The sequence below is a fragment of the Heteronotia binoei genome, chromosome 12 (genome assembly GCF_032191835.1).
Source record: "Heteronotia binoei isolate CCM8104 ecotype False Entrance Well chromosome 12, APGP_CSIRO_Hbin_v1, whole genome shotgun sequence".
NCBI lineage: Eukaryota > Metazoa > Chordata > Lepidosauria > Squamata > Gekkonidae > Heteronotia > Heteronotia binoei.
This window is the reverse complement of record NC_083234.1, coordinates 43884284-43956372: the sequence shown is the minus strand read 5'-3', so window position 1 is coordinate 43956372 and position 72089 is coordinate 43884284. Positions and strand designations below refer to the sequence as shown.

The 72089-nt window shown below is 45.2% G+C and overlaps 1 protein-coding gene across 1 annotated transcript; it reads right to left on the bottom strand.

Moving 5' to 3' along the window:
• Positions 1-41086: 41086 nt before the first annotated feature.
• Positions 41087-70821, bottom strand: LOC132580500 (indoleamine 2,3-dioxygenase 2-like). Its single transcript, XM_060251341.1, has 10 exons — positions 70578-70821; positions 65854-65949; positions 61272-61391; positions 60384-60502; positions 58913-58927; positions 57325-57424; positions 55210-55327; positions 54551-54602; positions 44297-44445; positions 41087-44050 (listed from the first exon to the last, which is right to left on the bottom strand). Exons 1-10 carry the CDS (start codon positions 70677-70679, stop codon positions 43689-43691), a joined length of 1233 nt encoding a protein of 410 aa, XP_060107324.1. The 5' UTR covers positions 70680-70821; the 3' UTR covers positions 41087-43688.
• Positions 70822-72089: the final 1268 nt, after the last annotated feature.

The following is a 72089-nucleotide window of genomic DNA, read 5'->3' as shown; positions in this document are numbered from 1 at the left end:
GTGTGTCACTCTGTGTCACACAGTGCCCAATATATGTGTGTGTATACGTACACACACACATACACACACACACACACACATATATATATATATAAACAAACAAACTGTGGCTAATAGCCACTGTTGGACCTCTGCTCCATATTTTTATCCAATCCCCTCTTAAAGCAGGCTATGCTTGTAGTTGCCACCACCTCCTGCGGCAGTGAATTCCACATGTTAATCACCTTTTGGGTGAAGAAATACTTCCTTTTATTTTTCCGCACCATCGATTTATACAGGGAGTCATATACCATCTATACATCATCTTAAAACAGTTTTCTTTAATACTCTGATATGTTGAAAGTTTCATAGAGTTCTTCCACAAATATTCCCAAGTTTCCATCTGTATTTCTTTATTTACATTAATTGCCCATTTAATCATTTGATATTTCACTACTTCATCTTCTGTAGACCATTGTAGAAGTAATTTATATATTTTTGAAATTAATTTATCATTGTCTCCAAGCAGAACTTTTTCCATTTCTATTTGCTCTTTTCTTATTCCTTCAGTTTTAATGTCATTCTCCACCAAGCTCTTTATTTGTTGCATTTGAAACCAATCGTACTTATTATTCAACTCTTCAGCAGTTTTCAGTTCTATTTTGCAGCTTTGTATTTTTAATAGTTGATTATATGACAACCACTTTTCTTCACCTATCTCAGCTGTTATTTTTATTACTTCAGCTGGTACTATCCATAACAATCTTCTCTCATCTCCATACTTCTTATATTTCATCCACGTACTTAACAAATTATTTCTTATGTAATGGTGAGAGAAAAAACCGTCCATCTTCTTTTTTCCATATTACAAATACGCGTGCCAGCCAAATTTATTTTCATGACCCTCCAGCACTAAAAGTTTTTTGTTTAACAGCATTATCCATTCTTTTATCCACACTAAACAAACTGCTTCCTGATATAATTTTAAATTCGGTAATTGAAATCCACCTCTCTCTTTTGCATCTGTCAAAATTTTCATTTTAATCCTTGGTTTCTTCCCAGCCCTCACAAATTCTGGGATTTTTCTTCGCCATTTATCAAATTGTTTACTATCCTTCACAATAGGAATAGTTTGAAACAAATACATTATTCTTGGTAGAATATTCATTTTAATTGCAGCTATTCTACCCAACAATGACAAATTAAACTTATTCCATTTTAGCATGTCTTCATCCATTTTACGCCATAACTTCTCATAGTTATTTTTAAACAGATCAATATAATATATGTAATATATGGGATAGAAGGGGGGGAAGTAGTTATTAATGGTATAAGAAATTGAATATATTACCATATGTTACTACTAAAATTGTTTGAAACAGCAAACTATGGCCGCTTACATCCGTTGCATTGCCACAATTATCTAAATAACATCTGTGTTGCAAAACACACTTTCCCCCCAAACAATATGAAGCCTGCTGCACCAGTGGCTGACCCTCCTCCCCCCCCCTTAGGAAACAACAGGCATTCCTTGGGGGGGGGGCGGATCCCTAGCCACCCCCTCGGGGACTGTTGTGTCACTCCCCCATAAAAAAACATACAGCGTTCGTTTTTGTGTGGGCGGGGCGTGCATGTGTGGGCAGGGCAGCTGTCACTTTGATGATGATAGGGGCCCCCTATCTACTACTTACAGCGGGCAGACTGTTGGTTTAGGATGTGGGTTCAAATCTGCCATGGAAGCTAACTGGGTGACCTTGAGCCATTTACTCTCTCTCTCTCTCAGCCTAACCTAGCTCACAGGGTTGTTTTGAAGATAAAATGGAAAGGAAGAATTAGGTATACTGGAATAAGGATGGGGTACAAATGCACAAGATTGCAGTGCAGGGGAGATGCCTAAAATTCTCCTGAATATCAGCACTCAAAGTGTTATCACTTTGCACCTTGCCAAGGAAAGTGACTCAGGCTTAAACGCACCTTTACGCCCTGCTGCTTAAACAGTGAGCTGAGTAAGCCAGATGTCCCTGCAATCTCTTCTTTGCTTTTGCCTTAGCAACGACACGCCAAAAACCAGTGTGCTTGCAAACCCCTTACCTGTTCATAAAAGTAAGCTGGAATGATGTGTGTGTGAGAGAGAGTGTTTCCATTGCTACTGATTGGCTTGCAACATCATTTAATAAATAGACTGTCTTAGGAAACGGGCAGTGTTAGTTCAGCGAATGCATCTCTTATTCAGTTCCTTTTTGCTACCTTTCCATGTGCCACAGCACTAACCCAGGCTCTGTACATTAATACAGTGCGAGTGATCAGCAAGGACTTTCTCAGCCATGGACTCCCTTTTCTTCAAAGTCCTCCATGGTCTTACCTCAGTAAGGCCTGAGTAAATGAACATGCCTGTCTTGGTATCAGAAGTCTGACTGTAGGTGCCAAACAATGGGGGCAGGAGAGGAAGTTTCACAACCAGAGCATTTAATAACCAGCAAGACAAGTTGAACCCAGTCACCTTTTCCACTTCTGATCAGGTCCTGGTAGATGGGTCACATAACTTACAAGGAAATTTCCCAAAGGGCCTCTGCCTTAGAGGGTTGCTGGTGGCCAAGGCCCAGCTATTCTGCCAGTGGCTCCGGGGGCCACTTGGCTTAGATCCTTCATTGGCCATTGATGTCAGTTCACCAGCTGTCTCCTCCTGCACAGGATGAGCATGAGCCCATTGTCAGTGCCACCAGTTTCAGTGGCCCCTGAAGTACTGGTTTGCAGGGGCTGCTCAGCTTAGCTTGTTCCAGGATCATTTTCACTTCCCAATCTGTTCTGCTCCCATGCCTCTCCAGGTTCTCAGGCAGAGGGAGATCTTTTCTGGTTCTTGCTTGAAACCCATTTACTGAAGGTGGGGAGGCTTTAACTCAGGAACTTCTGCATGGAAAGCCTAATTTTGGTTCAATTATTGGGCCATCAAGAGGCAACCAGTTGAGATTTTTCTCCCTGAGAAACATTTTAATTGGATTTTAGTTGCAATCTTATGATTCATGGTGGGAGCCAATTTTTGGTGGATGAAAGTTGAACTGATGCGCTAGGAATTCTTCATAGTTCTATCTTTCATTTACAAATTTTTTACCAAGTATGGTGCATTTGCAGCATACCACAGTTTCCAGTTGCATCAATTGGCTTGCAGTTCTCACACACACACACACTACCAATGTGAGCATTGCTTGAGAAAGCAGGGCCAACAAATCAATGGTGATGTGATTCCAGCTGTGTCAAGATTTTTTTTTGTGTGTGCAACATATACAAGAACACATGTCCTTCAGTAAAACACCAGCCAGAAAGAATACTCAGCCTAGGGGTTCAGGGTCTAGGGTTCAGGGGTTGCACACTGGAAATCCCAGGTTCCATGAAAGGATCTTAGGTAGTAGCAAAGGCTGGGAGAGAAGCACCCTTCTCTCCCTGAGATGTTGGGAGTGCTGCTGACAACCAGAGTAGGAGATGCTGGTCTAGGTGATCTGACTCAGTATGAGGTAAACTTGCTGGATTGCAGCTGTAGGAATAATTACATGCAAGGGGAGATGCTGAGGAAGTGGAATCTGAAACGACACACTCCAATTCTGGAATGACATGATCCAATTTTGTAACGAATTTGATAAATTATCTGGGTTAACCCTTCATTAAAAGGACCATGGCACCACACACAGTGGGGAGGGGGAGAATCCAGCACAATAAATAGATGGGACGGAAAACTCACTGATTCCCTCCTTGCCACATCATTGTGACCCAGCAGTGCTGGCAATGTAGTGGTGGGCCATTCATCAATGCAAAAGCTGGCCAGGAAGTTGCTCAAGAGCTCAGTGTAGCCAATTACTGTCAGGGTAATTACATTTAATGCAGTAATTTGTTATTTAAACATTTCTAATTACAGCCAAATGCTAAAAATAGAAAAGCAGGCTGGGCTAAACCAGCCAGTGGGGACAGTTGGCCTTCCTCCATCTCTTAGAGATCTGATCTTTAACCCTTCCACTGGAGAAAATATCTGGACTGCTGCTGTGTCCTGCCACTTTTCCAGTTGACTGTTATGTGGCTGTACCAGAAGAATTTGCAGCTACGGGACCTCAGAGTATGGATGCGGGACATGCTGAGAGTCATTTTGAGGCTGGGGTACTTGAAATGCCTTTTGGTCTGTACCAACTGTCCAGCCTGCCACTTCAGATCTGCCTCTCAGTCCCTGTTCTCTATTCACCTGTCTTCAGAAGTGAGGCAACTAGAAGAGCTTTTTAAGTGGTGGCCCCTCACCTTCGGACTGCCTTCTCCCTTGAGGCTTACCTGTCACTTACCATAATGTCTTTTAGATACAAAATATTTCTTTTTTAGCCAGTTATTTTAGCCTAGCTGTTTTATGTTCTGCTGCTAGTGCTCAGCAGTTTTATGCTTTTATATCCCTGGTTTATTTTAATTGCTTGTTTTGCTTTTATGTTGAAAATTTATGAGGTTTTATGGCATTGTTTATACTTGTAAGCCACCCCAACAGTACTCTGGGGAGGGATGCTATATAAATCCCATCAATAAATACATGAAATACGTAAGTGTGATGAAAGGGTTATAGTGTTGGCCAAGGGCTGGGGAAACCCCACTTCCATTCTGCCATTAAATTGTCTGGGTGACCATATGTAAGTCACTTTCTCCCAAGGCCTGCCTCATGGGGTAGCTGTGAGGATATGGGGGGACCATAACCCCACCCCCAGCAGGCATATGGTGACCCAAATGGGAAGCCAGGCCATTCAGAGTGAGATCCAGTTTGGTGTAGTGGTTAAGTGTATGGACTCTTATCTGGGAGAACCGGGTTTGATTCCCCACTCCTCCACTTGCACCTGCTAGAATGGCCTTGGGTTAGCCATAGCTATCGCAGGAGCTGTCCTTGAAAGGGCATCTGCGTGAGAGCCCTCTCAGCCCCACCCACCTCACAGGGTGTCTGTGGTGAGGGGAGAAGACATAGGCGATTGTAAGCCGCTCTGAGTCTCTGATTCAGGGAAAAGAGCAGGGTATAAATCCGCAATTCTTATTCTTCTTCTTAGAGCAAGAAAATGACAAGAGAGTTAACCTCCCCTGTTGCATTACCCAGGTTTCCATTGAGCTTCCTTAGCAGCTGTTTTATTGTGCCAAATTAACCTTCTGGAATTTAACAAATGAAACTCCCACATCACAGGTTGTTTGATTTAAGTTAAACCAGAATTCAGGGGGAAATGCCATGCAGAGCAGAATGGAGCCATGGAACAAAGACTGGAAGGCGAGGGGGGGGGGAGAATGTGTAACACAGAGTCTTCTTCTTGCACTCCAAGTGCCAATTGTGTTCCCAGACACAGAGAGATGGCAGAACTCTGACTTACACTTTAGGCTACATGCAAAAGGTGATGGAATACAAGTGGAGACCCTCAAGAAGCTTGCTGCAACAGCCATCCCATTCCCCTCACTTTTGCTTCTTCCTCTTACCTCCATTTCCTTCTGTCTCTCACCCCCTCCCTTACTTTTGGCCTTTCCTCTATATGCCCGCTGTCACATGTTCTCTCTCTTTCTGCTCCATTGCCCCTCTGTCTCTCTTTGCCTTAATGGCAGCAGCAACTTTCCCAAGTGACCCACAGCTTCTCATCCTCCCCCTCCCAGCAATAGTGGTGTCGACTACCTTTCTTTCTGTGTGGCCCCAATTCACAGATTTAGATATTTGCAGATGGGGGTGGGGCATGCTTGGGAAATAGTTGCCACTTTGGCACACTGGCCAGTAAGAAGGCATCCAGCTGCTATTGGGATAGAGGGCAGACAGATGATATCCAGGGATGAACAGCTATGTTCCCCAGTCTGGGAGGACTGACTAACCCACACATTTCAGTCACTATAAACAATAGCGCACATCACAGAATCCATCATTTTCTTGCACAAATAGTGCCAGAGCTCCAGGCGGCAACTGGGCTCCCAGACACAAGGATTAGAGTCCGTAATTTCAAAAATGTTGTTCTCAGAACCAACAAACCAAGGGCACAATCTGACCAAATTCCAGCTTCTAATTCTTTTAATGCTATTGTTTAGCAGGTTTTTTGCAGGACATTGCTTTGTTTATATCTATATTCATGAATGGATTTTGTCTTCAAGTGTCCAAATTTCACTTGAAACAGAAAAAAAAGGGGGGGGGACTTTTTCCTTGGATGAAAGAGCTGAATAAATGAATGGAATATATGTGCATATGTGTGCAGGCCTCTTTTTGGACAAGAGCTCACAGGAGCGGAACTCTGGAACCTCTACATTTTAGGTGCCCTTTCTTTTTTTCCCCTCACCTCAGATACTTGTTTCTGGGCTCCATTGTTCAACCCCTCTGTGAGAATTTTGCTGAACTCTAAGATTTGACAAACTTTCTAATATTTTTCCCCACAAAAATGGGGAATAACCAAAACATATAAAGCAGACAGAATGACCCTTTATGTGTGTATACACAAACATACACACACACAGTTGTGAGGAAAAGCCCCCTACTTTTCATACATATGGACATCGTGATCACCAGTATGGTTGCCAGGGTGCCTGGAGATTTGACTCTCACACATCTGCTCTAAGAAGTGGACTTTGCCCACAGTTTCTAAGGCTTATGTGGATACTATAAGCCTCAGCTTTGCAGCAGCATTCTACATCTGGATGGGTGTTAGCCAGAACTCTGCTCCTTGCGTGCCCAGTCTTGGCCGCTGCAGTAAGGGAAGCCAGGCCACCATGTCTCCAGCCTGATTCCATGAACCAAAGGCTTAACACCACCAGAATCCATCTTGCTTTCCTGATCCAAGGATACCCTGCCAGGCTGGACTCCATTCCTTCTTAGTGGGAAGATCGCGTACATACTCTGTGTCACCCTTGGCCTGCAAGCAACCCATCTGCCCCATGAATGGATTAACAGCTCAACTAATGTTCCTGATTGTCTGGCAAAGCCCTAGACAAAGGCCCCTGCCCAGAAGATGATGAGAAAAGAGGAAGAACATCTCCTGTCATAAACAAGTCTTTTGTCCAAACCGGGTGATACTAGGCCAGTATTTGATTCCCTATTGTCACCTTTTCAGATAAGTCCATCTAATCTTAAGTGTTCCCCACCTAGTAATCACTTCTATTCATTTTCCCAGCTCTCATTTCGGAGCCACCCCATGGCCTGTTCTAATCAGGAAAATTCTTTCAGGTACCCAGGATCCAGGCAAGCTCATTGGTCAAAGCAGGTACCCAATGAGGCACCACCAGGGAACTTGCTATTGGCTCTGTAATGGTCCGGCCCTCCTGGTCATCACAGAGCCTCCCCTCCCTCCTCCCTCCCAGCCCCTGAAGGGTCTAAGGGAGTCTATTTAACCTCTGACCCAACTCCACTCATGTGTGCATCTAACAGTATCCCAGGTCCGCTGTCTAGATCCATCCCCAATTCTGGCCACAGTTTTGGGTCCATTTCCCCTGTCCTCTTATGTCGCCATTGGAACCTTCCTCGAAGACTACGATGGTAAATATTACCCTGTCTGTTTACCCTTATATGTTCCCCTATCAATCTATCTGTGTTTCTTAGGCCTGTGTGAATGTGTGATTGTATTGTATTTTTATCTTGTGTGAAAGAACTATTATTCTAAATAAATTACAATTGGTTTTTATTAAATTAGAGTCCTTTTTATTGAGCATTTACCCTCTGGATGGTTGAGCCTGGTATAAATTGGTAAAAAGATTCCTAATGAGCCAGGTGCCCACCTAACTAATTCCCCAACCTCGTTTTGAGGGCATTTGGCTTAACACAGTGGCCATCATTTATGCATCATGCATGTGTTTAATGCTGATATAAGGGTGCCAGTACCATTAAAATAGGGTGGGGGGGAGGACTGGGGCAAGTAAACAGAAAATGGCACAGGAATAAAGAATTGCAGGCTAAATTTTCACAGGGAAGAAAAGTAATTGAAATAGGGATGTTCAGGTTGAAAGAAGCAGGGAAGACAGGTTTGGATAGAGGCATCTCACTAGCCAAAGGAAGGGGGGAATAACTCCTTCTGATCCAGTTTTCCACAACCTGCCTCAACCTATTAATAGACTGGAACTTTTCAGAGACAATTTCATGCACTTCATGAAGGTTTCACATGTGTTCTGTGTATGATCCCTCTTGAATAGATTTAAAAGCAGGAGACCAAAGTTCCACAAGACTCATTTCTGGGGGGCGGGGGGAGTTGTTTCTTTGTTTAATGCTGCAATCCCCAGTTGTTTGTTTAATGCTGCATTCACTCATCACCTTGCACCTATTTGAAATTAAATGGCAGTTGTTTGCTGATATCTTTCTCTGGGCTACACCACTGTGGGGTGAGAACAACTCCTTTTACAAAGCTCAAGTTAAGAGCAGTGCCAGTGGAAACTGTGTTAAAAGGCAACCAACTCAGAGAGTGATTAAAACTCTGGCTCCTGGCTCAATGGGCCATTCCTAGCATTTAAGAGCAGTCATTTCCAGTCAGCCTCCCACTCTCGCCTCATGATACACAGCAAACAAATCATAGATTGCATGCTCTCAGCTGTGCAGCAGGAAAGGGATACCCACAGAGATAGGTGGGGCACAGAGATCTTGGGAAGGGCCTCAAAAAGCACTGATGTCTCTATGTGGCTGCTGTTGTAACTTCAGCATCCTGCCAATCCTCAGGACACCCAGAAATAACCTCCTAAGGAAAGAATAAGAGGCGGGCCCCTATTCACACACTATTACACACCCTTTTCCTCAGAATGGTATTCTGCTTAATTTCACAGCATCTGGAAAGTTCAAGGCAGAACTGGTTGTAGATGACATTCGAGTTTTGCTCTTAGTGCAGAGCCTGTTCCCAGATCAACCTCTGTCAACAGCCACCCTGCAGCAGCACTCCATGCAGTTCTTTTCAGAACCCATGAAAAATGCAGGACAAAGCAGCACCTCGATGAAGAACCCAGCAGTTTATTTCTCCCGGGCTGCCTCTTCACACAGGTGGCTTATGCACTGTCGCAGTCACTTCACAGATTTTTAATGGTAAAATAGTACAGAGAATCACAAATAAAAATCTAAAGCTAGGCAACACCAATAATTATAAATAAATATAAAAAAGGTCCACCAGACAGAGCCCACTTGGCAAGTGGCGGTCATTCTCTGTTGGATTTTCCTGTGAAGACCAGGCAATCTGGTTTGTGAATGGTTCTAATAGTGCACTAACAAAACATGTGTGGAAGCAGAAGTCAACATTCTGACAGACAGAAATTGCAAGAAGTTGTCCAGCCCAATTTGGCCTCCCCTCTGCCTGAAAAGAACAGGTTTGGCTTTCCCTGGCACTTGTGCATTCTCTGGTCAACTTTTGTAAACAGTGGAAACCTCCTTGGCTGCCTTTTCTGCTCCTACCCACTGTCAAATTGAGATGGAACACTTTGGTTAATCTCTTGATGGTTATCATGCTACAGTCTGACTCTTTAAGAGATTTGCTAGACAAGGTTCTTGCATGGGACAACTGTACAACTGTGCCACTTCAGGCTCCAATAGAAATGGAATATGTGATAGTCAATATACTGCAGCAATAACACGCACACACACACACCAGGAGAAACTGGGAGGTGAGGACAAATAAAAAAAAACCCCAAAGCAATGTCATTATGTTGGGGGGCCAATCTAGGATTTGTCCAAAACTCTGTGGTTAAACTTCCTCTTTTTTGCTGGAACATAGATTGCATGCTGGTGCATTCTGGCACCCTCTTCATTTCCCCCATTTCTTCCATGTTGGCCTTAAAAGCATCATTGAGGTATGTGAATAAGCACTTGTCCCCCCCTAACTGAAGGCTCAAAGATATATCTGTACACATAGAAATCTAGAGTGGTGAAGAGAAGACTGGGCTGAAACATTTCTGCCTGGCTTCCAATTTTCTATGTACAGGGCGATTCTCCCCCCCCCCACACACACACACCTTTTCTGAAATGGTTCTTCTTATCACACACCCACATGCATATGCACCTCCTGCCAGAAGCCTTAAGTGTTTATTTGCAAGGGTACAAGCAACTATTTGTGGCAACATTAGTCCCTAAGCAATGTCAATCAATCTCTCCAGTAAGTTACAATCTGATTTTGCCAGCTAGAAATAGCCATTCCCAGACAACTCTGAACTTGATTGAGTTGATTGGCTTGATGCAACTGTGATAATGGCAGCTGGCAAAAAGAACTTAGTGGGGCAAAACTGCTTGTGCTACAAATCTTGTTAGAAACTGGGCTGTTAGGTATGCAAAGCAGCACCATATGCAATGTTAACAGGTCAGCACAATATGCATCTGGATTATGTATCTTTGACATGTATGTATAGAAGATGACCACTCTATTTCAATGAGATACTGCAATATGGAAAGTGGCGTGGGTAACTTCTTCATTGTCTCTTACAATTTCCTGCCCACAAAAGGGACCCCTTTTCACATCCCTTTATCCCCTGAGACACCTGCCTACATCTCAACTATGAAATCCATCCAGGTTGCAAAGGACTGTGGGATGTGTTTTAGCTAAAGCATACGACCAGTTTGTGCCTCTTGTGCTTAGCTGCTGCTGTCACCCTGCATGTGGATCCTTAAATGTGCCCATTGTCTTTATGGTGGCATGTTGAAGAGAAGGTCAGATAAGGACTCTTGCAGAGAGCTTGTTCACTAAGTGAATGAGAAACTCCCTGTACATTCCCAAGAAACCTCGGATACAGTGGTGTATGGTTTTAAAATAGTAACAACAACAACAATAAAAAATCATTACCTAGAACATTCCAAAACCTGGAATTTGAGGATGCACAAACATACCATTTTAAATTTCTTTTTTTAAAATGTATGTTGTCATCGTGAGCCTTTTTCTTTTTCTTCATAGCTATTTTTGATTTGTTTCTTTCTTTTAGGGTATTATTACACAACACTACAGATGCAGTGTTACCCCAGTGGTTAAAAACCCTTTCCAGAATGGTATTTTTAAGGGGGGAAATGAAGCTACAGAATTCAGCAGCATCCCCTAAAATTGTATAAATTATGGCACCTGAGCATCATTTGAACCATTCTGATTTGGTAGAAAATTTGCTGCAGTTTTTGCTGTATTTTCTCCAGTTTGTTTGCCATGCTGGGAGAAGGGCTATGTGGGGCACTCAAGCCCTTTTTCCATCCCCTGAAATTCTCATTCCGCTGCTTCTCTTGGCTTCTGTCAACTACTCCACCATCATGTCCCCACATATTTCTAGGCATATCTTCAGTGCCATAAATGCTAGAAACTAGCTTTTCATGCACATATGTAAATACCCCCAGGAAGCTGCGATTATGGTTCTCAGGAAGCTGAATTCTGCACCTGATACTTTCCCTGCAGTCCAAAGCAATGCAGACCTGCCCCTGATGTTTGTGGGAATGCAGTCTGAAAAATCACCATGATGGGCCATCCAATACAATAAATAGAATTCAGTGGCTCAGACCTCCTGGGCTCTAAGCAAAATTGATCATCAGGAAATGTTTTTATCACTCTGTGAGGCTTGTAAGGCAGCCAGAGCAAGGATAATGTGGGATTTTAATTACTTAGATATTGATGGACATAATAACTAAGCATGGGGGGGAAACACAAAGGGAAGCCCATTGCTGGAGGGGGAGAACCAGATCAATCTCAACACTTATGTTAAATAACTAACCCAGAGAAAGATTTTTAAGTCATTCTGTTGCCTCTCTTTTTTCTCCACACTCCTCCCCACCATGTCCAGGAAACCAGCCAAGCGTGATAGAAAAGATGGAGGCTGAGAAACATCTAGAAGTCAAATGTTTAAAACTCCATGTTCAAATATTCATGACAAGAGAAACAGTAAGAAGGAGGGATGGGAGGGGAGATGGGTGAAGAAGCAATCTATCTCAGCAGGGAGGCTGCCTTCCTGTGTGAAGGATGCGGCTTGAAATATGCCCAGAGGAGGTAAGGCCTGGAATTCCAGCCTCATGAGGGAATGGCCACAGATGGTGTGCTTAGGGTGGGAGGGAGGACAAATGCTTGGAGGAAACAGTTGAGGAAAAAATTCTCCTTAAAAGGGGAAAAGGAAAATGCTGGCCAAAGATCTAGGTTCCTTGGCAAGCTAGACTAGTGTACCCTATCCAACCTGTATCTTTTGAGAGTGTTCTGGAGAAAGTTGTTGCACTGAATAGGGGTCTGGATGCCAGTAATGTTCTAAACTAGAGCATGTGAAGGGGCCCAAAAAACTCCAGGATGATCCCCGTCGCCTATACCTGGTGGGGAAAAGCTTGCTCTTCTGCTGTGTGGCAAGGAAGATTTTAACATATGTTGTCAGGTATGAGTTCAGTTGCACGTTAGAGACCAACGCCAATTTCTAGGATTGCCAATCCCCAGGTGGGGCAGGGTAAAGGTACAAAAACCTCCGCAAAACCCAGCTTCAACAGTAAAGAAATTTAAGTGTGATTAACAAAATACTTATAACACAACTAAACATATCAAAAGTGAAATAAATCACAATTTAAAGTGGCAGAACACTGACCACACCCATATACATAGTACTTAAGTCTTTAAGCATGACATTTCTTGAGCTGAAGATCAGGGCTGTAGTGAAAAAAGATCGATATTCAAACGGAGTGCAACGCTCCAATCTTTCTGGTGAACAGATGAGCAGAATGATGTAATGCAGCAAGGCATCAGAACGCGACAGAGTTGTGCTATTCTCTCTGTTTCACATAGTGCTTCAACGAGCTTCAAGAGTACATTACTAAAATTCTTTCCTAGGAGAGCAACGCTTCAATATTCTTAAAGATGTAATCGACACTGATTACAAGAAATCACATGATTAGGGTAAGAAATCACTTGATTAACCCTTAATTATGTGATTTCTTGTAATCAGTGCTGATTACATCTTTAAGAATATTGAAGCGTTGCTCTCCTAGGAAAGAATTTTAGTAATGTACTCTTGAAGCTCGTTGAAGCACTATGTGAAACAGAGAGAATAGCACAACTCTGTCGCGTTCTGATGCCTTGCTGCATTACATCATTCTGCTCATCTGTTCACCAGAAAGATTGGAGTGTTGCACTCCGTTTGAATATCGATCTTTTTTCACCACAGCCCTGATCTTCAGTTCAAGAAATGTCATGCTTAAAGACTTAAGTACTATGGATATGGGTGTGGTCAGTGTTCTGTCACTTTAAATTGTGATTTATTTCACTTTTGATATGTTTAGTTGTGTTATAAGTATTTTGTAAATTACACTTAAATTTCTTTACTGTTGAAACTGGTTTTCACGGAGGTTTTTGTACCTTTACCCTGCTCCACATATCCGCATTTCTCTGTTGTGTTGCTAAATCCCTAGGTGGGGGCAGGGGATTCCCCGGTTTGGAGGCCCTCCCCCCCCCGCTTCAGGGTCATCAGAAAGCAGGGGGGGAGGTGGGCGGAGGGAAATGTCCGCTGGGAACTCTATTATTCCCTGTGGAGACTTATTCCCATAGGAAATAATGGAAAATTGATCAACGGGTATCTGGGGCTCTGGGGGTGGGCTGTTTTTTTGAGGTAAAGGCACCAAATTTTCAGTATAGCGTTCAGTGCCGCTCTCCAAAATACTCCCCAGGTTTCTAAAAGATTGGACCAGGGTGTCCAATTTTATGAGCACCAAAAGAAGGTGCCCCTATCCTTCATTACTTCCTATGGAAAGAAGGTGTGCAATCCCTTTACATGGGATGGTCAGAACTCCCTTGGAGTTCAATTATGCTTGTCACACCCTTGCTCCTGGCTCCACCCCCAAAGTATCCTTGCTGCACCCCCAAAGTCCCCAGATATTTATTGAATTGGACTTGGCAACCTGACCAATTTCTCACTAGGCCTTTTCTGGTCTCAGAGCCCTTTTTCCCCCAGTGCTTTCCCAAGCTGCCGCAGGGCTGCAACTTGCTCCGCCTCTTTCCCGTGGCAAACAAGATCCTCTGAAAACTGGTTTTTGCTTGCAGCCCCACTGTAGCTTGTATGAAATTGGACAGAAGGGAAGGGCTAGTGGTGGGGGGAAGGGCTCCCAGACTAGAACAAGCCTAGTGAGAAATCGGTCCAAGTGTTTCAGAGTATAAACTTGAGTCAAAGTGCTACTGAATTCAAATATAACTGTCCTCCTGCAGACCAACATGGCTTCCTTTGGAAACTATCATCAAGGTCATATATGTGATAGATAAATTAGGTAGTTTAAAAAGTCATCTGTATCGTCATCTAGCTGATTTTTATGATGACCACTTAGAAATGAGAAAACAGTTCCATAAGATGGACTACTCAAATTCACCAGTTGTGGGCTTGTGGCCACCCTTCACAGTAAGAGTATATAGGATTGCCCTGCAAGTTGGCAAGCAAACAGTGTCAAGCATGCAGTTTTCAGGAATGAGTCAAGTGGATACAAAACTATGTTTATTGATAGACTGATATGCTCTCCTGGTACAGGTTCTTGAGAGTGATACTCAAAATACATTGATACAATTATTTTAAGGCATACTTCAAAGGGTTCCCAAAGGAGGGGACGAGGGATGCTCTCTAACTCATAAACTATCATAAATATCTACATTCTCACAATGTTATCAGTGTCTTGTCCTTGCTTTCCCCAGATGTCTCACACTCCCAGGCAGGAATGTATGGGAAGGTGTTGATTATTCTTTCTCTTACTAGTTTCGTTTCTCACTACTCTACTTCAAACACAATAAGCAAGAAGGGGGAGGGCGAAAGAATAACAGAGCCAAAGTACCTCCGCCCTCCATAGGGTTGCCAAGTCCAATTAAAGAAAAATCTGGTAGGTAGGTAATTTTATTTATATCCCGCCCTCCCCGCCGGAGCAGGCTCAGGGCGGCTAACAACATCATTCAGTTTCCCTTATACAAAAGACAAGGTTACATTAACATTAAACATTAAAAATTCTGATAAGTTTAAAATCCCTTAATTAAGTTGATAAAAGTGCTAATGCTAGTTGTGCTTTTATAATGGCGGTAATCATTAGCAATTTCTTTCTTCGTCAGCGAAAGCCAGTCGGAAGAGGAAGGTCTTGCAGGCCCTGCGGAATTGTTCAAGGTCCCGCAGGGCCCTCATTTCCTCTGGAAGTTGGTTCCATAGGTTCGGGGCTGCAGAGGAGAAGGCCCGGTTACGGGTACATTGCAGCTTCACCTCTTTCGGTCCGGGGGTGGTCAACAAGTTTTTTCCAGCTGACCTCAGTGCTCTCTGGGGTTCGTATGGGGAGAGACGGTCCCTAAGGTAGACAGGTCCTCGACCATATAGGGCTTTAAAGGTAATGACCAGCACTTTGTAACGAACCCGGTATGTAACTGGCAGCCAGTGCAGCTCGCGCAGCCCAGGCTGTATGTGCTCCCATTTAGGGAGCCCCAACAACAGTCTGGCCGCTGCGTTCTGCACCAGCTGCAGCTTCCGGGTTCGGTACAGAGGCAGCCCCATGTAGAGGGCATTACAGTAATCCAGTCTCGAGGTGACCGTTGCGTGAAGTACCGTTGCCAGGTCTTGGCGCTCTAGGAAGGGAGCCAACTGCCTTCTGGGGACTTTGGGGGTGGAGCCAGGAGACTTTGGGGGTGGAGCCAGGAGACATTGGGGGTGGAGCCAAGAACAAGGATGTGACAAGCATAATTGAACTCCAAGGGAGTTCTTGCCATCACATTTAAAGAGACAGCACACCTTTTAAAATGCCTTTCTTCCATAGGAAATAATTAAGGATAGGGGCACCATATTTTGCGGCTCATAGAATTGGACCCCCTGGTCCAATCGTTTTGAAACTTGGGGGGTATTTTGGGGAGAGGCACTAGATGCTATACTAAAAATTTGGTGCCTCTACCTCAAAAAATAGCCTCCCCAGAGCCCCCAATAACCCACGGATCAATTTCCTATTATTCCCTATGGGAATCGTTCTCCATGGGGAATAATAGAGTGCCTAGTAGACATTTCCCTCCCCCCCCCACGCTTTCTAAAGGGGGGGAGGGCCTCCAAACTAGGGAATCCCCTGCCCCCGCCCTCTCACACACACACACTTACCAGATCTTCCTCCGGACAACTCTACTTCCTGTGAAAACGAAAGCAAAGAAAGGGAGGGGCCGTTCTCAGAAGCCCTTTCTGCTTCCTGCCCAGCCTTAAAGGGGCAGACATTTTGCAAACGGCTCAGGAGCTCTACAACATGAAGCCTAAAGGTATGTTCTCCCCCCCCCCCCCCGCTTCCAGAGTTTTGAAGTTTTGAAGAGCGGGAGATGAGGCTGCGAACCCAGAAGTCTCCCGCCAGAGCGGGAGGTTTGGGAAGCCTAGCCCTCCATGATGTTTCACAAACCAGCTTTATGGAGGGCCCTAAAGCAATTAATTACCATTGGAATTTTACCATGCTTAACAAACAGGACACAGGCTGCAACAGTCAAGACACTTTCCTAGGAATAAGACACACTGAGTAGCATAGGACTTTCTTCTGATCAGCCTGCTTAGGCTTGCTCCTGCAGGCACTTCTAGTAATCATTCCCGGATGTTGTTGGCATCCTTACCATCATCTCAACCATTAGAAAATTGTGCAGGCTTCTGTGTTACTCATGTTTACACCCACTTATGACAACAGGGCTGCTTGTGACAAAGTTCTGTTGGAATAAAGATGTTGCTGGTTAGTCTAATATCCAGTAATGCTCTTACAAAGTTACCTTTTCTTTCAAAGGGTCTCTTGCAGGTGACCTTACTAGAGCATTTGTAACCCAAATAAGTAACCTGCTGTCGCTGGCAAAACACTAGGCAAGCTTCTGAGTCACTGAAAGGCATGGCAGTGAATATCAAGACAACAAATGCCTGGCAGAGCAGGGAGGCACTGAAAAAGCTAAGCAGTGAAGAAACAGTACCAAGAAAGAGAAAACAGACAACTGTCACTGCTGCAGAAAAAAAAATGTGGCAATGGAGAGAAATCACAGACCCCTTTGTCAAGGGAGGGAGGGATGGAGGGGGAAAGAACTAACATACATTTCCACAAAGGTGGTGGGGACTGCAGGCAGGATTGGAACCACAAGACCCAACTGCAATAGATTGGTCAGATGTCATGGAGAGTCTTCCATAGAGGCACAGCAGAAGGACTGCAGAGGGGAGGAAAGTAGCACCTCAAACAGTTTCCTTTTCCGTGTACTTATAGTATAGTGTTGAAAGGCCTCAGTTGCTCCTTACCTTCTTGAAAATAGGTGCAGTAATCCAGCTCAGGTGGGGGGGGGTAGCAGAAACGCGCAGGAACACAGTTCCAGCTAGCTTGGCATCAGGAGGTGTGGCCTAACAAGCAAATGAGTACCTGCTGGGCCTTTTCTAAAAAAAAGCCCTGTGTGAAACAATGGTGACATCAAGGGGTGTAGCCTAATATGCAAATGAATTCCTGCTGGGCTTCTACAAAAAAAAAGCCCTAAGCTCAGGTATGAACCTGCAATGTAGAAACATACTCTAACACAGTCTCAGTCTCTACCTCAGTCTCTAAGGCATATAGCAAATTGCAGAATGCTTGGTATACCCCCCCTCCCCCCAGTTTGTGTGTGTGTGTGTATGCATGCGTGTGTGTGCCTAGAAGTAATGGCAACTTCTGGCAACCCCTAGTGAGGCATAGAGGATGTTCAGAGAAGTGGCTTGATACATCCTGTCTCTGCCTCCTGCTCCTGGTATTCCAAGGAGGTCTCCATTCCAAGCACTTGCCAGGATTGGCCCTGCTTAGCTTCTGAGGTCTGAGGAGATCAGGTTTGCCTGGGCAATCCAGGCCAGGACCCCCCTCCCCCAGTTTTGAAAGTCAGTGGGTGTGTTGCAGTCAAGAGAGCATCAGTTGTGGCACAGCATGAGCATGGGAGAGTGGGGGGGGGGGGCTGCTTCCACATGGATTTTTCCCCTCCACTTTGGCTTCCAAACTGCTTGAATGGGAGGAACATCCAAAGATGTTACCCTCTAATCATCCACTTTCCAAGGGATTCCCATCCTCAATACATCCAAGCCCTCTGGATAGGAAGGTGTACAGTTTTGATGGTCTTGCCCACACCATTGTGATTTTCTTTCTTCCTGTCACCTCTCACAGCCATTTTTTTTTAAAAAAAATCAGCAACTGCTATGTCACTGTAGTACAATAATGTTATAACACTTGATTGTTACTATCTACTACTTTCTCTGAAGTTCCAGCTTACATGTATAGGGACTAGGAGTGATACAGAAGAGCATATGAAGGAGGAAAGTGTGCACCCCATACTCCCATGTGCATGCTCCACTAACAAAGGAAACATCTCTGCATTTGCAGTTTGGGGGGGGGGCGGGATGCAGCCAAAGAGACAAACCATGTTGAAACATCAGGATGGATTTAGGCCAAAAGGTGATAGGAGGCAATTTCCCCAGGGGAATGAAGTGTTAGCAAAATCTATTTGCTGGAGAAATATAGTTTTAGGCTGTACATTGCATACACAACAACGAGAGGGGGAAGATGGGAGAAATAATTGTCAACACTCCCCTCAGAGAAAAGCAGAGAAAATCTATCCTATAATAAAATCAAGTAAGGCTTCATTTTCATTTACAACATTTAGCTGCTATGTTGTTCACTAACTTGTTGTGAAGCAATCCCGACTTCTTCACAAGGTGGAAGTGGCAAAAAAATTTTTTGCAAGAAGTGACTGACAGAGGGCATGTTTTTTATCAAGTCCTCTGGAAGAATGAAATGATGAATCTATGAACTATCAGGCTTTCTTCTACTCTGCAGCCTGAAATTGGGAGCAGAATGTCATATGCTTTGTGCATACACTCTTATCAGTAGTATATTGTATCTCACACACTGACAATCTTGTATGTTAATTTTAAAAAGCCACTTAGGTCACCTCCCCATAAGCATAAGAAATTTCAGAATACAGGTGTACTGGGGAGTGACAGTCTCAATGATGATGACAATGGTGTTGAAATGATCCAGGAACAATGTTGTTGTTAGATGAGAAAGCAGCGTGGACTTCTTGAATTTTTATCATATTTGCTTTCTCTAGAACACACAAGCAGAGGACAGCAAGAGTTGCCCCATCGGACAGGAGATCCTCAGAGAAGAACTTGTGCAGCCCCCATAATATTTGTACCCCTACTTCAAGTTAGCATTTCTCTCTCTCTCTCTCTCTTAGTCTGCATCTCCATGTTTGTCTCCCTCACTATACATAAAACTGTCTCTCTTTTTTGCTTTCAAGGAGGGGAATCTGCAGTTCTCAAGAGAACATCTCCTCTCATTATTTCCTATTGATAAAACATCAACCATCCATGCAGCATTTAGCCATCCCCCTCAAATAAACAAAAAAAGTTTGTCAACTTTGTGTAATCAATGCACAAGCCAGAATTTTACAAAACAACAATAATAAATCCAGAGAGCAACCTGCAAAGGGAAAAAAACCACCTATATTTTAAAACAAATCATGAAACTTACAGAAATTGCGGACAGTCCTCCATCCAGGCACTGAGCATACATAACCCTGCTTAGCTTTAACAAGGTGGCTGTATCACTCTGGGACCTTGTTGTAAGTAACTAAATACAGAAACAAATCCAGCTTTCTAAATATTTCTATTGCTTTTGTTAATCTAACACAAATAAAAGGTTAACCAAGACCCCAAGATACAAATATCCAGGGCTCTTTTTTTAAAAAAGCAGGAATGCACAGGAATGCAGCTCCGACTAGCTTGACACCAGAGGGTGTGGCCTAATTCGCAAATGAGTTTCTGCTGGGCCTTTTCTACAAAAAAAGCCCTGCTAATAGCTAGATAGGCCAAATCCACCTCAGCCTGCCCTGAATTCCACCCCTGCTTCCTTATGCCTAGCTATCATTGCAGTGTACATTTCCTGCCCATCTTCACACCATTGGTTGCAGCAACTGATAGTGTTGTGTCCTAAGTTCAAATGGAGAACTGTTACTTTTGGAGGGAACTGTTACTTTTGGAGGGAAGCTGAACAAGCCAAGCTTGTACTCCACACCAGGGTTCCAGAGAAGGCCTAAGCGTGCCCAATCAGGGGAAGGATTGAAACATAAGTAGCCAATCAACATCTAGGCTCATACTGTACCCTGATAGGCCCTTAGGCCCCTGTAAATAGCCAATCCATGTACATAGTTAAGGTCCAATCAGAAGGGGGCAAGAATTGTATAAAGGAGCGGAAGGTTTGAATAGAGCTCAGTCTGTGTTGGTGTTCCTGAAGTAAAGCTTGCTGAAATCACTCTCCGACTCTGGTCTCTTAATGCGTCAACCCCAGTACTTTACACTGGCGACGAGGATGGGATGCCAGTAAGAACCAGCAACAGAACCAGGAACACGGAAAGGTGGCTAAATCCAAGCCATCTGGGTCCGCACCTCCGCTCTGCGCACACCCCATCTCTCAAGCCGCCCAGACACGCTGCCAAGAATGGAGGCTCCAGCCAACCTCCTACAGCCCTTTAGCATCGATCACCCCGAGCTGTGGGACTCGTGGGTCGAAGGCTTCCAGTCATACCTGACCTTCCGGAAGATTACAGAGACTACCATGCAGAGAGCTCTGCTTATCAGTACGTGTGGCACAGAGACCGTGGACTTAGCCAGGGCTCTTCTCCAACCCAGGAAGCTCTCAGAGACGCCGGTGGATGACATCATCAGCGCTCTGGAGAAGTATTTCCAGCCCCAGCCAACCAAGCTCACCCGGCACTGGGACTTCCGACAAAGGACACAGAAGGCAGGCGAAACCACGATGGCGTTCTTGACAAGCCTGCACCGGGTGGCAAGCCGATGCAGTTTCGCAGACCTCAACGAAGCCCTTCTCGACCAGTTTGTATGGGGCTTGAGGGACGAAAAACTAGTACAGAAACTCCTGTCCCTCTCCGAGTGCGACCTAACAAAGGCAATCGATGTGGCCACCAGCTGAGAGAAGGGCAGATCAGCAGAGCCACGGCTGACAAGACAGGCTGCGGCACACCAGATCAACCCTGAACCATCTACAGAGGACTCAGACGAGGACAAAGCTCTACAAACCGGCTATCGTTCAGCAGGAAGGAAGACCACCCATGCCCCACAGGGCATGAGACACAAGACACCACCTGCATGTGCAAGCTGCGGGGGCCAGCACGAGCGAAAGACCTGCCGATTCCGGAATGCCACCTGTCGACTCTGCAACAAGGAAGGCCACATCGCCTGTGCCTGCAGATCTACATCCCGAGCACGCGTCCCGCAAAGATCTGCGCACTCCAAAGGCCAGCCAGACTTCAAGACCGACGCTCTCCACGCCCACACATACCTGGTACAGTACCTACCCTTGCCAGTCAGGCTCTCCAAAATCCGGGTCAATGTAGGGATCGGGGGGGTGCCCTGCCAAATGGAGGTGGACTCTGGGTCAGCATCATCTATTATAGCGGCAGAGACATTTTTTAAAATCCCCACCAGGCTGAGGCCTCGTCTCAGGGACCCGGGGTTTACCTTAGTGGACTTCCAGAAGAATAAGGTGCCTATCTTGGGAGTGGGCCTGGTCCCAGTCCAATACAAGGGGTTCAAGGGCCAGCTACAAGTGCTCGTGGTCAAGAACCACCTTACAAACCTTTTGGGTCTCGACTGGTTCAAGCCCCTGGGAATAGAGATCAGGGGGGTCAATAAGACTGTCGGAGTGGACTTTAACAAGGTTTGCGAAGAGTTCCCGGCCGTTTTCGATGGCACCTTGGGCTGCTACACGGGTCCCCTGGTTACACTACACCTCGACCCCACAGTGCGGCCTATTAGGCTTAAAGCGCGGCGAGTTCCATTCGCGCTCAAGCCTAAAATTGAGGAGGAACTGGATAAACTGATTGCACAGGGAATACTAGAGCCTGTCACCCACGCAACCTGGGAAACTCCCATCGTGACTCCAGTCAAGCCCAGTGGGGAAGTGCGGATTTGTGCAGACTATAAGTGCACCCTCAACAAGGCTCTTCAGGCCCACACATACCCTGTGCCCATCGTCAGCCACGTTTTAGCCACCCTAGCCGGCGCAAAAATTTTTGGCAAGTTGGACTTGGCCCAAGCTTACCAACAGCTGCCGGTGGATGAGGCCATGGCCAACGCCCAAACAATTGTGACCCACCGGGGGGCCTTTAGAGTAAAGCGGTTGCAATTTGGCGTGAGTGTGGCTCCGGGGTTGTTCCAGGAACTCATGGACTCTCTTTTAAAAGGACTTCCCGGAGTCACTCCATTCTTCGATGATGTGCTGATCGCTGCAGCCTCGCCTGAAGAATTCGCCACCCGCCTTAGAGGAGTCCTACAACGTTTTGAAACAGCCGGCCTCAAGGTCAAACGGGAGAAGTGCCTCCTGGGCGTGGATCAGGTGGAATTCCTGGGGTTCTCCATCGATGCCCAGGGGGTCCACCCCTCCGACGCCAAGCTGCGTGCCATCAGAGATGCTCCAGAGCCCACCAACAAGCAAGAACTCCAGGCCTTCCTCGGCCTCCTAAACTTTTATCATGCTTTTCTCCCCCACAAGGCAGCAGTGGCCGAACCCCTGCACCGGCTTCTAGACAAGAACCGACCCTGGGCGTGGGGCCGCCAGCACACTAAAGCCTTCCAGGATATCAAGGGCCTCCTGATGTCCAACTCCGTCCTTGCCCATTTCGACGAGACCCTGCCCTTGGTCCTTGCATGCGACGCATCCCCTTATGGCGTGGGGGTAGTTCTGGGCCACCAACTCCCTGATGGGACCGAAGTCCCTATCGCGTACTACTCGCGGACTTTCTCGTCGGCGGAGCGGAACTACGCCCAAATCGACAAAGAAGGGTTGGCAGTCGTGGCCGGCGTCAAAAAATTTCATGATTACATCTATGGCCGGCCCTTTACCCTCTATACGGACCACAAACCCCTCTTGGGCCTCTTTGCATCGGACCGGCAGACCCCTCAGGTGTTGTCCCCACGGGTCCGACAACGGCACAGCATTCACGTCCGCAGTGTTCCAGGACTTCTTAGCCAGAAACCTCATCAGGCACATTCGCTCTGCCCCATTTCATCCAGCCACCAACGGCCAGGCAGAACGGATGGTGCGCACGGCAAAGGAGGCCTTGAACCGTCTGGGCCCCTCAGACTGGCCAAAAGACTTGGCGTGTTTCCTAATGGCCTACCGGACCACACCCACCGCCTCCACAGGTCGCAGTCCAGCCGAACTCCTCATGGGCCGCCGCATCACCACCCTGCTGGACAAGCTGCACCCTGACCGAGCCCCAGACAGGCGACCGGCGCCGGAACACCTTAAAGCCCCCAGAGGGTTCTACCCAGGTGAGACAGTGTGGGCATGGAACTATGCCACCACTGGCCCCGCCTGGCTCCCTGGAAAGGTGGACCACGTCACCGGACTGGTCTCCTATGCAGTGACCTTGGAGGGTGGACATCTCCTGAGGCGACACATCGACCAACTCCATGGTCGCCTGCCTGCCGGGGAGCCAAGGTCAGAGGCTCCAGATCCGGACAACGTAAGTCCCTGTGAGCCTGACACAGAACAGGGTTCCGTAGAGCCCGCTTCGGCCCAGCAGGAGGAGACCCCCGACCGCGCAGCTGAACCCAGGTCTCCCGGGGCCGCCGTCCCAGATGTCTCCAGCTCTGCAGCCGCGAACCACTAACCGAGTCGGAACGCCCAGTCCCCTCAGATCTCCGACGCTCGACACGAGACCGCCACCCTCCGGCATATCTCCAGGACTATGTCACCTGATAGCTGGAACTATGGGGGGAGGGGTGTTGTGTCCTAGGTTCAAATGGAGAACTGTTACTTTTGGAGGGAACTGTTACTTTTGGAGGGAAGCTGAACAAGCCAAGCTTGTACTCCACACCAGGATTCCAGAGAAGGCCTAAGCGTGCCCAATCAGGGGAAGGATTGAAACATAAGTAGCCAATCAACATTTAGGCTCATACTGTACCCTGATAGGCCCTTAGGCCCCTGTAAATAGCCAATCCATGTACATAGTTAAGGTCCAATCAGAAGGGGGCAAGAATTGTATAAAGGAGCGGGAGGTTTGAATAGAGCTCAGTCTGTGTTGGTGTTCCTGAAGTAAAGCTTGCTGAAATCACTCTCTGACTCTGGTCTCTTACTTCGTCGACCCCAGTACTTTACAGATAGGAAAAACATGCCCCATGAAGACATTGGAAATTGATATTTTTGCCAACTGTTCCAGAGAGACAGCAGGAAAAGATCAGATGGGATTCTGTTTTTTGTGATGACTGCGTGTTTCTCGTCATTACCCTTGGCTCTGCCCTTGCACTTTCTTTTTCTTTAGTAACTGAAGTGCACAGCCAAACTACAAAGAAAGGATGCTTCTTTTGCTCATCACAAACTGAACCAAAAAGATTCAGGCATGGAGAGGAGCTTAACATTTTCACATCCTCCTCTGTCGTCATCTAAGGGGGATTGCATAAAGGTGATTGTTATGAAGTTTGTGCATGTCACTGGCTGGAGTCCAGACTTAGCTTACTTCAGCACTGCTCCTGGAGTATGTCAAAAGGTAATAAATCCTGAGTTGGGCATAGTGGAACGTTCAACATAACTTGGCCAGTTGCTGGAATATACCCACCAAGCTATTAGTAGACTAGAAATAGCCAGCACGTTGACTGAAAATGTTGACTCATCTTGGGGGAACGGGAAAATGGTTGCAAGCTTTAATAGCTTCAGAGGAAGACCATGAAAATGGACAGTCAGAGGCAGAGGCGAAAGCTGCTTAACTAACTTACTGGTAGTGTCACCAGCCTTGTCCCCTGACTCAGGCTCTATCATCAGGGATATATTCCCTGGCCTCAGAACAGGAGCAGAAGAGTTGATAGGCCAAGACCATCTCCATTCCCCCAACCCCCTGCACTAAACTGCTGGAAGCAGACGGGCAGCCATGTTTTTCTCAGGTGCCTCTCTCAGCCTGTTTTGAAGGAAGGGTGGCAAGTTCCTGCTGGGCTTTATCTACAAATAAAGCTTTATTTTATACAGTGAGTGATTAAAATATGGAGATGCTTTATACTGAATCAGACCCTTGGTCATCAAGGTCAGTATTGGCAGTGACTCTCCAGGGTCTCAAGCTGAGGTCATTCTCATCACCTACTGCCCGGTTCTTTTAACGGGAGGTGCTGGGGATGGAACATGTGGCCTTCAGCATGTACAGCAGAGGCTCTTCCACAGAGTCACAGTGCCTCCCAAATTAGGAGCAAATTCTTACTGGTTTAATAGTAGATGCAATGACCTAGGTTGGTGCGTTTGCTTTCCTAGAGATCTTCAAGCAAAGGCTGGACAGACATCTACTAGAGACATTCGAGCTCTGGATTTCCTGCATTGAACAAAGTGGCCTATAAGGTCCCTTCTGATTCTGGGCCACTAGGGCTAATTGGATTAATTAACCAAAGCTATTGTAAGTCTTACAATAGCAGCTAACTTAATAAACTCCTCTCTGCCATCATTAGAATATTGGTTTCAGAAATTATGGGAACTGTTTGTAATCAATAAGGTAGCTTGCAACTCATTCGAATTGAATTTAGAGCAGTATGAAGGATGTGTTGTTTCTGTTTGGTTTCCTTCAATATCATATTTAATGGAACATGATATTGTACCTCAGAATTCATTTTACAGAAAAGTGATTTATTTTTTATTTTGAGTTATTTTGTATATTCTGCACAACTTACTTTTAGACCTTGTACTTTGTTTTCAACATTAGATTGATCTTGTCTATGTGAATTGTACAGACATGTCATGGTTGTAATTGTAAGCATTAAATAAAATTTGTTTTTAAAAAACCCCAAAGCTATAGGATGTTCTTGCAAAATTTCCATTTCTGTCGACAGGGCTTCTGCAGAACCCACAAGTAGACTATGCCTTTAATTAGGGGGAACCAGTTCTAATCAGCGAAGTAACTCCTAAGGACACACAAGTAGAGGTCTGCAGGGTCACTCCTGTGATTCTGTGATTCCAGCATTCCATTCCACACAGTGGCCAACCAGATGCTCTGTAAAGCCCACAAGCCATGACAAAGCATACACCTTGTGTCCATCCAGCATCCTGTGTGGAAATCCCATGTAGACATCATGGCAATCAATGAGTCTAATCACCTTTTTAAACCATCTAAACTAGTATCCTTGAATATATCCTACAGAAGCAAGTTCTACTATGCATTGTGTGAAGAAGTCTTTTTGTCTGCCCTGAAACCTACTACCCATTAAATTTAGTTAGTTATCCTTGAAATGGGGAAAGGGAGAAGAAGTTATCTCCAGTTATGAGACTGCACCATCGATTTATACAGGGGCATTATGTTACTGGCTGATTTGTTTTCAATTCCCTTCCTAATAATTCCCAGCATGGCGTTGGCCTTTTTTATTGCAATCGCATACTGTCTTGACATTTTCAGTGCGTTATCTAACACGACCCCAAGATCTCTCTCTTGGTCAGTCTCTGCCAGTTCACACCCCATCAACTTGTATTTGTGGCTGGGATTCTTGGCCCCAATGTGCATTACTTTGCACTTGGCCACATTGAACCTCATCTGCCACGTTGACGGCCACTCACCTAGCCTCAACAGATCCCTTTGGAGTGCCTCACAATCCTCTCTGGTTCTCACCACCCTGAACAATTTAGTGTCATCTGCAAACTTGGCCACTTTACTGCTTACTCCCAACTCCAAATCATTTATGAACAAGTTAAAGAGCATAGGACCCAGTACTGAGCCCTGCAGCACCCCACTGCTTACTGTCCTCCTCTGTGAAGACTGCCCATTTATACTCACTCTCTGCTTCCTATTAATTAGCCCATTTTTGATCCACAAGAGGACCTGTCCTTTTACTCCATGACTCTCGAGCTTAATAAGGAGCCTTTGATGAGGAACTTTATCAAAAGCTTTCTGGAAGTCAAGATAAACAAGCTCTATTGGGTCTCCTTTGTCCACATGTTTGTTCACCCCCTCAAAGAAATGTAACAGGTTAGTGAGGCAAGATCTTCCCTTACAGAACCCATGCTGAGTCTTCCTCAATAACTCGTGTTCATCAGTGTGTCTACTAATTCTGTCTTTGATAATGGTTTCTACCAACTTTCCCGGTATTGAAGTCAGATTGACTGGCCTGTAATTTCCTGGATCTCCTCTGGAATCCTTTTTAAAGATGGGGATGACATTTGCTACCTTCCAGTCCTCAGGAACGGAGGCAGATTTCAATGAAAGAATACATTTTTTTGTCAGGAGATCCACAAGTTCAACTTTGAGTTCTTTCAGAACTCTTGGATGTATGCTATCAGTGGCTACTAGCTGTGGTGACTGAGGGGATCCTCCACATTCAGATGCCTCTGAATCCCAGAGTCCGGAGGCAACACTGGGGAAAGGCCTCGGCCTCTATGCCTTGTTGCTGGCCGTCTAGAGGAACTCATTGGCCACTGTGTGAGACAGAATGCTGGACTAGATGGACTATTGATCTGATCCAGAAGGGCTCTTTTTATGTTCTTATGAAAACTGATGAGATTGGGCTAGCCTGGGCCATTCAAGTCTGGGCAATTCTCCAATAACCAGCATAAAAAATTATACATAGGAAAATTTTTAAAAAGCATAATCACTCTAATAGCCAGAACATTATATAATTATCAATGATGAATCGACATAAAACAAAGGCTATTTGGATAGCTTTTCAACATCTGAATCCGGTTTATTCCCAAATCAACAACCCAAGACCAGAAATGCTTCTGGCTTGCATCTAAAGTTGTCTCCCCCCCCCCCTCCACCCTCACACTTTTATGTGTTATTGCATGGAGAAATGTTATCACAGTTTTCTGAAACAGGCTGCCATTTAATAGACCCAGACATTCCATTCGGACAAACACTTCCTGCAAAAAATATGAAGAAGCTATTTGGAGAGAGAGAAAAAATGAAGGAATGAAAGCACTGACTGGCATGCAGAAACTGAAAACTACCAGTGATAAAAACCACACCAGCAGCCATTCACCAGGGATGCCTTATCCTAACCTGCAATTTTAAGAGCTCTCACTGGGACACAAATTGGAATTTCGACCAAAGCTTTTGAATCACCAATGTGAGCTGCACTGAGTGTTCCACCACCTTGTAGGGGGGTGGAAGGGTTTTTGGAGTGGTTGCTTAGGATGCCAGGAAGTTGCCTCCAACCAAAGTAGTTTCTACCACACTAAGCTGAGCCATTGTCCACACAGCAATGCCTACAAAAGTTGGCTAGATAAAGCAGAAGCATTTCTGGGCTGGTTGTTCTGAAGCCAAGGGGTCCACTCCTGTCGCTCTCTCCAGTTTCCACACCAGGACTGTCTGCTTAGCAGCCACAGATATAAAAACAAAATTAAATTCAACCTTCCAAGCAGCAGAACCTGCTTTTAATTGGATGAATACCTGTGGATAGCATTTGCATAGGGAAGGGGTTTGGAAATGGAGATCAGTGCATTACAGAGACAGCCAAATGGTGGGCTGCGGGCTGGATTCAGCCTCTCAAATAGGTCTGTCTACCTGAGGAAATTTTATTCAAGGTACAATAAAGGAAAAAAAAACCCACATTTTACTCCCATGCAGTAAATTAGCCCCTTCTGCAAGGAAATGCCTTCAGGTTAAACACCACTATCCTTGCAAATAAAACTGCCTTACAGTGCCTTCTGACCAACTCCTCCTGAGGCTGCCCACAAGATGGGCTCCACGATAGAAAAGCTCTAATAGATACCAAATGGTCCACCTTAAGCAGAGGAACAACTATAAGATGGTCAAGTGGCTAAGGCAGAACAAGATGAACCCAAATGTAGACAAGACAAGTAATTCTGGTGGGCAGGGCTTTTTTCATTTGCATATTAGGTCACACCCCTGACACCCCATTGTTTGTGCAGGAACTCATTTGCATATTAGACCACACCCTCTGATGCCAAGCCAGCTGGCCTGGAACTGTGTTCCTGTTCAAAAGAAAGCCCTGCCTGTGGGGAATGCCAATGCTCTTGGACAGAGGTTCCCAAACTTATTTGGCCTAACGCCTCCTTTTCAGAAAAAAAGTTATGCAGAGCCCCCCTGGAAATCTGCCTTCAAGAAGTGGACTAAAAGATGCAATTACATATTTTCACACAGATTAAACAAAGATGTTGTAAAGAAAACACTTTGAAGCTTGAAATTCTAAAATTATTTTATAAAATCAACCATAGTAACATTCCCATACACAGAGAATTTTTGAAATTTCTTTATAATTATTATCCACCCTCCACTTGTCAGCTCCAACTAATGCAATGGGAAGGTGCCACCGCCCAGCCGCTTTCAACCTGAAAGCAGCGGGCAGCGGTAAAATGGGGCACTCTTCGAAGGCTTCCTTGGAAGCCTCCAACAAGCGCTGGCAATGTTTGCCCTGCAAAGAAAAGCGACAGCATGGCAGCACCGCCTGGGGCTCTTGGCTTGCCTGATGGCTAGCACAATCGTGCCACAAGGGAAGGGGGAGTAAGGGGATGCCCAGCACCGGCCCCAAGTAGGGTGGCACCCTAAGCGGCCACTTACTCACCCCCATGTGCTGGCCCTGCAGAAGCAGGGTTGCCACTTTCTGAAAAGTCAGGGAAAATCAGGGAAATGGAAATTGGTCAGGGAAAGTCAGGGAAATTGTGATTAAAATATATTCACGCAGTGGATTTTTGACCTGCTGCTCCAACAGCATGATCTGTTCTTGTGGCAACTGGAATAGAGAAGTAGCAGAATACAAGTAAAACTTAGTGATGCCTTTCCCAGCTCCACCTTTTTCTCAGCTCCACCCCCAGTAACCAGCCTAATGTATTCGTTGAGTTCTGTCCCTGCATGATTTCCAAGGTCTGCCTGTAACATTGGCAAAGCAAAGCTAGTTTAAACGTTTAGCAAATTACAAACTTTAAACATCTGTTTTCATCTCTACCAGCTAGTACTGTATTTAACTTACATATAAAAATAAGCATGTTTTTGGGTCATGCTTGTGTATGGCATGTACGTTTTCATTCATCATTTTATTTATATCCCACCCTCCCCGCCGAAGCAGGCTCAGGGCGGTTTTATCTCCTGTTAAACCCAGCAGAGAGTTGCAAATGAGTTTTGCCGCTGTTGGATTTCACAGACAACTAGCACTTTCTACTCTGCACCATGCAAAGTAAATTTTGCGAATGTGATTGTTTGTTCCTGCTGGAGTTTACAGAGTACCAGCTCTCTCACCCTCTTTCCTGACCTCTCCCATGCATAAAAAGGTTGCAAATGAGTGTTGTCTGCTTCTCTAGGTTGCAGAAACTCCACCTCCTTTTTTGTTGTTGATCTGCTCATTACACTTTCTGGAATCAGAAAGTGAAAGTGAAATTTTCCCAGCTTTGGAAAATTTCTACTTGTTAGCATTCAGAGTTTACTTGAGTTGAAGTTTGCATCTTGGTGTAATTTTTGGTGCAATTGCAAAACAGATATTGCTGCAGTTAATGTTGAAAGAAGCTGATATTAAATCTCTTACTTTGACAAATATTTTTGCAATTCAGACTTGTGTAGTTGTAGAGTAGAACATTTCATTAAGCCTTTAATGCAACACAACCTATTCATTTTTTAACTTGTGGTTATATTTGAATGGTGGTCAGGGAAATTGACAAATGTTGGTCAGGGAAAGTCAGGGAAATTAAAAATAAAACTTTAGTGGCAACCCTAAGACACTCTGACTGATTTCCCACTCGTCTTACACCGCTCTCAAGCTCCTCTTCTCAGCAGGGCTTCCCTCCAATTTCACACTATCTGCCCTGGGGCTGCAGCTAGCTTCAGCTTTTTTGCGCTGCAAACAGAACCCTCTAAAACCCAGTTTCTGTTTGTGGCACGAAAAAGCCGACGCTAGCTGCAGCCCCGGGGTAGATAGTGTGAAATCGGAGGGAAGCCCCGCTGAGAAGAAGAGTTTGAGAGCCGCATAAGACAAGTGGGAAATTGGTCTCTGTGTCTGGGGCATTGCGATTGGCTGAAATCAACAGAAGCAACCACCTGGTAACCAGAGGCCTGTAAGAAGCTTGACACTGCAGAAAACCTTGTGAGGAGCAAGCTACAGGCTGAAACTCTTCAGAGATGTTTGTGTAATTGCCTCAATGCTTCCACTGTCCTGACTTGAACTGTATTGCTAAGAGAGAAACTGCAAGCAAGCTCGAGAAGCTGCTAGCTATAGCAAGTATTGGCTAGGATAGACTAGTAAGGTTTTTTGTTTCTATCTTTCTTGTTTGTCTGTATACCTCTGTTTTTTATTGTAAATAAACTGCATCCTTCTTATATTTTAATTGGAAGGAGTTCTGGTCTTCATTACTAGCCTAATTGGGTGAATTCACACCAAGTAGCAGACAAAAAAGAACCCTCTATTTTTGTTAATTGGAATTTTTCTCTAAAATAGAAATTCAGGACCCCTCCCAGAAATGTGATGTTTTGACACCTCCCACTCTCTTCTCTTCTCTTCTCTTCTCTTCTCTTCTCTTCTCTTCTCTTCTCTTCTCTTCTCTTCTCTTCTCTTCTCTTCTCTTCTCTTCTCTTCTCTTCTCTTCTCTTCTCCCTTTATGCTTCAACCACCCCCTTATTTTTATTCACTGCCCCCTAATTGCATCCAAGGCTACTACCACCCCCCTGGATCATTTCAGCGCCCCCCAAAGGGCAATATCACTCACTTTGGGAAACATTGCTCTAAGAGGACTGGATCAACATGTCCTGGAAGGAGAGGAGTTGGCTTTTACAGGGTAGCTTAAAAGCTTGGGGGTGCTCAAGGACCTAGCCTTGTTGCTCAAAAAGCAGTATGATACAGCTGCCAGGAGCGCCTTCTATCGCCTGTGCCTCTTTTTTATTAGACTCTGCACTGATTCATGCTTTTGTATCCTTGCAGTTGGACTACTACTATAATGTGCTGTATATTGGTCTGCCCTTGAAGAAAATTTGGAAATTGCAGCTTGCCCAGAATTGTTGTTAGGGATAGCCAATGGGAAAATATCTTGCCAATTTTCAAACAGCTTCATTTACTGTTTGCATCTGAGACTGAGTTCAATTCAAAGTGCTAGGTTATGACCTTTAAAGCCATTCACAGCATGGGACCCACATATCCCACAGACCATCTCTTCCCATATGTTCTCATGTGCCAACTGCTGACTGTTCCTCCACATTTGATGACCTAGCTGGCATCAACCAGAGCCCAGGCCTTGTCCATCATGGCTCCTACTCTGTGGATTGAACTCACTGAAGAGGCAAGGTGAGCTCCATCTTTGGAAAACTTCCAGAGGCACTGCAAGGCTTCCTTGTTTGCCAGAGCTATTGGAGGGTGTATGAACAGCAAAGGGCTTTTAAGAAGAGGAGAGAGGTGATTGGGGCTTTTAAAATTCTATTTTGTTTTAATTTGTAACTGGGTTTTTGTAAGCCACCTGGAACCTAGAAGGTGGGGTATAAATGTTTTAATAATGAAGCTGACAACAAGAGGGAGGCAGTAGGCTCAGATGGCGATAACGGGAGACATTACAGGTAGAGTCGGCTCTGTTCTGTTTTCTTTTCAGACACCAAGACTCATTACCCAACAGAACATGGTCTTACTGGTCAAACAAGCAAAAGATCAGCTGATTGGGTACACTGACTGGGACTGTGTAAGAACTGTTGTGTGACTGAAAGGGGAAGGATATTGGGAATTCAGCATCTATGGCTAACATGCCTTGGTTTTTATTACTGCCTCAAACCTACCTACTTTTTCAACCAGGAAACATATGAATAATGGCAGTCCACATTCAAGGCTAACTTAAGGCATAAACATGTTCAACGTTTAACATACCTTTTGTAGCTATCATAATTTCAGGTCCTCTGAAAGACCAGGGATAACTCTAAGATCTTCTCATGATGTCCTCTGTCTTCCACCTCCTTCATCAACCTCTGCTCTCTCCTAAATTAAATAAACCTAATTCTGGTGACGGCATAATGATAGTCTTTGCTAGCAAGCGAGGGTTGTGGGTAATTACAGTCCACTTGCCAGTGCAGCATCTATTTCAGAGACTAGCCTATTCCACACAATGAGATAGCCAGGGATTCTGAGAATAAACACAGAGACAGCCCGTGAGGCAGGAAGAGGTGATTTAATACAACTTTCATCCCACTGTGTATTTCCTACAGCAGTGGTTCTCATATTGTGAACTATGACCCAAAGGTGGGTCACAACTCTCTTACAGGTAGAGATGCCAACCTCCAGGTGGGACCTGGGAATCTTTGGGAATTGCAGCTCCTTTCCAGACTACAGAAATCAGTTCCCCTGGAGAAAACTTTGGAAGCTTTGGAGGGTGGACTCTGTGGCATTGTGCCCCACTGAAGTCCCTGTCCTCCCCAGGTCCCATCCCGGAATCTTCAACCTGGATCTGACAATCCTAGCCCCCATCTGGCAACCCTACTTACAGAAGAGGCACAAGGCTCAAATTCCTAAACTGGGTTCATATGCCCTCACTCCCAGTGGTGAATAAAAGGAAAAGAGAGAGAACAGTTACATTCCTTCCTCCTCCACTCCTTTGCCCAGTGTCTGTGAGCTGGCTCACTCCCAGCTGTCCCAGCATGAGAAATAAAGGTCACGGCCAATAACACCCATTTCCTCATGGATCTACACTGCTCATAGCCTGCAGTGCAAATCAATCACTTCCACAAAGTACAGCAAGTTTAGAAGTGGGTCCCACTTCAAAAAGTTTGAGAACCACTGGCTGACAGTCAAAAGTTTCATGTTGGTGGATTTTAGCCCTCCCATAGCTCAGTGGCAGAGTACGTGCTTTACATGCAAAAGGTCCCAGGTTCAATCTTCAGAATCTCCCATTGAAGGAATCAGATAATACGCGATGAGCAAGTCCTGAACCTGAGACTCTGGAGGGCCACTGCCAATCAGAGGCACCAGTACAGACCTCGGTAAACAAATGATTTGATTAAAAGCAAGGCAGTTTCATGTATTCTGGGATGGAAGCAAATTTGGGGTGCCATTAAAGGCAGGAGAGTAGGGAGTCAGGCAGATCATCTGCCTCCAGATCTGTGCTATGGTGGTGCTGTTAGCACCTCCTAGTCATTTCAATGCAGCATGAGATCTTCCTAGAGGATTGTGGCCGATTTTAAACAAGAGGGAGGGATGCTGTGTAGTTTGTTTACGACAAAATGTTTCTGCACCAGTCACTCTTAGGTGACAAACCTGAAGAAAATGTCCTGTCCCTTTGACAGAACTTAATAGGATGTTATTTACCATGTGATATTATATACCTGTGTTTCATGAAAAGCCTCTATTAACGCAGAACAGGATATTTTTTCCAGGCCTGTTGGCAACCCTAAGTGATTCTGAGGAGGAGCATGGATCTGGCCTCTCTTCATTCACCACACTAGGCCCTCCCGCTCTCCTAATTGTGAGATCTGTGCTAGAGCTCAATTCAGCTGAAAGAACATTGGTTTCTTTGGGGGTCAAATGAGCGGGTGTCCTTCCCTGATTAAGCTGGGAAAACTCTGAGCTTCCACAAGAAAAAAGCATCCTGCTGCCTGAAATAGTCTGGCCATTTGCCAGGCCTCCTACCCTCCACCCCAGGGTTTCTTTTCTAAAATTCACAACAGAGCCTGTTCCGTACTCTTGGCAGAGTTACTTCAGGTCAAGCTGCTTTTTGGAAGAAAAAATGGAAGCACACTGCTGCCATCTCCTGGAATTGAATTAAAGAGAGTATGCAATATCTTCAGATGCGGGTAAGGTGCAATGCTATGAGAATCCGGTGTTTTCATACATGCTTGGCTAAATTATGGCTATTCCCTCTTGCATAAGAGGTTATTTCTTCTGGTTAAACCTGAGAAATAGTTTGGGAGTCAAGCAATACAGCTAAGTGGAGTGGGGGTGGATTAAGCAGCAAAACACATCTGTACACCTTTTCTTCTGGGACTTGCCTCTCTATGTACCCCAACAGTTCCCTAGCAGGCCCAGGATGGTGGGGATAGCTAGTCCACAGGGTTGGATTTATGAGCAGACTACACAGTATGCAGGGCTCAGTCTCCAGGCATGCTTGCCGTGGGGTGTCTCTCCAACTATCTACTTCTTTGTTTGATTGAAATGAGTAGTAGAAACAGTTCATCTTCCTTTGTAAAGAAGGAGGAGCAGGTTTTTATACTCCACTGTTCTCTACCATACGGAGTTTCGAAAAGGCTTCCAATCTCCTTCGTCTCCCCACAACAAGCACCCTGCTGGGTAGGTGGGGCTGAGAGAGTTGTGAGAGAACTGTGACTGGCGCAAGGTCACCCAGCAGGCTTCATGTAGAGGGGTGGGGAAATCAAACTCAGTTATCCAGATCAGAGTCCCTTGCTCTTAACCACTACACCACACTGGCAGTACTGCTCTGTGTGGATTTGTTGAAATTACCATTTGCACCATAATTAATTACATGTGCCCATTCAACAAATGGTGTAACTGTGGAATTAACAGGGCCATCAGAATCCTAGCACATCATTAGATTAGTGAGTATTGAGCCCACATATTAACCAATTTATTATCAATCATGCAGGTAAATTGTGCATCAAGGTTATGAAACACAATTCAAAAAATAAGATAGAATTTAAGTAAATGGAGTTGCAGGCAGGGGAAGAGATGTTCCTTGTCTGGAGTGCTATTTGAGATAGGACCAGTGTTGGACACTCCCTCCATGAACTGACTGCAGATAGCAGAGTGTCAGTTCCTGTGAGGATCATAAAAGTTTTGCTGATGCAGCATAGCAAAGAAGATCATTTTAGTTCCTGCCACCAGCCTGCTAGACTCCTTGACTCATTGGCAAACCAAGCTTTTTTGCAGCAGACATGAATGCATGTTCTCAAAGAGCAGTGCATTGCCACTCCAAATGCCTCATCCTTACACTATATCATACCTGTTGAAGCTTGGATCTTGACGGCAGCATAGTGAAATGGTTTATTGGATCATACCAGTCACAAAGGTATAAAGGGGGTCAGAGCTGCATTAACATGATGCCATCTGCTCCACCTTGCAGCTCCTTCTCCTGCTTTTTGATGCATCAGAATGGTGGCAGAGACATGGGATGCGCACATGCCCCCTAGCCGCCTTCAGGAGACATCCCAAATAATACAACAATGGAGCACTGCCTGCAGAGGAAATGTCTTCAGAGGCATAAATCCCACACACACAAAAACAAGTGCTGGATGTTGTAAAGGCCTTTCTGGGCAGATTGTGCAGTTAATTGGAGACTGGGGACAATAACTGAACACAATGAAAGGGCAAGTCGTGTTGGGCCCCGGAAAGAGAAAAGAAGCTGCTCTGGAGAGTGAGTGGCAGTGGGTGGGGAAAGGGTTAAGCATCATCTTTCACCTTCTCTGCTCCAAAAGGCCACCTCCACAATGTACTTTCCCTCAGAATGTTATTGATTGATTGACTGATTGCTTTAGAGTATTTATATACCCCATCTTTGCTGTAGCACAGTCAGGACCCAAGACAGGTCACAACAATAAACAAAATACAAAAATCGTCATCCCCACAAAAGTGAATGTGTTCACTTGCATGAACTGAGTAGCTTGACCTTGAGACTTCAAGCTGAGTTGTCCTAGGTTCAATTGTCACCACAGCCATGAATTCTCTTAGGTGATCTTAGGCAAATTTCTCCATCTCTGTCCCTCTCTTTCTCTCTCAACCTCAAACCCCTGCCCACCAGATTTGCAATGTGGGGAATAAAACCTTTCCGGCTACCTTGCAGGCTTTGGGAAGGATTCCTGAGATAATGGATATAAAGCATTTAAAGGGTGTGAAGCCATGAATCTCACAAATCATGTCCTCAAAACCTGAATTTTCCCCGCTTGTAATGCCTGTTTCTCTCTCAAGCAGATCCCTCTTATTCTTGAATAATTGATCTTTTACAGTTTTAAAATGAGATGCCTTTGGCATTTATGTACTGCACTTAGGTCTGCACAGTCAAGTACTATTCATCATTGAACAACAAACTTTATGCCAAGTCAGCCAAGTTGCCAGCAGGCCTGGAGAATAACAACAGAGGCTTAATGTGTGGTAAGCTGCAGTATTGCAGTCCAAGCTCTGCTCACGACCTGAGATCGATCCTGGCGGAAGCTGGATTCAGGTAGCCAGCTCCAGGTGGACTCAACCTTCCATCCTTCCAAGGTCGGTAAAATGAGTACCCAGCTTGCTGGGGGTAAAGTGTAGATGACTGGGGAAGGCAATAGCAAACCACCCCATATAAAGTCTGCCATGAAAACATCATAATGCGATGTCACCCTAGAGTCTGTAACGGCCAATGGCGATATACAATAAAATTTTGACTGACTGACTTTCTATGTCACCCCAGAGTCGGAAATGACTGGTGCTTGCCCAGGGGACTACTTTTACTTTTAATGTGTGGAAATGGGCAGCTGAAACTTGTCATGACATGGACGTAAATATCACCTGGTAAATAACTGCCCATTAAGCCTCTTTTATGGGGACAAGATAGAGTTGGGAACCCCCACTCGCTGATCTGCAGCTGCCTTTCCATCCACTGGGTCTCCTCCAACTATGTTAAGCGTCCTGAAGTATCATTGCCAAAAATCCCATGATGGAAACACATTTGATTTAGTCCTTGGTGTTCCAATTGTCAGCTTGCTGCCAAACTGGGTGTTATAGTTAGGGCATCTCCCACCTCCACCTTCCTATCTACTCTACCCAGTGTTTCTCAGCAATTAGTTATTATGTCCCACTTCTTTACATGTCTCTTCATCAATATCTTTAGAAATCTTGGCAGACCCCTCCTCATATAGACCCTCTTGACCTTCAACACTTGGACTTCATCAGAGCCTTCCTTTCACTGGTCCCTTCTCGCCGCAGTTTCTTGTACTCTCAGTTTGGTGTAGTGGTTAAGTGCATGGACTCTAATCTGGGAAAACAAGGTTTGATTTGCCACCTCCACATGCAACAGCTGGTGTGACCTTGGGTCAGTGTCAGTTCTTTCTCAAAAGAGCTTTCTCAGCCCCACCTACCTCACCGGGTGTCTGCTGTGGGGAGAGAAAAGGAAAGAAGACTGTAAGCTACTCTGACACTCTGAGTAAAGGGCAGGATATAAATCCACGTTTTCGCCCTGACCTTACCTGGAGCGACGTCCGTCTTCACCGCACAGCGTCTGCGCGGATTTCGCACCAATTGCTCCGCAGAACCCAGAAGAGCCGCAAAGTCCCGCGGCTTTTGCGTCGCAAATGTAAACTGGTTTTTGGCGGTTTACATTTGCAATGCAAAAGCCGCGGGACTTTGCAGCTCTTCCGGGTTCTGCGGAGCAATTGGTGTGAAATCCGCGCAGACGCTGCGCGGTGAAGAGGGACGTCGCTCCGGAGTAAGGTCAGTGCGAAAATGCCCCCACCAGTCTCCTCCCTCCTCCTCCTTTGTTTCTCAAGCCTCCTCCTCTTTCACCTACCCTATTTCTGTCTCATCCTCCCTTCAGTAATCTGCCTGGCTTCTGAAGTCCCTGATCCTTAGCTTCCCTCCTTCCTAGGCTCATCTTCTCAGTATTCAGCCTCTACAGCCTTTAGAAAGTTATACAGATCTGGATGTGAGGATGAAATCCCACCCAAACTGATGTTCTGCATCTCAAGAATTTGGACTGCAGCCATTCTAGCAGTTTATGCACCCCATGGAGCACTTGGAAGATTCACTGAGCACATGACACCAAGTTAATCAATTTGTCGGCAGTTTCATTAGCTTAAATACCATTCCAGTTAACACCAAAAAAGGCAAAGGAACAAAATAGGGCTGGAAGGGGGAGGATTTCACAAAGTGCGCCCCCCCCCCCCCCCCGAATTCCCTATTTCACCCTCCATTTTCTTTTTGGCAGGTCCCATTTGTGGCCCTAGTTTAACTTGCTAACTACTACACTACACTGGTTCTGGTTAAAATTATAGCTGAAATGAGCCATTTCAGGCATGTGTATGTTGGTTTACTTCCATGGAATTGTTTATATATGCTTGCAAGGAACACTGGTTTGGGATGGCCTTTTGTAGTGAGCAAAAAAAAAACCCTAACTGGATTAGCAAACTCTGTGCAGGAGCCTTGTTTACTTTTGTAGTCAAAAACCCTCGTTTAAAGGCAACCACACTTCAAACCTTTAATACTGCTATGCTGCATCTTCCCATCTGCACAATAATACTGTTGTCATCTCAGTCTGCATTGAGACCTGTCTTGGGAGATCTCATTTACTCTCTATTCCTGCATCTCTCTCTTGCTTTCTGTCACAGTCAGCTTGCAATAACAGGATCTGAAACAATCCAAAAGGAAAGAACTTAGCTGAGTTTGTTGTGACTTTTGAACACTCGGGAGTTGTGACATGCTTACTACACAGTGCTCAGTTGTTTGCTGTGCCTGGGTGGAAGAAAAGACCCATCAGATTCTTTGAAAGGCACCACAGCCCCTGCAAGCCCTCTCTGCACAGGCAGCTCACAGCTATCGACCAACCTCAGCTGTGCAAAGTACCATAATATAGACAACAAACCAACAACCTGGAGGGGAAATGCCCTTCCCCTCTAACAGAGGCTGCTTAGTGGTGTGTTATTTACCAGGTGATTTTATTTGCCTCTGTGCTATGAAGCTTCAGCTGTCCATCTCCACACATTAAGTTTCCATTCAAGAGACAGGACCTTTTTTTGGTCCAGGTTGCTGGCATCCCTAGAAAGCTGCTCTGTGCAATACTCATGCAGATTTTTTGCTGTTAAAAAGGCAGAAGGGAAGCAAATGATGGGCCAGTTAGCAGAAAGCCCCCATTTGGGCTGCTGCTTTGCTACCCTTTTTCATAACCTAAAGCATCATCCCAGAGCCACTCTCTGATCTATTTGAGATATAAGCTCATCAGTCCACATAGGTTTCCCTGAAGGAGCACATAATTCTATTGGGCCATTTCAGGTGAGGGGAAAGGGGTAAAGGGAAAGACTTAAGACCCCTCTTCCTTACATTGTGGTCCCCAGCTACATTAGTTCCTAGCATGATTAGAAAATAAATTCCAAGCATGGAACTCTCAGAGCATATCTGATCACCAGGATCAGGGAAGGAGGAAACAGAGAGAAGGACTTTGTAATGTGTTTTAAGTGACCACCCTGTGATCTGAAAGGTCCCGAGTTCAATCTCCCCCTTACCTCGGCCTCCTGTTTGCAATAAGAGGAGCAAAAATACAGAGCTTTCCCCACAAGTCTTTTGTAAAGATGACAGCAAAGTGCTTTGGCCTGATGAAAAGCAGGATACAAATGCTAAGTATTAATATGGTCAAATTTGCCAACAAACAAAATAATCTTTAAGTGTTTTTCTTCATTTCCAGGTAACGCAAGCCCCTGTCACAGCAGGTGCCCTCTCCGAAGAGGCATGGCCTCTTATTGGAAAGAAGAAAGCCACGTCAGAGAGGGTGTCCACACCACCCACGGATTTGTAAGTATTTACATTTAAAAACTAATTAACATCTTTTGGTTTTTAAAAATCTGCAGACTGATACCTCTTTAATGGATCACAAGGCTTTTACCCAGTTAGCCAACCAGGTGTTGCAGCCTGCTCCCTGGAATCAATGATGCCATGGACATCTCTCATGTGATATGTCCTTGTATCACCGGCCTGTCTAACTCAGGGCTGTCTGTTTTGGTTGTCATTGTCTTGCTGGGAGGCTTGCCTGGTACCTGTTCCCTGGGTCCCTTTGGCTGGAGGGCTGGAGATGCCTAGAACAGAGGTTAGTGCCCTTTGCCTGCAGGGTATGGGCTCCACCACTGAGCCACAGCAACCCACCCCAAACCACTACTACCTAGGTGTCAAAGTGCAGAATGGGGTATTAGATTCACAATTTGGCCCCCTGAATATCTCAGATTTTTAAAATTTTACCCTAAATCAAGTTGCAGCCCCTGTGGATGCAAACCTATGCCTCAAAGGGATCCTCAGAAGCTAGGGGCAGCAGGAGGAGGGCAGATGAATAAGTGGTTGTAGGCAGGCCTCAGATTCAGTGGGAGCAAACAGGAGCACAGCTCCTGAACATTTCTGAGAGTCCCACCTCCTTGTCCATAGGTGCAGTTGCATAACAATCCCTGGATGAGCTCCAGCACCTATTTTTCTACAAAACAGCCCCTGGTTGCAGGATAAATTTGTCACCCATTCCAGGCCCAGCAAAGTAGGAAGAAATACAGCAAATAGCACACATTGAAGAAAATCATGTAATACAATCGAACTTGCATGTTTCTTTATTTGCATAATATATGCAGATCACAGATTCAAAACTGTTTTTAGCACAGAATACCATGGCACAGAATTTAAACTTTTTTTAGTGTAGAATATACCAGCTACCAACATCCTTGGCTGCAGGCAGCAGAGCACCCCTCACTGAGAAACTGAGACATGCCCTGATGTTTGAAGAACCATTGCCATACAACACTCAAAAAGGAAAAGAAATCAGATTTCACGATATCATATGATGAAATCAGGGGCCTACATTCCTCCTCAAGATGGCATTAGACCACTCACTTATAGCAGAAACCCACATGACCATTGAGCAAAGGGGCAGTGGAATGGCTGCGATAAGTCTCTACCAGAAGATGGCATCGTATGGCATGCATCATCAACTGCTGTTACAGGGGACCCCAAAAGTGGAGTCTGTGGGTGTCATGCTGCCACTTTTCCTAGTGCCTACTGAATGCTTTTAGAAAGTGAGCTGGGGTCTGCTAGACCACTGGAGATCTGATTGGCTGGACAAATTAAAATGTTATTGTTGCAGCAGCACTGCCAGCACAGTGTTGGTTTTATTCTCTTTCTCTCCTCTTTCTCCATGTATTTTTTTTAAAAAAATATCCCTCTTCTTCCATGTGCTTAGATTTCCCCTGTGTGTGTGTGTGTGTGCTTCTTGCAGCTTGCCTTTTGTGGTTGCACCCACATCCTGTCAAAATCCCAAAGGTGCCGGCAGGATCAAAAAAAGTGGGGAAGTCCATCTTGAAATGGAGCATTCTCGGCTCCCTTCCTCTGACTGCATCTCCTCTGATGCTTTGTCACATGACATGTTATAAGAATGGTTCTTTTCTAGCGTTCATGGGAATACTTTCATAGACACAGTAAAAACAGTTCTTATGTTCTTTACTAGCATTGGCCAGTCAGCCATGAGAGCATAATAAGAGCAGCTGAATCAGACCAAAAGTCCATCCAGTCCAGCTTCCTGCTTCCCATAGGTGCCAATCAGTGTTCCCTCTAAGCTGAGTTAGTGTGAGCTAGCTCACAGTTTTTTTAGACTCCAGCTCACACATTTTTGTCTCAGCTCAGGAAGGATGGCCTGAGAGCAAACTAATTTATGCATTAGCCAAGTCACTTGCTCACAACTTTAATACCAATAGCTCACAAAGTAGAATTTTTGCTTGCAAGATTCCACATTTTCGAGCAGGGGTGTCAAACATACAGTTCAGGGGCCGAATCAGGCCTCTGCAGGGCTCCTATCAGGCCCCTGAGCAACTGGCTGTCATCTGCTTCCTGCTCCCTCTCTCTTGCTTCCTTCTGCATTACAGCTTGCTTTGCCAGGCTTGCTCAATTGTACAGGAGCTACAGAGCAAAGCCTTTATTTTCTCTATTTGGCTGAGACACCTCTATTGGGGAAGAAGGGGGGAGGAATAGCATGCTTTGCCAGGCTCTCTCAATCACATAGCAGAGCTACTAAGCCAAACCTCTCTTCCTTCTCTTGACCGAGGCTCCCCCCCTCCCCCCCCCATTCCTGGGGAAGGAAGGAAAGAGCCAGAGCTTCCTTTGCCCAGTTCCCTGGATCCCATGGGAGAAATACAAAGAAGACACCTTTAAGACCAATGAGTGCTAACGTTTGAAGCATGTTTTAAATTTTTAAAAAATATGTATTTGTGTTTATGTTCTTTATAAAATTTATGTCTCTGCTACCTAGTCTTAAATAGGTACACACATGGCCTGGCCTGACATTGCTTGGCCCAACCCGACATGGCCCGGCCCCTCAAAGTCTCATTTATGTCAGATCCGGCCCTCATACCAAATGAGTTTAACACCCCTATTTTAGAGGGAGCGTTGGTGCCACAGCCAAGCAATCCAGACACCAGATTAATGCTTTCTAGTAAGAGAAGCTCCCTGACAACTGGTATTCAGAAATATGCTTTCTCTGAACATAAAAATTCCATTTAATCACCCTCATAGCTAAAAGCCACTGATGGAACTATACTCCATGAATCTGATTAATCTGACATTTAAATTTATCATAACTGGTGACCATTGCTAAATCTTGTGACAGGGGATTTCACGACACATTTTTTGCAAAAGTATTTCCTTTTGTCTCTCGTGAATCCAGCGTCCATCAATTTTATCAGGTGCTTCTGAGACTTGGTGTTATTGACGGGGGTGGGGGGAAGAGTTCTTTCCACCCACTTTCTCTAGGCCATGTATAATGTTATAAATATCTATCATATCCTCCCTCCCCACCTTAGCAATAATGCCATTTATAAACCACTCTCCACCACCATCACTACTGCTAGCAAACATGGGCTGCATTAAGGGTTGCCAGGTCCTACCTGGTGGGATCTTTTTTTTAGGCAAAACTCTATGGTTTGTAGCCAATTTTACCAAAGAGTTTCACCCAAAAACTAGAGCATCACAGTGCAATGTCAGCAACATGATAACGTCACTTCTTGGTGACATCATCATGTTGCCTTTCAGGCCAGTTGGGGATGGGATTTGGTCTGACAACCCTGCCCACATTACCATATAAATATCCTAAGGTTGGTGTTGTGGCCCACCCTCTTACACCCTATCTGAAAAAGGGGCAGAGAAGGCTTTTAAAAAGTGATCAATGCTTCCCTTGTCGTGTCCCTAACACTTTTTAAGAAACTTAACGCCCCTGAACCACCTGTTCCTTTCCCTTCCAGGAATGAAGGGGGGCTCATAGGGAGAGCAGCTGTTGCTTGGCCTTGTTTGGCTTTGGCATTCGTGGCTGCAACAGTGATGTATTTGGTAACCATGGCGATGTGGTAGGTTCTTAAGTCCACAAGGGCAGCCACACATGCATTGTACACAGAACAGAGTTCCTTGTTTTCTGAAGTTAACACGTGACGTCTCAGCGAAGGAGCAGACTGGATTTCTTTGATGAAGGCCCGATGGTGGGGGGGCATATATTCCCTCATGCTGTGCAAAAATGCAGCTGAAAGAGTTCACAGAAGGTAGGAGTGAATGGGATTCAACATGATTCAGCAGGGTTGGTACAAAGGCCCAGATGAGCCTCAGCAATATTTCAGGCAGAAGACTGCAGGTCTCTTTCTCTCAACCCACCACCCACTCTCATTCCAGTGACCCCAAATAAATGCCCTCCATTCACTGACTGCAGCCTTTGTCCAATGTGCCTGCCAAAGTTCTGGAGCTCTCCAAAGATTCAAAGCAAGCTACTTACTGGTTTCTCTACTGTGCTGGATTCCAAGGAGTTCATCAAAGGCATGCAATGTGGTACTTTGCGCTGCACTCCCTCCTGAATATGCCACAGGCTCTTCACAGACACCTTCATAGATCAGGCCTTTTGGCAGAGCTGGATTGTCCTTCCATCTACATTAGGGGGGGAAACAGTGAGAAGATGCACAGTGATGCAAGCAGAAGAAGGCTACGAAGTCTTGAATATGCACAGGGTGTATGTTCCTCTACAAAATTAACTCTCCCTTCTGGGGCAACTTTTTTTCAGCATTGATGGAGGAATGATTAAGGCCAACACTGAGAGGCAGTGGCAGGAATTCCCTGACTTTTGCTGCTGTACTCTCACTGCTTTCTTCCTGCAGCAAAAGTCAGGGAAGAAAATGAAGGGGGGGAGGGAACTGTGTTGCATGCATTGCAACAACAATTCCAGTGAAAAGTCACAGCTACCCCCACAACACTTTAGGAACTCTTTACCACAGAAAATTAGGAAATTCCTAGAGCACAACAGCTGGCTGTAACATCACATCTATGTTTTCACTGGAAGTGATGATGCAGTACACCATGTTGTTTTTTTCAAGGGTTACCTGAAAGCTCATGCTATTTATGGGATCCAAGTTGGCAACCTTAGATTACCTCATGCCAGTTGTATGGAATTTTATGTGCCAGAAGAAATAGCATTTCCCCACCATAGACCTTTTGTTAATTTTCCTGTTTCCTTGATTTTACTGCTCCAGTTTTTATCTGCTGCTGCTTCTTAACTGTGTTTTTTTAAAAATGCCAGTCACTGGGTTTTATGGTGGTTTTATGCTTGATCTGTTAATGTTTCCTTTTATCATTAGTGTTAGAATTGTTGGATTGATAGCTAACAAGATTGAGAGTAATAGCTAAAGGTGTGAGTTTTAAAACTTTCAAGATAAATTAATGATAAATGATTGGCCAGAATGTCTGGGTCCACTGCTCCCACTTAAGTATTCAGATTTTTAGAATGCTCCAAAAGTATGTCTGCTATTTCCCTCTCCCTGATCAGTAGATTTCCCTGTAAGGTACCAGAAGTCTGTTCTGTGCTGCATCCCAGTCCTCTTTAATCTCAGTTTATCCACAAGAATTTCTAACGTTAATTCTAGAATTGGAGCAGGTGCTCTTTGCAACAGTTCTCAGTTCTTTCTCTTCTTTTGCCTATTCTTCCTTTTCTGTGGTACTGATACACCCAGGGCACATTGAAAAAAATGTTAGACAAAAGCAATCCTGATATGATGCTCACTGACACTTCTGCACTTTGCTGAAACTCTGTACAAAGAAGAATCTCAGTACAAGTCTATATCCAACCACATTGAGAGTGCTTTTCTCAGTACTTGATCCAAGCATGTGTGCCTATTAGTAGAGGAGGCTGAAAGATGGGGTGTGGGGGGAGCCCTGAATAGACTGAAAGCTTCATCAAATTGTGGGTGTGTAGCACTTGGACATTTTTTAAAAAGAAAGAAACCATGGATGGCTCCATTTCACTCCAAAAACAACAAGGGAGAAATGTTGACTGCAGGAATTTTGAACACATCCCCATGAGACAGTTTAATGCCTTAACTGATTTTACAACTCAGCTCCTGTAGGGATTATAACAAGTGAGATTCATTCTTCCAGCTAAATAAACTGGGGGGGGGGGGGGGGGATAAATGCATTAACCATGGTGTAAATTATGGTAAAGAGGCCTTAATGAAATCCACATGCACCACTGCCTGACTCTTGGTAATTGGGAGCCCTTATTTCTAAACAAGAAGCAAAGAGAGCCAGCACAAAAGGCAGGGAGCAGAGTCCCCTCCAAGCCCACCCTGTAATATGAGTATTGGAGTCAACTCTCTTAAAACTCAGGCCAGCCTTGAGTTAGATTCCACTAACTGCACTCTCCAGCCCACTGAGAATAACCTTTTCAGGGACGGACTTAGGAACCCTCATATCGTCTATTTTAATGCAAAACATCAGATGTGCAAGGGGAAATTTACAGTTAGGTGAGGAGGATACTTAACTATTCCTTTACCCCACAACCAGGATTCCAAGCATTTTGTTACTACTTTGTAAGTAAAAGTAGCTTGGGACAGGGGACCACAGCAGGCAAATGGCAGGGAGGTGAAGGGTGAACCACTCCTCACCTTCAGCTGCCACTTCTGTACTGCAACCTGGTTCATCTTTGCCTTCTGTCACTCGGCAGGTGTTTGGCAAACAGCAGGGTTGGTTGCTAGTCATGCAGTTCCAGCCTAAGAGTCAGTTCATGCAGCCATAAAAGCATCTGCTCAGTCTGTGCCAGCACAAATTGGCCCTCAAACTAGCCAATCCAGAGTGCTTCCCACCTCCAAGAAATTATCTGGCTGAAATCTATGTGCTCATCCCTCTGTAGCAGGCTGGCAGCCACTGCAAAGCCTCCATGCAGCTTCATGGGGTGACGCATTGCGAGAGATGTACTTTAGATAGAAATGAGGGTTGTGCATGTCTAGAAATCAAGCTGTGCATGTGCTCATTAGCTGTCCTTTGCCACCTGCCCCTGCCAGATGTTGGTGAGACTCTGAAGACTTGCCTGAATCTATTTTAGGCAGCTATTTTGTTAAAACAGTCACACACAGCAAAACACAAGCCGAAACCTTTTTCCTGTCAACTCCTTGGAAAGCCTTGCAGAAATTAAGAACTTACTCCAAGCAGCATGCAGAACTTGGGAGAGGGTTTGACTCAACTGGGGGGTTTTTGTGGGTCTTTAACGAATAAGCCAAAGGAGAAATTGCCCTTCAGATCCTGCATGGTGTAAATTGCTATTCTGGGTATGAGGTTAGGGTTGTCTGTGTTACTAGGGTTGCCAGGTCTGTGTTGGAAAATACCTGGAGAGTTTGTGGGTGGATCCAGGAGATGGTGGGGTGTGGGAAGGGGAGGGGCCTCATTGTACTATGGTATTGTAGAGTCCATCCTTCAAAGCAGCCATTTTCTCCAGGGAAGGTGATCTCTGCCAAATGGATATCAATTGTAAAAGTGAGAGATCTCTAGGCCTCTATGTCAGAGGTGGCCAATGGTAGCTCTCCAGATGTTTTTGCCTACAACTCCCATCAGCCCCAGCCAGCATGGCCAATGGCTGGGGCTGATGGGAGTTGCAGGCAAAAAACATCTGGAGAGCTACCGTTGGCCACCCCTGCTCTAAGTTACTGAGTTTTTCTCTACATCTCCCAGACCAGACTGGAAGCTTGGCTTGACTTGTCTTTTTAATGAGGACTTTGCAGGGAGCAGTCCTTATAACAGCATAGGGTTGCCAGCCTCCAGGTGGGTCCTAGAAATCTGCAGATTTTACAGTTGATCTCCAGACCCCTGGAGAGAATGGCTAGTTTGGAGGGTGGGGTCTGGAGATCTCCTGGAATTATAACTGATCTCCAGATGACAGAGATGTTACCTTGGAGAAGAAGACTGGTTTGGAGGGTAGACTCCATGGCATTGCACCCTGATGAGGTCCATGTCCTTCTCAAACTCCACCCTCCTCAGGGTCCACCTCCAAAATTTCCAGGTATTTTCCAATCCAGAATTTAGCAAACCAATGTGGTCAGAATGCCAGACTCGGACCATGGTTCAAATCCCCAGCTTCTATGCCCTGTTGTTGGTCCTCCAAAGGAACTGATTGGCCATTGTGTGAGACAGAATGTTGGACTATAAATGGACCATTGGTCTGATCCAGAAGGGTTCTTATGTTCTTATGAAAGAGGAAAAATTTCTTCTGCTTCTCCAAACCAACCAACTTCTTTACAAAATACTAAAAGCCCCAGTCCCTCATTTACTCTAGCAGCAGTGGATTTTCCCTGACCAGCCAACTCCTGCTTCAAAACAAAGGTCCACTCTGCTGAAAAGAACAGGCTGACATGGGACAGCAACTACTCAGGTTGCAAATAGCCAGGATTTAAAAATGTCCTGTCCCATTTTTAGTAGATGTTTAATGTCTGCAAATCAGCACCTGAAGGTTTTCATGGCATGGAGGTAAATAGTATCACCTGGTAAATAACATCCCATCAAGCCTTTATTAAAAGGGCAGGACTTTTTAAAAACAATTCTCCAAGCTGTTGACAACCCTAATGGCAGCTTCTGCTGCTTTCTTCCCTCCAAGACAATTCGGCCCTTTCCCAGCCGGGCGGTCCATCGACCACTGAGGCTGGGGGCCGCCCATTGCCTCCCCGCGTGGATGAGAGGCAATGGTTCTTCTCAAAGGGGAGGGGGCGAGGAGCGGCCTTAAAAGGCCGCTCCCGCCCCCTCAAACGCAGTTGTTTTTTGTTCTCGGCCCGCCCGCCGGTCAAGCAGTACAGGCAAAGGCTGGTCGCCCGTTTCAGGGGGCCGGGTAGGAATTTTTCGCCCTCAGACTGATTGGTCTTGTCCGAGGGTGTTTTTGCCTACCTTGTACTGCTGATGTTAGGTGCTGGCAATTGGAATGGTGGTGCCATTAGATAGGTTGGTCACTGGCAGTTTGTGGTTGGGATTATGTTTTGGGGATTGGTGAGCTCCCGTTGCATCGCGCCATTTTGGTGCATGGCTTCCCTGGGGAACTGTAAGCTGTACGGCCCAAGGTTGGCTCCAGGGAGTCGGTGGGATCCCGTCACGCGGAGAGTGTCCGCATCCCAGGCTGCACGGCTGTGGGGATGGCAGAGCTCAGGTGAGCGGTGATCATGTTGCCGGGCCGGCCGGGTCTGAGCTGTTTGGGTTGGCTCATACCCGGGGCTCAGGGGGCTCGCCCAGTTTTCAGGTCAAGGAGGTGGTTGGGTTGACCCCTGGCTTGATCTGTTCCCCATGTTCTTGCCCTTGCTGTTGAGTTTAATAAAGTGGCCCTTCAATCCAATCCAGTGTTTGTCTCGTTATTCCGCCTGGGGGGGCAATGGCCCAGCCTTTCCTGTATTCACCCACAGGTCCAGCAGCTGTCAGGGAACCCTGTGGGAACCCTACTCAGATTCTCTGAATTCCAGACAGGCAGTTGAGGAGCTCCAACATTAAAAGGGAATGTATGTCAACTGTCCCTTATAACACATCCCCAGAATCCTTCGCAACTCCCTTAGGGAGGTGCTATGGCTCAAAAGAAGTTATCTCTGGCTTCACCCACTAAAGTTATCAAGGGTCAGGAAAGGCCTGAAATCCCAGAGAATCTACTGAGCAAAAGTGTTCCATCAGGTGACCTTGGACTAGTCCCTCAGACAAACCTATCTCAGAGGCTATTGTAAGGATGAAATGGAGAAAGGTATGTCTTTGGAGTAAGGACAGGGAAAAAAGCATGAGTGACAGACACTCTGACAATAGCTAGGCCAATGGTCTGACTCAGTATAAGAAAGTTCATAAACGATATAATTCTGGTGAAAAAACACAAGGTTTCCTTGGCACCAAAATCAACATAGTGATGCTTTTCTGGGGAAGGATAAGTTTTCAAGCTCTGAGAATTTTCTTCTTTCCTCCGATGGTATGATTCATGTCTTGCCTATTCGACAAATAAAAAAATGCACAGCAGGAATAAAAGTGAAAAGGAGGGGGTAGGGACAGAGGAAGGAAACAGAAATCTCATGCCCCAGATGGGCACTTCCTCATTCTGAAGGAGTGACACACTTGAGAATTAAATGAAATACATTAAAATATACCCAAGGAGGCAAGAGGAGGAGGAGACAGCAGAGTGACTGGAGCTTGGCCTGTTTTCTTTGGCACAAGCACAGTTAAATGGGAAGTGCTTTTATTAGCAGGACTTATTTTTAACTTGCCCTAGAAATGTATTTATAGAAAGCCTTTAATGACAAGAATTTACAGAAAGTATTTTCTTAAAGCATTTTTCTCTTCCAGGCTGATGATCTTCGAGATAAGATCAAGGATGGAGAACTGACTTTTGTCCTCTGTAACTCTGAACTTCCTCTGAAGAACCCAGTCATCTGCAGACTAGCTGTCATGTTGATGCCAGCGTGGGAAAGAAAGCAGACAGGCCTGTCACTTGGGCTCTGGCTTCTTCTCTGCCTGCCTGTGCATACTGACACTTCTTCAGACTTACTGAGGCAAAGGTGGGGGGGGCTTGCTGGGAGCATCAGGCCTTGGACACAGCTGCAAATCTTCTAGAACCACCATATTTCCCATGACTGTGGTGACTACTGCCACAGACACGGGAACAATTCAGCATTAAATTCAGATTCTGGTCAGATCCTATAGGATCTAGAATAGATCTGGGGGAGAGAGGAGCTGTAGCTAAGTGGGGAAAGCATCTGCTTTGCCTGCAGAAGATCCCAGGTTCAGTTCCCAGCATCTCCAGTTAAAAGAATCAGGTAATAGGTGATGATGTGAAAGGCTGAAGCCCTTCTGCACTCACAACTTACTGCAGAGTATCTGAGCAGTCAAACTTTTAGACTTGGCATTAGATTTCTGTGCCCGCTGTTCATACCAGTCTTACAACAGCTGGTGTATTTAATCTGCAGCTACAATTTAAAAACCATTCTTTTCTAAACTAGTGGAATGGAATTTGTGACGTGTGCTGGAGAGAGTGGCACCTTTTATTTAATTAAAAAAAAAAAAACCCTAGCCTGCACAAGGATCAAACCTATGACCTTGACATAATGAGCATGCTTCTCTAATCAACTAAGCTAACTAGTCATTCTTGGAAATAGGTCTCTCATTTTCTTTCATGTAGAAAACAAGCAGAATGTAATGTTATGTCTAATTTCTAAACCATTCAGCAGTTTTATTCCATTTACTGTTTTTGTGTGTCGCCGGGAGACCAAGACCATGAACAGACCTCAGAGAGCACCTTTTCCTCTTGGGCTGGTTTAAGAGTGTGGGGGAAGGAAAGTGCAAGAGGATGCACAAGCATTGGGTGGGGGGAGTGAAAAGTATCACTTTGTACCAAGCTCTTAAATGGCTCTAAGAAGTCCATCTGCTGTGGGGAGGAGAGATAAAAAAAATTGCTACCTTCCCTTTAACTGCAGCCAGATTGTTAAAGCATTCCCAGTTAATCATTTCTTTCTCCACCAATAAAAGATTAGTGATCAACTGATAATATTGCTATACTCAAAGGGCTTGCTTTTAAAAATGCAATTAAAAAGATGGAACACCCTCACGATACTGGAGCAGAAGGAAGGAGGGAGGGAGGGAGGCAGAAGGTGTAGAGTGGCAGGGACAGCAAACCTCCGTCTTGGTGGTGGGGTTGACAACAAAAAGAGGGGCAGGAACAGGGGCTGGGGAAAGGGCAGGGTTGAAAGAGCCAAGGAAATGTGTGTCCTTCTGAATGACCTTTGGCTTGGAAGCAAGGCAAGTGAAAAGTCCACCGCAAAACCACTTTCAGAAAGCCAGGGATACAGCAGAAGGAAAGCAAACTGAGAAGTGAACAGGCAAAAAGCAGCACAGAACAAAAAGAAAACTCGGCAGACATGCAAGGTGAAAGTGGGAGGAAATTTAAGCCAGGGATACAGCAGAGTGAAATTTAAAAGGCGATGGATATGCAGGAAGAAAGCAAGGGAAATAACAAGCTCAGAAAGGGCCGAAGTCTCTGGAAAGCTGCTGCCAGTTATGATAGACAATAATAACCTTGACAGACCAAGGGACTAGTCACTGGGAACATATGTTGCCCACTTTGATTGGCTGTCGATCTTTGTCGGGTTCAATTCATGGTGCTGATTATGACATTTATGACCTGGGACCCACGTATTTAAGGAACTCTTTCCTTCCATGTGTCCCTGGGCACAACTACCATAATCAGGCAGTCATCTGTTGGCTATCTCACCATGCAGGGTGTTCCACCTGGCATCAACCAAGGCCTGTGCCTTTTCAGCTGCAGTCTTGGCTCTGTGGAAGGAGCTCCCTGAAGAAGTGAGGGGAACCCTCCTCCTTGGAGTTCTTCAGGAGGTGTACTTAGTGTTCCTTCTAAGTAAGCTGAGTTAGTGTGAGCTAGCTCACAGATTGTTAGCCTCTGGCTCACACATTTTTGTCTTAGCTCAGGAAAAATGACCTCAGAGCACAATAATTTATGCAGCAGCTCACAACTTCAGTGCCAGTAGCTCACAAAGTAGAATCTTTGCCCACAAGCCTCTGCAGCTTAGAGGGAACATTGGCTGCAAGGACTGTCTTTTGCTGGGGCTTTTGAGGGGGTTTGAATGGGAGGCATCTTTTAAGGGGGGGAGGATTTGGGGCTTGCTATTTTATCCTTGAGTTTAGATGGGAATGTTTTTACTATTGCTGTAAGCTGCCTTGAACCAAGAGGAACACAATATACAAAGTTTTTCTTCTTTTTTTCCCAACATTTCTTGGCACCATATTTATTTATTTTATTTTATTTATTTAGAATTTATATCCCGCCCTTCCCACAAGTGGCTCAGGGCGGCTTCCAACAATAGATCCAACATAAAATTAAACAATATTTAAACATGTAAGGGAATGAAGCTTTAAAACAGATAAAACAGATAAAACCATAAATATTAATAAATATTCAAAATATATATAAAAGAAAGAAATCTGGCAAGTTGTATTAAATTCTCAAGCTAGGTATGGGCTAGCCGGAAAAGGGTCGTCTTACAGGCCCTGCGGAACGGAACAAGGTCCCGCAGGGCCCTCACCTCTTCCTCACCATAGAGACCAACAAGGTTTTTGTGGGGTCAGAGCTCATACCCCGAAAATATTGTTGGTTTCTAATGTGGTACAGGGCTTGAATCTAGCTGTGTATTTCTAGAAATATATTGTGGGGTTTTCAATGACACTATAAAGTGGGAATGCTTAGAAGAGCCTTTCCTAGTGTTGCCAGGTCTTCCTTGGGAAACTCCTGGAGATTTGGGGATGGAGCCTAGGAAGGATAGAGAGGCTTCAGTGAGGTTCAGTGCCATAGAGTCCACCCTCCAAACTGATCTGGAGATAAGCTATAATTCCAGGGGGTCCCCAGGTCCCACCTGGAGGTTGGCATCCCTAGCCCCTTTCTAGATAAGGAGCTGTTATGTACCTGCAAACTGGCTGCATTTTCTCCTGAATTAGTTTTAATGTTACATTTATTGACGCTCATTGTTTTATATTCTGGATCCATGTTTTTTATTAACTTTGTTGTAGGTCAGTTTGAGTTCCCTTTGGAAGAAGAATTTAAAATTCCTTGATTAAATGAAGTTGTGTGCTCTTAAAATCTGGTGGGATAAGTTTAGACTCTTTTATTTTCTTTGTATTTGGGTCTCTTACTATTTAATAATAAAGGATATCATCCAACCTACTTTAGCATACAATTAAAATGAGCCTAGAAATAAAGCCCAAATAGCAATCATTCTGGGAGTTTGCAGTCCCAAAAGCAAAGTACTTGCATTAAAGCCAGTGTTAAAACCTTAGGGCATCAACTACCACCCACCACCACCTCGCTTTGATCTAGCCAAGTTTTAATGAGGGTTTAATGAGGAAGACTGATTAAGAGAAATCAAGAGAATTAACTGAGGTGGCCCCAGGAAGACAAGCATTAAGGAGAAACACACGTGCTGACCTTCTGTCATGTTCTCTGTCCCACAAGGGTCATAAAGGGCTGGCAGAGAAGGCATGGTGGGGTTGCATTCATTCAGAGGATTGCCTTATCCATTCACTTACTGGACCAAGCCTATAGTTCCTTCTCCTTTGCCTCAAGGCATACCTGCCCTTATTTCTGGGCATGTCTAGTGAACTAGTGCAGGGGTGGCCAAACTTGCTGAATGTAAGAGCTGCATAGAATAATGTCAGATGTTTGAGAGCCGCAAGACATGAATGTCAGGTATTTGGGAGGAAGGAAGGAAGGAAGGAAGGAAGGAAGGAAGGAAGGAAGGAAGGAAGGAAGGAAGGAAGGAAGGAAGGAAGGAAGGAAGGAAGGAAGGAAGGAAGGAAGGAAGGAAGGAAAATAGAGAGAGGAGAAAGGGACAGGTGGAAAGAAAGCAACTTTAAATGCATTCTCTAAGCCACTTACTGGCTTGGCTTGGAGAAGTGATTTAAAGAGACAAATGCCTTTTTCAAGCTGGTCGGAGGGATTTTTCAAGCTGGCCGGAGGCAGGGATTGGTGCCCTTTGGTTCAGTCCCTTCTGACTATATGGACTGAGACGGTGCCTGCTTCTGGGAGAGAAACTATTAAAACAGTCCAAGCCTCTAGGGAACACTGCCTGGGGAGGACCCTGTCCTCTTATCCTTGCTCAGGGGTCCAAGATTAGCATTGCCTCATCCCTTCCCTTAATTCCAGTTTCGAAAAGCTGACAGCACCTTTTATACATCCAAAGTGATGTGCTGTACTTACCCAGAAAGAAATATTCGTATCACACAATAAAATATTGCAGGAACCACATAATCTGGGAATCAAAGCAGAACCAGGCCTGTCAGTAAAAGCAACAGTCACGTATTCTCTTTGTAACGGTTATGGAAGCCCATGGAGGGGAAAGCTAAAAAGGCCAGTGCTGTGATGGCATCCCGCTTCCCCCACATACACATTTATCTCCCTCCCCTTTAATTATCTAACAATACGTAGGCAGACAAAGCTGTGGCCACTATTGGATTACACAAAAGCTGCCAAATTTCCCAACCTCTGCATGGCCTGGTCACGTTCAATTTTCCTTTTGCACCCTGAGAGGCTTCTCCTCTTACCCATATTCCTTCCATCTCTCCTTTCCTATCCCTGCCTGCATACATTGGACAGCTGTCTACTGCTGCCTCCCTTCATATGACCAAAGTTATTCTACCCATTTTCCTTCTCATAGAAAGGAGGACCCTGGAAGTGATGTGTGGCCACATATTACATAGCTTTTCTGGATTTATGCAACAGCTTTGTATACACCCACCCCCTGCTCTTAATCTGCATTAAAATGGCATGTCATTTCCTTCTAGCCTTTTTTTTTTGTCCTTTTGTGAATCACTTTGTGAACACTTTGTGAGACAACTTGTGAAAACTTGCAGGTTTACCATGCATTTTCTTCAAAACCCCAGTCATGGCTTTGAGAGTGTTTGCCAGCTTCTGCAGTGCTTCTTCCAGCACCTGGTTGTTCAGCTGCAGGATGCCGTTCACAGCCTGGGTCATGGCCTGTGAGATACAAGAGGGACACCTATGCTGGGATGTCTTGGTTTCATGCAGCCATACAAAATTCTTTATTATGTGTGTAAAAAACCCACCCTTCTACAAGAATGGTGCTCAGGGTGGTTCACATAGACCGTTTTCGCACACAGCTTACCTCGCAGTCACAATCCTGTTCCCTCCGCAGCGTCCGGGCAGATTTCCCACCATCTGCTCCAGAGTTACAAGAAGTGCCGCGGCTTTTGCGTAGCAAATGTAAACTGCTAAAACCCAGTTTACGTTTGCTACGCAAAAGCCGCAGCACTTCCTGTAACTCTGGAGCAGATGGTGGGAAATCTGCCCGGACGCTGCGGAGGGAACAGGATTGTGACTGCGAGGTAAGCTGTGTGCGAAAACGGTCATAGTTTAAAATGAACACAAAGACAAAATAAAGACTAAAACCACCAATCAGCATGAGGCACTGTTGGATTCCGTCTCATAGGGATGCCAGCCTCCAAGAGGGACCTGGGGATCCCCTGGAATTACAACTCATTTGCAGACTACAGAGATCAGTTCCCTTGGAGAAAAAGGAGGCTTTTGAGGGTGGACTCTATGGTGTTGTACCCCACTGAGGAGCCGGAGTGGCTTTTCAAGTAGTCTTCAGTTTTTCCAAGCAATAAATAAGCAGTTCTAGGGGGGAAACTGGTGCTTGGTATCCTTTGGATATCAGCTCACTTGAATCTTATGTGGATTTAAAATATATATTATATAACATCTGTTTTATTTACAAATATGCAAATAGAGAACCAATGGAGGGAAAGAGGCACTCTGACAGGTTAGCCAATCTGCTGCCCCAGGAAAGCCTTCAGACAAGTTCCAGATATTCATAACTCCACAGCCCTTCAAAGCCTTGAACCCTCATGTCTACAAGCCCACCTCTCCTTATTTGGTTGCCAACTCCAGATTGGGCAATCCCTGGAGATGTGGGGACGGATCCTAGGAAGGCAGGATCTGGAGAGCAGAAGGACTGTCTTCTGAAAATCAGTTCTTATTCCAGGAGATCTCTAGATCCCACCTGGAGACTGGCAACTGTACCTCCTATGCCCCACTAAACCATCTCTGCTCCTCTGAACAGGGCCTTCTACAAGTGCCACCCAGCAAACGGGCTAGATCAGCAACTACCCACATGGAATGGCCTGATTGAGGAGGTCAGGAAGCCTCCTACATTTTTAGCTCTTCACAAATTGTGTGAGACAGAACTCTTCAAGGGGGCATTTTTAGAGAGTTATAGGTCTGTGTTTATAACAGAGTGATTCAGAAAGAGGTTTATATATATACTTATCTACTTATGTAATACCCTTTCTTGCATTGCTTAAATTGTCATGTTTAATAGTTACATCTGGTTTCAGATTTCTAGTCCTATTACATTGCTTATTAGGTGTGTCCTCACCCTATTGATGCACTGACTTACAGTATGTAATCCACCTTGAGTCTCAGAGAGAAAAGTGGACTGTAAAAAACAAATAGCTATAAATAACATAATAAAAAATGAACGAACAAACGAATGAATGAATGAATTGATAACCAAATGCCAGTGCTGTAGCAAATTAGAGTTTTTTTCCTCTCCAAAAACTGGAATTGTGGTAGTTTTAAAAAAAATCATCTCTTTAAGAGAATATGGAATGCATAGCCTTGACCAAAGGGAAGGAGGACCATGATGATGATGATATTGGATTTATATCCCACCCTATACTCTGAATCTCAGAGTCTGAGAGTGGCTCACAATCTTTTTTATCTTCCTCCCCCACAACAGACACCCTGTGAGGTGGATGGAGCTGAGAGAGCTCTCACAGAAGCTGCCCTTTCAAGGACAACTCTGCGAGAGCTATAGCTAACCCAAGGCCATTCCAGCAACTGCAAGTGGAGGAGTGGGGAATCAAACCCAGTTCTCCCAGATAAGATTCCACACACTAAACCAAACGGGTTCAGAAGGCAACCATAGCAAAGGATTCAGGACAGACACATACCTTGATCCCAGGTGCGGCAGCTTTCTCAACCAGGAAAGTGACAAGAATGAAGCCCCTCATGCTGTCTCCTCCAGGCAAGGAAACAATGGGATCCAAGTTTCTGTGGGAAGAGGAGAAAGCATAGGACGTGCAAGGTGACTTTGCAGTTAGGACTCCATGGTTTGGAATGCAGATGCTGATATTCCATCATGTCATTCATCCATTGCTCTCTGTCTTGAATTAGGAGAATTTCCAAAATGTAGGGTTGCCAGCAATGGGTTGAGAAATAGCTAGAGAATGTGATGGAGACATAGGGTGTTTTCGCACTCACGTTTTACTGGCGCCACGACCCTCCTGACGCCGGCGAATCTGCATGGATTTCGCAACAGAAGCGCCGGCGCTCCCAGAAGCGCCGGCGCTTTCCGTCGCTAAGCCAGCGCAAACGTTTTCCTGCATCTTTGCGATTTCCGTTTGCGCTGGCTTAGCGACGGAAGTAGCCGGCGCTTCTGGGAGCGCCGGAGCTTCTGGTGCGAAAGCCATGCAGATTCGCCGGCGTCAGGATGGTCGTGGCGCCAGTAAAACGTGAGTGCGAAAACGGCCATAGTTTGCCCCGCTATTGAGCTCCAACGTTTTTCAGTTGGCTTTAGGCTTGCATGCCCCAGGTCCAGGCAGGGGATCCCCCGGTTTTGCAGGCTCCTCCCTGCTGCCAGTCAGCTGACTGGTGTGATGGGTGGGGGGAATCCCTGCTCCAACAGCCACCATGTGCTTTTAGATCTCAGGCAGGGTTAGAAGCTTATAGACTCCTTGTATTTTGGAAGGTGTGTGTGTGTCTTTAAATCTCAATGAAACTGAAGTTGCAGGGGGTGAGCAGAAAGAGCCGTGGGGGTGGGTGGGTGGGTGGGGGTGAGAGCAATCCATCTGTTTGTTTTGCATTCCTTTCAGAAGCTGAGTAGTAAAAGGATTAGTAAAGAGTTAACTAGAACCTGAGTATGGGACAGAGGAAAACTCCACTACCTAGAGCTCTCTCTGTGTGTAAATTGGTTGGTTGAAATACAGCAGATTGTTACATTCAGCAACTCTGGTGAGTAAAACTATCTATACAATTACCCCAGGGAGATCACAAAAATGCTGGCACACAAATTGTTTATTTTGGCTGCTCTGTGAGTGTGATTGTGTGTGTGTGTTCACTTTCATTTTAGTGGAAGTGCAGCAGCTGTGGAACCATTGGAATGCAAAAAAGAGGAGGAGGAATTGGAGACTGTATTCATGGGAACTGTTCAGCTATATTTTTTTAAATTTATTTTTAGGGAATGGGAAAGTCTCCCAGTTTTACCCCCAAAGTCCCCAGATATTTCCTGAGTTCGACCCGGCAACCCTAGATGGCTCACAAAATTAATTACAACACAATTCCACTACACTGCAGAAGAGTTAGTTACTAGGTCCCCCCGACCACTCTAGAGGGATGTTCTGATAAAAGCCAACAATAAAGTCTCACCCTGAACTGTCATCTCTCAGACAGCAGAGACTTAACTTCAAGATGCCTGAGCTGTGACCTCAAATATCAAACAGACTCTGAAGCACAAAAACAAATGCTATGTCAAATACTTACTCAATTTGCAAGGGCCTTTGAGAGATTGGATGGGTATCAGCAGCAAGCATACAAAGAAAGGAAACAGAAAGATTAAGTCAGTGGAGGAACAAAGTCCAGACCAAATGCTAGCACTGTGCTTTTCTGAAAACTGAAAATCTCCCCAAACGCCCTTCTTTGCTGCATTCATTATGCAAGGCACCCAGAGTGCCCTCTGTCCCTTCTTTCTGGTCTGTGAGATCTTTCTGGGCTGTGACTTCAACTCTCTTGAATGGCCTTCCCCAAGAGGTCAGGGGGACACCTAGATTGGCTTCTTTCCAAAGACTGTGCAAGGCTGCCCTTTTTGAGAATAGGTAATTGTGTGCTCTAGGTAGTTTTATTTGGTTATTAGTGCTGGTTTCTGTAAACTGCCATTCACAATGGGAAAGATGGGGTAAAGGTATTTTAATAAAGATGTCCAGGTTAACTGGGGATGCTGGGGACTGAACTAGAGACCTTCTATATGAAAAGGACATGTGATTTAACATTAGATTATGCCTCCTCATCATCTTTTTGAAGGTCATAACTAAACTATATGCCTAAAATGGTTGTTTATAATTTCCTCAACCCAGGGAGCCCTAATCCTGTGAGGAACATCAATATTACAAAGAGTGTATTGATTTTATTCTAGTTAACCAGTCATGAGTTTCTTCTTCCCTAAGAATACTGGGAATTGTAATTTCGTGAGTTATGCTCAGATTCTCTGTTAAACATTATTAATCCTTCTGTAAAGTTTGCTAGGAGAGAAGAAATGACTGCTGGTTTAAATAGAACAAAGTTTGAGTCCAGTGGCACCTTTAAGACCAATAAAGTTTAATTCTGGGTATAAGCTTTCCTGTGCATGTGCACTGTTCCACATTCAGATATCTGAAGAAGTGTGCATGCACAGGATAGCTTACACCCAGAATTAAACTTTATTGGTCTTAAAGGTACCACTGGATTCAAACTGGTTTAAATGTAAGATTTGGTTCTCAAGTGGTAGTTTGAACATGATTTTATAATTATTATTTGCTGTTTTGTTTTTAATCATTTTATTTTAATGTTGTTTTTCAAGAGGGTATGCCATTTAGGAACTTGGAGAGCAGCCTACAAATATCTACATAAACCAACAAAAAAAAACCAGTTAGCCAGAGGTCTCTGGTTTGATACAGTTTTGGGAATGTGACACAGCACATTAGGAAGGGCCTGTTTCACTTACAGAGAGCCCTATAACAGCTGAAATTGGATTCTTGCAAACCTGTCCACAGCCCAAGTCAATTTAAAATGTGCATTCTTTTGTGCGACCAACATCACTGCCATGACTCTGTATGACAAACAATTAAAAGTACTCTCAATTCAAAGAGCCAAGCCGTCCTGAACAGAGAAACCTGATTTAGACAGGCTAAGATTCTAGGCTCCTGTTTTGATCTGGTTTCCGTCCACCAGTCCCAAAGACCTTTCTTCTTACATTTACCCATATGGATTCTTTTTCTTCCAGTTTACTAAAACAAAATCTGTATGAACCAGGATCGGAGGTAGCCCTAGAGCCTGTGAAATCTTTCCAAAGGGAATGGCGAGGTTTCTCGGCAGGACCTGCAAGACACAAGACATGTTCAAGTTTCCCTACAATTTTCAGACATAGACTTTGGGCTGAATAAATTGTAATGGATGGTGGGATGAAGTCACTACCTCTCAAGACTTTAGCAGAGTGCTTGCAGAAACAGTTTGTGTAACTGTTACGAGTTGCCAGCTGGGAGCTGGAGAGCTCCAAGAAATTCCACTGATTTCCAGATAACAGACATCAATCCCCCTGGAGAAAATGGCTGCTTCGGAGGGTAGACTCTATGGCATCATATCCCTGCTGAGGTCCCTCCCCTCCCCAAACCCCAGATTCCACCCCCACATCTCCAGGAATTTCCCACCCTGGAACTGGTAGGCCTAATAATAGTAAGTGATTTTGATGCCATACTTCCCCATCATTATTGTCAATTTGAACTCAACCAGCCTCCAAGGAGCTTACTGTGGTGATTGTGGTTCTTCCCAAACATGTTAATATCCTCCCAGGTAGGCCAGTCTGGGAGAGAGTGACTTACTCAAGCGACAGGAGGCGTTTGAATCCAGACCTCTCCAGGCTCACTACTACACCACACTGGGTTTCTATATTACAGTGGGTCCTTAGGTGCAACACTCAGGTGATGTACACTAGGGCTCCATCCCAATAGAAATTAATGTTCCTTCATTCCTAAAAATACATCTGTTTGTTGCTCAGGCAGACAAGGACCGCACTCCACTGACAACTAGGCTGTTGAGATACATACAAAATTATCTTTATGATACAAAGAATAGGTCTTGTGGGCTTTACCTTGGCAGTCCCTTTTTCACCTTCCTGCCAGACGTAACCCATTGTGATAAAGCTGAGGATCAAATGAGCCAAATACAGTTCTCGGTGGCCTTGAAGGTGCTGGGTGCTTAGCAGAGGCATCTGTTTGAAAAGCAAGATGTTAAATAGAAATGATGTGCAGCAAAACCATTTATTTCAAGCATGCCAGAGTCTGCTAGTTCCTAGATTCTTATGGACCGGTTCTCATGCACATGTTTATCACATGATCTCCACAGCATCAAGTGATATGTGGGCAAATGAATTATTTTCAGGTCACAGACCATAGAGAGAACTTCTTAACTCCTCATGAGCAATGTTCAAGTGGGCTAAGTTCACACATTCACCTGCTGAATAGAGTTGGCACACTGGTCCATGACTGGTCCATTACTGTCGATTGACCATATGATTTAACTTGGGGGAGCAACAGGGTGGCAAAGACCATCACCAAAGACCATTGGGGAGAAGAAGAAGAAGAAGAAGAAGAAGAAGAAGAAGAAGAAGAAGAAGAAGAAGAAGAAGAAGAAGAAGAAGAAGAAGAAGAAGAAGAAGAAGAAGAAGAAGAAGAAGAAGAAGAAGAAGAAGAAGAAGAAGAAGAAGAAGAAGAAGAAGAAGAAGAAGAAGAAGAATTGCAGATTTATACCCCACCCTTCTCCTTGAATCAGAGACTCAGAGCAGCTTACAATCTCCTATGTCTTCTCCCCCCACAACAGACACCCTGTGAGATGGATGGGGCTGAGAAAGAAGTTGCTCTTTCAAGGACAGCTCCTGTGATAGCTATGGCTAACCCAAGGCCATTCCAGCAGGTGCAAGTGGAGGAGTGGGGAATCAAACCCAGTTCTCCCAGATAAGAGTCCACTCACTTAACCACTACACCAAACTGGCTCTCCAGTTTGGATTTTTGTTATATACACTGAATATATATGTCATGAATTGGAGAAAATGGCAATCTGTATGTATAGGTATCATTTGTTTGTCTATGTATTATCCCATAGCCACAGAAACGAGGCCAGGCGTCTTTCCTGTTTGGGAGTAGGCCTAACTTTCCATTCTAGCTCTCTCTTCCCGTCCAAGACCAAGTGGCAGGGAAGGCCAGCGTCTGCTGCAGGGGATGACCACTTGAAGCACCCTTTCTGCACATTGGAGGATTTGGCCTGCACTGCCTCATTCAGGCAGAGACAGCCAGAGGACTGTCCCCTCCCCTGCCAGGAACAGCAAAGCCTGCTGCCTGCTGCTGAGATGAGACTAGAAGTGAGCAATTATGACTCATACCATATGCATAATATGCTGCGACTAGAAGCTGAGAGAACAAAAAAGATAGTGGGATTTATTGGGAGGTGAACAGCCCACTACCTTACACTGCTCCTTGGTCAAGTATTTCTCTGTAATACACGAGTGAACCAGCCCTCAAAATCTGTTGTATTGGGGGACCACTATCTGGTTTCCTTATTCTTGTAAACCACTCCAGGATTTTAAAAAAAGAAAATCGTTGGCTCTTTAGTGCAGGTGAACTTCCCATTGCACTGTGTTAGACAGTAATAAACAGAAAAGGAAGGGGGTGCCATTTGTGTTTTCTGCCTCAATATCTCTAGCTGGCCTTTCATGGTTTGTTTATTGGATTTGCAACTGTATTTGGAGTATTTGCAGCATGGACTCTCTGGGCTAACTGGAAATGCACTTTGCAAACAGAGGGTCTAAGTCGTTTAAGAACCACTGTGTGAGGTGGCCCAGTGAGAGGAATGGTGGAGTTACAGACCTCCAGTTCTTTGTCTCCACTGGGAACACATCAGTCTTCCCTGGGAGTCACATACAAGTATGGAACCTCAAATGAAGGCCCTGCCAATTACAGCCTTCCAATGGTTTCCATATACACTTTTCTGCACAAATCAGGTTACCAGAAGTGGCTTGCGTGAGTGCCTTGGCCTTGTAAAATCATGGCCAAGGAACAGAGCTTCTTGTGTGCTGGCTAGTCCCTGGCTATGGAAATTATTGTGCAGGCAAGCTTATCAGTACACATCCCTTCTTGTTAAGCAGCAGGGCTGGAGTCAGGAGTCAGCATCACTGGGCAGTTCGTGGGGATCCAGGATTCCAAGGAAGCCCATCAGTGACCTGTGATCACCCCTGAGGAGAACAGACACCTGCCCTATCTCTCTGGGTGGTGTCTGAAGTGGTTCCCTCTCGTGTTTTGTATTTCCTCTTCTTTGGAGCCTTTCTCTTACAGTGTACATGCTGTACTCCTATCTATGGTGGTAGAATTTGGCTTCCTCTGGCACAGTAAATCAAACCAGCATTAGCTGCTTGGGGCCATTTGACACCTGAGCTACAGCATCTATTTACAGATGCTGTAAACAGCAGCATCTGTATTTACAGCAGCTATTTAGTTATTTACTGTGGCTATTTATTGAATTGATTTATTTAAAGGATTTCTGTCCTGCTTTATTTCCTCATATTCAAGGCAGCTAGCTAGAATCTTCCACCTTCACCTCAAACTCTCCCTCGGGGCCCTTACAGAGGTGGCAGCAGGTTCTCCCTGAACCATGGATAGCTGTCGCTGTCCTGAAAGAGATGAACATGCAAGCTGGCATTCAGATGTGGCTAGGTGTTATGTATCAGACTTTATGCACGGTGAGAAACTTTCACAGGCAACTGGGCAACTGCAGGAACGTTTGCGACGCAATATTTCTGTCTGAGATCTGGACTCTTTTAAAGCAACCAATGAGCGGTCCGGGCATGAAACGTGACTGCCGTGATTTGGTATGAGAAGTTGGGGGGTGGTCCTTTTTGCATGCATATAGGCAGGGGTTCAGCCCCGCCATGTTGTCTTATTATGTAGTTACCAATAAAGTCAGTTCTGTGTGAATTCCGAATGAATCGAACCCAGTATTCAACACTAGGCATGTGAATGACAGTGTAGCAGCAATGATGCCTCGCCACTCCACACTCATCTCCCTAAGGTCAGCAGCTGCTAATCCAACCCTTGCCACTGCCCAGGAGAAGAAAATTTGGCAGGCAAGGAGACAAACAACACAGTGACTCCTAACAGAAGCAATTGCTACTTGCCCACCTGCTCCCTCTATTATAGGGAACGGAGGCGAAGGCATGTGGCAGCCCCTCAAATGTGCAGCCATTCCTTCCAAGGTGTTTTCATTCCAATAAACGTTTTTAAAAAACCCTGGCTGGTATGATTCTGGGCTTGCTGTTGTGCCTGACAGAGTTTGGAAATGGCTCTGTCATGGATCAAGCTCTTTCAGGCAGCAAATTCAAAGGGACATGAAGGGCAGCAGAGCTGGAAACAAAGCAAGGAGCAAGGAGAGCAGCCCCAGCACACACGAGGCAATGGGAGGTCACCTGCATGGATTTCAGCAGTGCTCTTCTTGCACAACTCCTATTTATGTCAGTTGGACTTGCAGGGAGAAGCTCTTCCTGGTGGAGGGGGTCTTGTATTAATTAGCAGTAGAAAGCAATTTGGAATCACAGTCTGAGGCACTAAAACATCTCAGTTTGACTTTTGTTGGATTTTAACCATCTGTGGAGAACTGGGTTCTGAGTCGAGACCCCATCAGGAGGAAACACTAAGCTATTATTTTGACATACCAACAGATAGAAGTAGCTGTGCATTCATCAGTAAATTAATGTGCTGATCACAGGGAGTTAGCTAGGTAATTTGATAACCGTTCTTGGCGCAGTAGTTCTAAATAGCTGTATATGAAGACATGAGGCCAGACTCAGTGTTACCGCATGACAGGGTATTGGGAGGATTGACTTCTGAGGCACTAGTGACCTCTAGAGGAAATTTCTCAGCATTGCAAAGCGATGAAAGGAATTCAATTGACCCCTAAAGTTCTGATCCTTAAGTTAATGTATGATCACACATCATGAAAACCCTGCATAAAAAGAATCTTGATGCAATCACGTTATCATTGCCTTTTCCAGTGTTTGGTCAATACAGATGTGCATGCCAGTGACAAATGAGAAACAACTGCAGATGAAGTGCGGGAACTGAAAACTGCAGTAACCTGTATATGAACTTAAGAACATAAGAGAAGCCATGTTGGATCAGGCCAATGGCCCATCCAGTCCAACACTGTCACACAGTGGCCAAAAAAACCAGGTGACTTCAGGAGATCCATTAGTGGGTCCAGGACACTAGAAGCCCTCCCACTGTTGCCCATCCCAAGCACTAAGAATACAGAGCATCACTGCCCAAAACAGAGAGCTCCAAGAATATGTTGTGGCTAATAGCCACTGATGGACCTCTGCTCCATATGTTTATCCAATCCAATGAAGCTGGCTATGCTTGTAACCACCATCACCTCTTGTGGCAGTGATTTTGTTCTTATGTTCTTATAATTCAGTTACAGAATTTATCTTAGAAATTAACCTCATGAAACAGGAATCGACAAGAGGTGGAACACTGGCAGAGAGAAACTCCAAAATAATATATTCTCAGTCTTAATCTCATCTCATGGCTGAGGGACTCACTCCAAGCTCCATTTTTCTTATTACATCCATCGTCGCCCTAAAATCCTTAAAGCTCCTTAAATTTATACATAATAAAACCCAGTACCTTTTCTACATATGAACGAAGCTGATGATTCTCAATCAGATGAGGAAGGTTGTGGGCGATCGCCATCCAAGGGCTATAGAAAGGAGGGAGTTCTTTCTATAAAACAGATGAGAAAGAAGGCCCCATGGCCAAATATGGACCAGGATTTAGGACAAAAGGCTTAAAAGAGAGCTTTACAATCTATTCACTACCACTCCCCCAAGCCCGTGCTTGCTGCAATATTTTGGGGGATTTAGGATGGCACCTTCAATGGGCCTCTTCCAATATGCAAGTGGGACCAGTAGGCAAACTAGGTGATTGCCTAGGGTGCCAGGCTTCTGGGGGTGACAAACTCATGTCCAGCCCTGAGTGGGGCATGGAAACTATGAATTCTCATGTGCTGCCTCTGACCATCTATGACAGGGGGTCAAACATATGACCCACAGGCCAGAACTGGCCCATCCAGGGCTCTTATCCAGTCCCACAAGCAACTGATCCATTACCTTTATTGCCAGATGATAGAGGCTGTGCATTATGTCCCTGTATAGTGTCCCAGTGCTAATACATAATGAGTGGTGTAAGTGGGAGGGTGGGCATCAGGGAGATACTTTAAGGAAATACTGTAAGAAGGTTAATATTTTAAGCATGCTTGTATTTTGAGTAAAAAATTATATGGCTAATTGGGTTTGCTTGTGTCCTTTATAAAGTTTGTATTTTCAGTACCTGGTATTACATTTTATGGCATGTGAGGCCCAGCCTGACAAAGTAACATTTATGTCAGATCTGGCCCTCGTAACAAATGAGTTTGACACCTCTGATCAGTGCCAGATTAAACCCTGTGGAAACCCCTAGACAGGGGGGCGGGTTGCAAATTATCTCAGTGTTGGAGCACCTGCCCCATCACCCACGGCCCCTGCTGCAACCTACAAGCACCTTCTCAAAAGCCCCTTTGACAAAGCTGCAGGGAGAAGCAGAGAGAGGCAAACTTGGCAACAACAGCAGCAGCAGCTGCACAAGGCAAGCTGGACAAAGAGTGGTTCAGTTGCTGGCTGTCTGTGCAGGCTCCGAGAGCTGCAAACAGGAGGGAAAGCTAGCCCAGGGCCGCAAAAGGTGTGGGGGCCCATAGGCCAGTGTCTAATTGGCCTAATTGTTAATCTGGCCCTGCCTCTGATCTATGAAATGGGGGTGCTGCTAAGATGATAGTGTGCCATTTGCTTATATTGGGTCCTCAGATTAACATTCATGCTTTCTGACAAGCAGCTTTCACTGTTTTCCAGGAGACTTTCTCTCAAGGAGGTATGTACAGGATTGCAGCCTAAACCAGTCACTTTGATGAAGAGGCAGAGATGGACCACTGCCATGAGGGACAGAGATGGCAGCTAACAAAAAAGACCAAGTGACCAACTTGATGACCACATGGCCAACCTTAAATGGAACATAGATGCAATCATATCCCGATCTACATTATGGGGTTGCCAGCTTCCAAGTAGCACCTGAATCTCCCCTTATTATTTATTTATTTTATTACTTTAAATTTATATGCTGCCCACATGTGGACTCTGGGTGGCTCACAGTCAAAATGCAACAATAACAATACCTGCTAATTATAAAATCAAAACACATATCAGCAATTTATAATTTAAACTTTAAAATGGTGCTATAAAATTTCCTACATAGGCGGTCCAGCTTTATTTTAGTTCTTAATTCTCTGTAATTGGTCTATTAGGTGTCTTATAGATGGATGGTAATATTCAGCGGCATAACAGTGGCAGCTCCTCCTGCATTAGTTACTGTAGACCTGCCGAAAAAGGTCAGTTTTATTGATCTCCAGATGACCAAGATCAGTTCACCTGGAGAAAATGGCTGCTTTGGAGGGTGGGGTGTAATGGCACCTTGCTGAGGTCCCTTCCAAACCCCAGAATCTCCAAGAATTTCCCATCCCAGAGCTGGCAAACCTATGTGAAGCAACCATCTAGGTGAGGGGGACAAATTTTAAGTACCTCAAGGGAGGCAAAATCCATGACAAATGTGACCCACTGGGGCACCATCTATTGGGAAGGGTTCTTTTTCTTCAGCTCTTGTTCAGTTCAGTGGAGCCTATGCAGGAAAACTTCCCAATACATAGGGTTCCAGGTTTCACAAATAGTAAATGAGAGAATGTATTTTTACCTCAATTTTCAAGATATGTTGAGCTCAGCTGGTCCAGGAAAGAACTGCTTTTGTTTAATTTTACTGTTTTTTCCTTAAAAGGCCTGACAGACGCATAGTGATAGTCTCTAGAACCCCATGGTTTCTGAGCTGTCTGAAGGTTTAATGAAGTTTGATCCGTTGAGACTTTTTGAGATGAAAAGTGTAAGGAAATCTGCCAATTTTATTATCTACTGACAACCAACATGAACCAAATTGCCAGTTCTCTAACTTCTGTGTCTGCAGCTATCCCAAAAACTGAGAGGAAGATTTAGAAAAGGGTTTAGCTAAAACCAGAGATTCCCCTCCCTTCCTTTCTCTCTTTCTCTTTCTGTGATTTTTTTTAAATGTTTCCTGGTGTTGCATAACATCTTATCTTTCCTCTTTGTCCACTCAGATTTTAAGAGGCATTATCTTGTCCATTGAAGAAAAGCTCTTATCACTGTCACAGTCTGCTGATACACTAAACTGAAATGGACTTTGTTTCCAGGGAAGGTTAATTCTCTTTTTTTTTTTTTTTTAAGAAAAAAAAGAAAATCGAACTATTTTATCCTAGTATCCTGGATGGAAAAGTTCTCTACATTGCAATAAAAAGGGAGGAAACCTTCATGCCTTAGGAAATCCCACCCACCTTGAAATTATTACTTTCCTATTAATTTAATCTGCAGAGCAGATCTATGGGGGTACAGATTTGAACAGGGTTGCTGGGACTCAATTTGAAACAGGGTTCAGCCCAAAATATGTTTTAAAAAAAAACAGCTTGGCACTGGAACATACAAAGTAATTACGATGGTACTCAATCATACAGTGTTTTCCTGAAGTTCTCAAAGTGCTTTAGAAAGTCCTGCTTAATAAGAACAACAGCTCTCTAAAGTGGGCTAGTATGATGATTCCCATATTACACAAGATGCTGGGAGGCTGCACCTGGACTAAGGCCAGCTAGGCAGCAGAGATGTGAATCAGATACTTGCTGCCCTCTGGCCCTCTACTCTCTCTGCTAGCTCATTTCTGCAGTCAAGAGCATACATCATGTATAATCCTCTTGCCTCTCAGGAACTACAGCAATCCAGAGTGCAGTGCCAAAGCGACAGTGAGGAGAGAGGACAGCACAATTGAATAGCATTTCAACCCTTCAAATCTCACTTCTTGTGTATAATCAAACAAAGTTCTTGATATTGTTTAAAAAACACTCAGGTGCCCACCCAGGTAAAGATCGTGCACACATAAAGGCAGATAGGATTCATTCGGTTTCCCCACCAGACAGCTGATTAATCAGCAGAATTAATGACATTTTAAACCCACCTTGCTTCCATTAGGTGGGAAACAAAAACTGCTAATACAGAATTCTCAGGACAATACCTATCCAGGCACTGAACAGATCCACCCCTGCTCATGAGCTGTGCAACTATACACTGGAAGTGAGAGTGTTGTGGGCATTTAAGCCTGGCACCATATGCTCTGCTGGCTCCAACATGATACCAAAGATGTTTCACAAGCAAGATTAGGGGTTCTGTTTTAGGAGTTGTGCAATCATGGACTGGAATTAAAACAATATTTCTAGCCTCTTTCTGGCTAGGAGCTTGAAAGTGAACCTCCAAGGTGGAGGTTCTTGCTGAAGCAAAGAATCCAGAGGAATTCAAAGGCAGCCAAAAGATGTAAGAGGAACCCAATGAGGCCAATGGCCCAAAGTATTTGGTTTCCAACACTGAATATTCACAAACTTCTAGCAGGGTTTTCTCCAAGGGAAGTGATCTCTGTAGTCTGGAGATGAGCTAAATTCCAGGAGATCCCCAGATGCCCCACGGAGGCTGGCAGGGGTCATTTTGTAGAGCTCATCCAGGGATTGTTATGCAGCTGCACCTACTATTCAATGGGCAAGGTGGGAAGGAGGAGGTGGAACTCTCAGGAGCTGGAAGCCTCCAGTGCGGTTTTATCCACTGATCAGCTGATCGGCAGGGGGTGCCTTTAGATAGCCCGAGAGTGCGGCACTTGACCACCTATTTCAGGGCATTGAATAGGCCTGGTGGGGAAGGGTGGGAGGAGGAGGCTGGGGAGCAGGCAAACTAGGCATTTGCCTAAGGGGGAGGGGGAAGGCCAAATGTGGTGCCCCCACCCTGCCAGTGCCCTAGGCAACTGCCTAGTTTGCCTAGTGGGCGAGCCAGCCCTGCTCACATCCCTATGTAAAAAACCATAGCCAGTCTCTACACATCTGATGTTAGGGGACATACTGCTTCTCTGAAAGTTTGAAATCTGGTGCTTCTTTTTCAATATTTAACTCATTCAGGATGTCAAAATGCCTAAGGGTGGTTTGTTTGTTCCGGCTAACTTCTTAAAAGCCTCCTTCCCTGCTGAATCTCTTCAGCATTCAGCCAAAGAAACAAACTCCAATCCAGCCAACTTCACAAACCCAACAAATCTCTAAATACGATTAGACATTAGCAATTGACTTGGTAAAAGACATGCAAATCCCCCCTTCTTGGAAGGCTTTGATCCTCCTCCCTCCCCACCTCCCCTGCCCCCTTCTGCCCCCAGGCAGCATGTACAGTCTGCCTTCCTACCAGTGGATTTGGAAGAAGAAAGCCATAATCTTCAGAAATATGAAATCTTCTCAAACTGAAAGGCAGTGTCTCATTTGCATGCTCATTATTCATTTCCATCATTATCTGAATGCAGCTGGAGTTGGGAGATCGCTCTGGAAACGCAGGGCTTAGTCCATCAGGGGAAGTTCGGACTTTTGCTGTGGGTGCTGGTCTGTCATTTGTAGGGATCGGCTGCAAATTACAGCTGGTATGTGCTGATCATGCAGTGTGCTCGCTTCGAGATTCAGGGTACTGAGGAAACCTTTGGCCTGGGTGTAGCATCCCTGCTGACCAATGACCAGTAGAGCTGAGCAAACATTAGTGAAGATTGCTGATAAGACCCTAAATAGATCAAGCCAGTGAGGGGCCTGGCCACCACAGATTTAAAAACAGCTGGCAGGGCCTAACTGGACTTCAAGGGATATGCAAATATTGGACTTTTCTAGGGTTCCCAAGTATAACTCAAGAAATATCTGGGGACTTTGGGGGTGGAGCCAGGAGCAAGGTTGTGACAAGCACAATTGAACTCTGAAGGGAGTTCTAGCCATCGCTTTTAAAGGAACCATGCTCCTTTTAAATGCCTTCCCTCCATTTGGAATCATGAAGGATAGGGGCGCCTTATTTTGGGGCTCATAGAATTGGACCCCCTGGTCCAATCTTTTTGAAACTTGGCAGGGAGGTTGAGAAAAGGCACCAGATGCTATGCTAAAAATTTGGTGCCTCTACCTCAAAACGCAGCCCCCCCCCCCGAACCCCCAATATGCATGGATCAATTTATTATACTCTATGGGAATCGGTCTCCAAATGGAATAATGGAGTGCCCAGCAGACATTTCCCCCCACACACTTTCTGATGACCTTGAAATGGGGGGAGGGCATCCAAACCAGGGCATCCTCTGCCCCCACCTGGGGATTAGCAGCCCTAGACTTTTCTGCATCAATGAATTAAATTCCCTGCCTCCCACAGTATTACCCTGGCGAAAGCATACAGGTCTTCTGCAGGGCCTAATGCAAGGGTTCCCAAAATGGTGCCTGCCAACACTTTTCCTTGAGCCTGCCAAGTACTGTTAGAAAGTGGGTGGGTTTTGCCCAGCAGGGGTTCTGATTGGCTATGCAGACTGTGGAGAAATGCCATTTTAGTCGGTGGTGGTGCTTCATTTGGCAGGGGTCAGTAAATCCCTCAGCAGGCTTTGTAGCCTTCCCCTCACTCCCCCCCTCCCTTCCAGAGCCAAACCAACAACGCTAGGGGGAAAATCTCCTAGAGAGGCAGGAAATGCTTTTGTTCTTTGCATGTGTGTTAGCAGGAAGAGAAGGGCAGTTGGAGGCCAGCGCTCGAGGAAGCATGTGGTGAGCAATGGAGGCTCCTGCCTGGGAGGCCCCCAGGCAGGCAGACTAAGTAAGTAATTCACAAGACAGGGCAAGTTTAGATCAGGGCCAGCAGGACGCGTTAATCACACATTTTGTTTGTCAGGCTGTTTGCTGTGCGTGTGCT

Bases quoted from the DNA above. Each gene is read 5' to 3' on its own strand.
- LOC132580500 (XM_060251341.1), bottom strand. From the start codon at position 70,679: ATGATGGAAATGAATAATGAGCATGCAAATGAGACACTGCCTTTCAGT. The intron at 61,392-65,853 runs GTACTGGGTTTT...CTTTTCAAACAG, and splicing joins TTCGTTCATATGTAGAAAAG to ATGCCTCTGCTAAGCACCCA. The intron at 44,051-44,296 runs GTAAGTAGCTTG...GAACTCTTTCAG, and splicing joins CCAGCACAGTAGAGAAACCA to CTGCATTTTTGCACAGCATG.